The sequence below is a fragment of the Mesocricetus auratus genome, unplaced genomic scaffold (genome assembly GCF_017639785.1).
Source record: "Mesocricetus auratus isolate SY011 unplaced genomic scaffold, BCM_Maur_2.0 Super-Scaffold_100038, whole genome shotgun sequence".
In the NCBI taxonomy this organism is placed as follows: domain Eukaryota; kingdom Metazoa; phylum Chordata; class Mammalia; order Rodentia; family Cricetidae; genus Mesocricetus; species Mesocricetus auratus.
Window position 1 is genome coordinate 11323220 of NW_024429216.1, and position 67372 is coordinate 11390591.

Here is a 67372-nt window from a genome sequence, read left to right on the forward strand (position 1 = left end):
CATGACAGGGGTCAGCAGGTGGCTGGAGCCCCAGGAGGGCTTTGTTTGAGTTTAATGGGAGAAGATAACACCTGTCCAGGCTTCCACTGGAACAGTTTCCTCTTCATCTTTCTGTGCTAAGGTCTGTCTGTTGACCCTTACAGGGAGTCTTCCATGATTTCACCTCCATCTCACTCTAGTCTTGCCGAGTCAGCACTTTCTGGGGCAGGGATGTCTTCCCACTCAGGTGTTCCTCCCCATGAGGTAGCACTCAGGTTGTCTCGGTCATCACTGTACCCGAAACCATGCACACGCATACACACATATACTCATGCATACATACACACACATGGGCTCACACACATATACACTCATGCACACACACATACACTCATGCACACACATATACACACTCATGCACACACACATATATACACTCATACACATATATATACACTCATGCACACACATGTGCTCACACACATATACTCACACATACATACGCTCTCTCACACACACAACATATAAATGCTGCTACGGAATTCATTTACTGACTGGATTAGTGTAAGGGACATTTTATTCTGGGCCAGCCTTTGACTGGGCGATGCTCTCAGATTAGCTGGATGTCTTTCCCTACTGCTCCTGTGTGTGTGTGTGTGTGTGTGTCTATGTGTGTGAGTGTGTGTGTCTGTGTCTCTGTGTGTGTGTGAGTGTGTGTGTCTGTGTGTGTCTGTGTCTCTGTGTGTGTGTGTGTCTGTGTCTCTGTGTGTGTGTGAGTGTGTGTGTCTGTGTGTGTCTGTGTCTGTGTGTGTGTGTGTGTGAGTGTGTGTGTCTGTGTCTGTGAGTGTGTGTCTGTGTCTCTGTGTGTGTGTGTGTGTGAGTGTGATGCAGGGAGGTCTGAGGACAACATGGTGGATTTGTTCAATCCTAACTTTGTGGGTTCTGGGGGTCAGCACACTTAGGCCACCAGGGTTGTACCGCAAGCATCTTTACCTACTGACTCACCCCACAGACCCTCTCAGCTTATCATAATTTAACTACATTTATTTGCCAGACACGCGATGCACACCTTTAATCCCACCATTTGGGAATAAGAGGCGGACTTCTGTGAATTCACGGCTAGCCTGGTGTACGTGGGAAGTTCCAAGTCAGCCAGGACACACAGGGAGACCCTGTCTTGAAAGAGAAAAAAATGAGCCAGGTGTTGGTGGCGCACGCCTTTAATCCCAGCACTCGGGAGGCAGAGGCAGGAGGATCTCTGTGAGTTCGGGGCCGGGCTGGACTACAGAGTGAGTTCCAGGACAGCTTCCAAAACAATACAGAGAAACTCTGTCTCGAAAAAAACCAAAAAAAAAAAAAAAAAAAAAAAAAAAAGAGAGAGAGAAGAAAAAAATGAAAAAAGAGGACGCCTTGTTAAGTCCCCCTTTGTGATGGCCAGTGTCCATCCCTCCTCCCGAGAGACCACCCTGCTGTTGAGACATGGAAAGAAACACAGACTGGTTAAAGTTACAACAAGCTAAGCTGTCCTTCCTTCCTCCCTCCCTCCCTCCGCCGCCTTCTTCTTTTGTTTTTGAGACTGGATTTCACTGTGTATCCTTGGCTGGCCTGGAGCTCACTTTATAGACCAGGCTGATCTTGAACTCAGAGATCTTCTTGCCTCTGCCTGGGATTCATGTCAGGTACCACCATACCTAGCCCTTTTATTTATTTAGTTTGGTTTTCCAAGACAGGGTTTCTCTGTATTGTTTTGGAGGCTGTCCTGAAACTTGCTCTGTAGACCAGGCTGGCCTCGAACTCACAGAGATCCGCCTGCCTCTGCCTCCCGAGTGCTGGGGTTAAAGGCGTGCGCCACCACCGCCCGGCCCAGTTTATTTTTAAATAACGTATTCTAAGTTACGTCAATTATTTATCCATTCATTTCCTGTGTGTGTATGAAAGTGGGACGCACTTATGAATGTGTGAAACCGGGGGCAGCTTTCAGGAGCTGGTTCTCTCCCCCACCAAGGATCTCAGTGAGTTCAAGGCCAGTCTTGTCTACATAGTGAGTTCCACAAGGAGAACCTGCTTCAAAAATGGACAAACATGTCAGGCAGCGGTGACCCATCCCTTTAATCCCAGCACTCAGAAGGTAGAGGCAGGCGGATCTCTGTGAGTTCAAGGCCAGCCTGGTCTACAGAGCGAGTTCCAGGACAGCCAGGGCTACACAGAGAAACCCTGTCTCAGAAAACAACACAATACAGTAGAAAGCAATTAAAGACCCCTGATTTTGACCTCTGTCCTCCACAACACACACACACACACACACACACACACACACACACACACACACACACACACACACAACATACACACACACACACACACACACCCCAAATACATAGACCAGACTCCAGACAGCTCAGTGCATAAGTCTGTATTTCTGGATAATATAAAAGAATAAACTTAAAAAGAAAAACAAAACACCCCGAATGAAACACCAATGGCTTCCCCAAGGCATGGTGACCCATTCTTCCCACCCGGATAAATAAGCGTCTCTGTCCGTCCACTCACCTGCCCGCCCCCATAAGCCCCTCTCTGTAGACATACTCTGGGTATATATTACTCTACTCCACAATAGACGTCTCCCAAAAATAGAACTCAGTCCCGCCGCAGACCTCTGCCCGGGCCCAGACCCGGGGTCAGACGACACGCCACTGGAGTACACTTGTGTCTTTGCCCCCCGTGGTCAGGGCCATGCTGTCATCCCACAAGAAGGCCACATTCGTCACATGGCTGCTGTGTCCACCGTATCTGTGGCTGAGGGCCTGTCAGAAGGGAAGAGGGAGAAAGATAAGGGTCAGACAGGCATGCCACCTGGAAGGCACGGTCATTTCCTTCCGCATAGTCATTACAGTTGTTTTCGTGTGTGCCACAAGTTTGTACTATATACTTTAAGATGTCCTAATGTCCACAATCCCCGTGCTTCCTTTTAATTTTTATCTGTTTTGCATGACAGGGTTTCTCTGTGTAGCCCTGGCTGTCCTGGAACTCGCTCTGTAGACCAGGCTGGCCTCGAACTCACGGAGATCCGCCTGCCTCTGCCTCCCGAGTGCTGGGATTGAGGACAGGCTTCCGCATGCCCAGCGGCCTCATGGGTTGTGTTGGAGCAGGCACATAGCAAGCCACCATTTAATATTTGTACAAAGAAAATACAGAACCTTTAGAGCTACAGATCCATCTCAGAACCCTGACCCTTTGCTGTTAAGACACCCTGCAGGTGCGGGAAACTGAGGTCCTGACAGGAGTTAAGAAAGAACGTGAAGAGATGAGCACTGAAAGAGAGGCTAGGGAGGCCCGGGCTCCATCTGCAGTAACACACAAACTTGGCTTTGATAGCTTTAACTCTAGCTCTGGGGAGATAGACAGAGGCAGGACAGCCGGTGGGGATTCAAGGTCACCCTTGCCTACATAGGGACTCTCAAGCAAGCCTGAGCTCTTTTTTTATTTTTTGGATTTTTTTTGAGACAGGATTTCTCTGTGTAGCTTTATAGACCAGGCTGGCCTCGAACTCACAGAGATCCGCCTGCCTCTGCCTCCCAAGCGATAGGATTGAAGGCGTGCGCCACCAACGCCCAGCTCAAGCCTGAGTTATTTGAGACCCTCTTCCCAAAACAAAGTAGACATCCCCCCCACAAAGGAGTGAACACTGCCTCCAACCCCTCAGGCCCTGGAGGCACTCACTCTGGGCTGACAGCAGGGGTAGCTGAACAGGTGCACTTTGCCAAAGTCATCAGCCAAAGCCAGCAGCTTCCCGTCGTGAGAGCGTGCCACAGCATTGATGTCTGTGCCGTCTGCCCCCTCGGGCCAGATCCCTGTAGACACGACAAGAGAAGATCTGCCTGACTGCTGGGCACCGCGGCACAGGCTGTAAACCCAGCTATTGGAAACAAAAGGAAAAAGGTCAAGATTTCGCTGGATACCTTATGGAAGCGTGTCTCAAAAAGTTAAAAAAAAAAGAAAGCTGGGGGTGTGGCTTAGTGGTAGAGCCCCTGCCTAGAATCCCCCAGTGAGGGACTGGGGTGTGGCTCAGTGGTAGAGCCCCTGCCTAGAATCCCCCAGTGAGGGGCTGAGGTGTGGCTCAGTGGTAGAGCCCCTGCCTAGAATCGCCCAGTGAGGCGCTAGGGTGTGGCTTGACCCTCCAAGTCTCAGCTCAAATGGCTCTCCCTCCGGGAAGTCCCTCACTAACTTCTTCGAAGACCTGGCCCAGGGCTCCATTCCCAGTGCCGTGTAACATGCTCCAGCTAGTCCGGGGCCACACTGTCTCAAGCGAGGCTGGCTTCCTCACTGCGCGGCATGGGGAGCCCTCTGAGCCCGGTGCCCCTGTGCAAGTGGTCTCATTTCATTAAAGCTCTGAGGGACGCGAGTGGCCTTTTCACTCCTCCCACGAGAGAACCACACAGACAGAGAAGGATTGAGTTCCCCCAACCTACAGGCAGCTGCTATCACAAGTTAAGGCTGCTTCTCAGGGCTCCAGTACTCAGCGGGACCTTCCCCACGCCAGAACTTACCGAACACCCCAAACCCCAACACGCAAGTAGCAGTAGCCCACTCCACATTTCTCACGGTCTCCGCACTGGTGATCTGCTTACAGGTGGCGGCGTCCCCTGGGGTACACAATCAGAAGAGGTGTTGAGCGCAGGAGAACTACCATCAGCCAGTATATTCCAGTATATTCCACAGACAATGCAGCGCTGAGGCCCGAGACAGAGGGGCGGAAGCGCCCTGACTTTACTTTTGCCTCTGTGGACCAAGCCGATGGCTGCGTTTTGGACGCTGACGTACCAAAACCTGAGCTGGTACTTCTGCATAAAAACCTGCTGCCTATCGTCAGAGCGGAGGGGAAACAGGGCGGACCAGGAAAGAAATCACAAGCTAGAGATTGCAGCTTTCCAAATGGGATCAGCTCGGACGAGCGCAGGGAACGGGGAGCTGTATGCAAATCACATGCAAAGGAGGCTCTAGAGGACAGAAATCTGGCCAGGGTCGGCGAACTCACAGTACAGAATCTCGTAGTCTCCGGAGTTGGTGACAAAGCAGGTGCTGTCCCGGGCCCAATCCAGGTGGGTGATAAAACTGGAATGGCCCTGCAGGGGACGCAAGGGTCACTTAGAGCAGAGGAGAGCGCCGAGGGTGTGGGTTAAATAGGGTTAGGAGGCAAAATACACAGTGAGAACACACTGGGCTGGGGGAGGATACGAGGGCCTTCTGCGAGTAGGGGCGGGGCCAGACTACTATGGGCGGGGCCAGACCGAGACAAGAAGCGCTCAGCAGACGACGGAAATTGAGGACAGCGGGGCAAAACTCCACACAGGGGGTGGGGTTTGAAAGTGAGGGGCGGGGGCTACACAGAGGTGCTCCTGGGATGGAGGGGTAGGTTTAGAATGCAGGGGCGGGACTACAAATGAGGGCGGGGCTCGGGGGGGAGGGTTGGGGCTACACGAATAAGGGGCGGCTTAGAACACAATAAGGGATGAGGATGGGGCCGGTGGCGAAGCCTTGAGGCAGTCAAGGCAAGAAAGAAAAGAATCAGCTGCGTTCTGAAGCTGTGGCTCCCTTGTGGTGGAAAAATGGTTAATTTTGCACCCCACTGGGCGGGGTGGTGGCGCGGGCTGGGGACCACTGCCCACTCACCGAGCACTTGCCCAGGCGGCTGACCTTGCGGCCACCCTGGTCCACCGTGTACACGTACACCAAGTTGTCGTGGGAGCCCACAGCCAGGTACGCCCCGTCTGGGGAGGGGGAGGGGCTATGAGGAGGCACCCAGACTCCGCCCCCTTCTCGCTCTCCCAGGCTCAGCCCCGCCTCCACAGCCCCAGGCTCCGCCTCCCTCCGGGACCGGCCCCTCCACCCACCATCTGAATCTTGGTCCGGGAGACCCTGGCGCCCCGGGGACCCCAGGCCTACCTGGGGAGAAGCTGACCACGGAAATCTGCTCACTGCCGTCTGTGTGGATAGCCACCAGGTCACGCGTGTCTGTGTCCAGCAGCAGCCACCTTGAGGGAGAAGGCACGATGGGCGGCTGCCGAGGACCAGGCAGGGCGGTGTGCGGGGCCTGAAGGGGAGGTCAGTGCCTCCCAAATGCGGGCCTGGGGGGTGGGGTCAGCTGGGGACGAGCGGAGATGACAGCACCCCCTCCACGTCCCTCTCCTCCCCAAGTTTAGAAGCCCATGGCATTTCAAAGAGGTGGGCAGAGCCTGGGGGGGAGCGCTGACTTCAAGAGGCGGGGCTACAGACGGGGCCCCTAGGATTGAAGAGCAGGGTTAGGAGGCGAGGGACCCTCAGGGCTTTGGGCAATAGCAAAGGGGACTGTCAGCAGTACCTGCCGGTCACTGTGCCCACTGCCAAGACAGAGCCACTGGGGTGGAAGCCAGCAGAACGGGCAGGGTCCTAGGATGAGAAAAAAAGGCGGGGTCTCAAGTCCATCTAGGGACCCCACCCCTGTCTCAGAACCAGCTCCTAACACGGCCCGAGGTGGTCTCTGCTCTCCCATGCCCCCCTGAAACCGCCAGGAGCCATCGAGCCTGCTAACACAGGAGAAACTATCTCCCCTCTACCTACTCTCTTTTTCTCCTTTTGAGACAGGGACTCCCTGTGTAAGCCAGGCTGGCCTTGAACTTGCAGAGATCCACTTGTCTTTGCCTCCCAAATACTGCCCAGCAAGATGCCCTTTTGTTTTGTTTTATTTCCAGAGTTTCTCTGTGCAGCCCTGGCTGTGCTGGAACTCACTCTGTAGCCCAGGCTGGCCTCGAACTTAGAGACCTGCCTGCCTCTGCCTCCTGAGGATTAAAGGCGTGTGCCACCACCGCCCGGCGAGACACCCTTCTTAAAGAGACCATGTGCGGCTCCCGCCTGATGTGCTGAGCACCCGATATAGAAACAGCCCGCATTTCTGCAGATCTCCATGTCTGCGTCCCATCATTACCTCAATGGCCCTGCTCCAGACGGGCTGGTGGGTTTCTGAATCCCACAGGTGCACCAGTTTATCCTGCCCACTGGTCACAAACTGTGCCCGGCTAGGATGCGTGGCCAGGCCCCAGAGCTCTTCCACGTGTCCCTGAGGGAGGGAGAGAAAAGGGATGACGGGAAGGGAGGTGTTTTCCTCATCCGGCCCTGATGCCAGAAAGAAATGTTAGACCAGCTCCCCCGTGGCCCGGAAAGGCCCCTTCTGCACAGGACTGTTCTCCCGTGCTGGGCTAAAGCTGGCTACCCCGGGGCTTGAAGCAAATCCTGTCCCTCCCCCCCAAACCTCTGCTTTCCCTTTTGTAGAATGGAAGGGGGGAGGGGTGGCTCTGAATCTGATCTCAGAGGCCACGCAGGTTCCATCCACCCTGGCTAGACAGACAAACCTCCCAGACGTCAGCCTTACGGACTCGGGAAGAGCCTACTGGACTTCCGTCGTGGGCCACAGACCTGAGACATCTAAGGTCACACGGAGGACCCTCAGCTCTCTTATTGGGGGTGGGAACCAGCCACCTGGTCAGCTGCCCTCACTGGAACACTTGCTTGTACGTGCCTGCGTACGCCGAGTGCAGAAGCCGGAAGTGAGCACTAAGAATCTCTGTCTCTCACTCCCTTCTGTATTTACACTTTATTTACTTTGTGGGTGTCGGCGTGTCGCCAAGGCCGGCATCAAATGACAACTTGATGGAGTTAAGTCTCTCCTCCCGCTGCCGTCTCCAGGAATTGAACCCAGGTCATTGGGCTGGCCTCTGCTCTGTTACTTTTGATACAAAGTCTTTCCCTAAACCTTGACCACACCAACTAGGATAGACAGGAAGCCAGCCCCAAGGGTCAGTCTGTCTCTGCCTCTCTAGTCCTCGGGTTTCAGGGTGCTCCCATGTTTATGCTTTATATGTGGCTCTGGGGGAGTCACCCTCAGGTCCTCATGCTTGTACGGCAAGAACTTCACCAACAAAGCCATCTACCTAGCTATTTGGATTTGAGGGGATTCGTCTTGTTTTTGTTTTTCCAGACAGGGTTTCTCTGTGACTCTGGAGGCTGGCCTCGAACTCACAGAGATCCGCCTGCCTCTGACTCCCGCATGCTGGGATTAAAGGCATGCGCCACCACCGCCCGGCTCCCTATTCAGTTTTGAGACAGGCCTTCCCTTTCTTGTCCAGGCTGGGCTGGAACTCATGGAAACCCTCCTGCCATTGTCTTCTGACTACTGAGATTACAGGTATATGCCACCATGCCCAGCTTGGAGCCTCAGTTTCATACTCTCTAAAATGGGGCCCGTTAGCCCACGCCCCTCAAAGCATCGTTGTGTTCTCTGAGAACACGAATAGAAAGGACTAAACGCAAGCTAGGTAGAGGGACAAACCTGCCTGGCACTCAGGATGTGGAGGGAGGGAGGGAGGGAGGGTCAGGACTTCAAAAATCATCCTCGGGTAGACAGCCGGCTCAGGGCCAGCCTTGGCTACACAAGATCCTGTCTCAAAAGCCAAAAAAAAAAAAAAAAAAAAAAAAAAAGGGACCAAAAGGGCTGGGGGTGTGGCTCAGTGGTTAAAGCACTTGCCTAGCAGGCCTGAGGCCCCGGGTTCTATTCCCAGAGCTTCGCAAAGGAAACAAATGAAAGCAGAAGGCACAAGCTAGCTTACAGAGGTTCCTCAGAAAATAAAAAACACTAGTAATTATTAACCCTGAAAGTGGCGGTGCCCGGTGAATCACATAACTATAGCTACAGGCGATAACTGATACTGTGATTGTGTTCATAGTTGTATTCATGCTACATTAATATATACTACTCACATAACAAATAACTCACACCTGACCAACCAGGAGGCTCCTGGTAGGATTGTGAGTCTGAAGTCAGCCTGAGCTACATAGAACGAGCCGGCTAAAGCCAGGCGGTGTTGGCAGCACGTGCCTTTAATCCCAGCACTCGGGCATCAGAGGCAGGAGGATCACTGTGATTTCAGGGCTAGCCTGGTCTATGGACCAAGTTCTACGACAGTCAGAGCTATATAATGAAGCCCTGTCTTGAACCACCCCCCCCCAAAAAAAAGAAAGATCTTGGCTGAAAAATAACAAACATGTATAAATAAATATTCATAGAGGTTGTTAAGGGCCCTCTCTTGCTTCAGGCAAAGTCCTGCTATTGAAGCCAGATGTAGTCCAGCAGGAGGGACGCCATACATTCAAAGCTATGCTTGCGATAAAGCAGGTACAAGGTCAGCCACAGGTACACAGTGAGACCCTTTCTCAAGAAAACAAAAACCCGTCAATCAATGACCGAAAATTCCTGGGGGTGAAGGGAGGGCTCACTGGTTAAGAATGCTGACTATAGCCAGGCGGTGGTGGCGCACGCCTTTAATCCCAGCACTCGGGAGGCAGAGGCAGGCGGATGTCTGTGAGTTCGAGGCCAGGCTGGACTACCAAGCGAGTTCCAGGACAGCCTCCAAAGCCACAGAGAAACCCTGTCTCGAAAAACCAAAAATAAATAAATAAAAACAAAAAATAAAGAAAGAGGAAAAGGAAGAGGGGAGGAGGGGGAGGGGAGGAGTGGGAGAAGGGAGGAGGAGGGGGAGAGAGAGGAGGCATAAAGTCAGGTCCACCCTGGGAAAGTCTTCTGAGATTCTTGGAGTTGGATCCCTGGCTAGCATAATAATACGACACCGCAAGGACACTTACCAAGCAGATGGGAGGATGCTATCCCCAGCCAGGTCAGCCAGGGACAGTCTCGTTAGGAGCAGGGGTGCTAGGGGCCCACTTTAAAAAGCTCATAACCTTTATGGGGAGCTCCGGGTCAGGGCGTCGTCGGGGATCCGAGGCGAAGCGAGACGACAGAAGGGAAGGGATGTGGGGGAAGGGATGTGGAGTTTCCCGGGCCACGAGAGAGGGACGGAGCAGGGGTATGAAGAGGAAGGAAAAGAAATGGAGACCCACCCGGGGCGATGGTGACAACCGTGGTGGCAGTGAGGATGAGGGAGGCGCCTTCAGGGGTGGGAACAGAACCGGCGAGCTACTCACCTGGACAAGCAGCGAGAAGCCTGTGTGCACCGAGCCGAGCAAGATGGAGTTGCGGGTGGTCCCCACGTACAGCGTGTCTCCCCGGCCCTCCGCTATCGTGCGCACAGGGCCAAAGTCCTCTGGGACCTGAGTGGGTAGACGCGCGTGTAGGTGAGGTGACGTGGGCTGGCACGTGTGGTCCCGGAAAGAGCAGGGTTAGGAACCCTGGTGGGTAGGGGCGTTGCCACGATGCCGTGAAGCCGTCCCCCGACTCCCCCACGTCCTCACCTCCACCTCCTGCACCTTGCTGTAGTCCGAACCCCAGAGGACCACCCGCCGATCGCGGCCCCCTCCAGACACCAGCGTCCCGTCCCGCAGGGCGCAGAGCCCAAACACGCCGCCATCGTGGGCTCCTAGTACTGCCTGGGTGATGCGGTTTCCACCTGTGGGGGGATCGGGCATAGGGGTTGGCATGGGGAGGCCGTTCCATTATTAACCCTGTGAATACCCAAAGCTCTGAGGCCCACAGGGACCCGCTGGCTCACCTTACTCTCTTCCTTTGGGCCCTTCCACCCACTACCCATCCGCCCGCCCACCATCCACGGACTTAGTGCTTTATGGTCTGAGTCATCTGAACTCTCACCCACCCATCCCTTGATTTATCCACAACTTTCCATGGCGTCCTCCACCCTCCTGTGTAATGGTCCAGCCACCTCCTCATTCGCCACACATTAGTTCTCCTGCTGGATTCATCTGCTCATCTGTCTACTCATCCACCCGTCTGTCTACTCATCCACCCGTCTGTCTACCAGTCCATTGGTCTGTCCTCTTACACTGCCTTCTGTCTGTCTGCCTCCCATACATTCATTCTTTTATCTAATGATCCAGCAACCAATCCCTCCTCCCTTCCACCCCCTCCCGTTCATCCATCTACATCTGCCTACCGATCAGTTTACCACCTCACCCACCCACCCATCAATACATTCATCTAGCTGCCCATCCATCTATTGGCTCATCTGTCTGTCCATCCATCCATCCACCCACCCACCCTCCACCCATTCACAAATCTACCCACCTGCTGATCCCTGCTTCCATTCATCCATAAGTCCACCCAGCCTCCTATCCAGCTACTCACACGACACTGGCCACAGCTGAGCCACTTCTCACTTTTACATTTGGGCTTTTGCTGCTAATATGAAACTAGCAGAGGACAAGGCTGTGGGAACCAATAATGACTCTACGGAGTTGGGCACACCTGAGCGGAGCCTTGTCAAGAATTTACCTTAAGGGCTCACTGATTAAGAGCACTTGTAGCTTTTGCAGAGGACTTGGGTTCTGTTCCTAGCACCAACATGGTGACTCACAACCACCCATAACTCCAGTTTCATGGGATCTGGCGCCCTCTTCTGGCCTCGGTGAGCATTGCACACACATGCAGGCACAACACACACATAAAATTAAATAAATATTTTTAGCTTTCTATTTATTTTTTAACTCTCTCTCTCTGTGTGTGTGTGTGTGTGTGTGTGTGTGTGTGTGTGTGTGTGTGTGTGTGTGTGTGTTTGGGTATGTGCACATGAGTGCAGGTGACTGCAGAAGCCAGAAAACTTGGATTCCCCCAGAATAGGAGGTACAGGTGACTGCCAGTCACCTGACATGGTTGCTGGGTATCTAACTTAGGTCCTGTGAAAGAGCAGTAAGGGTGCTCTCTCTCTCTCTCCTCTCCTCTCCTCTCTCCCTCCCTCTCTCCCTCCCTCCCTCTCCCTCTCTTTCTCTCTCCCTCTCCCTCTCTCCCCCCTCGGTTTTCTGAAACAGGGTTTCTCTATGTAACAGCTCTGGCTGTCCTGGAACTCGCTCTGTAGACCAGGCTGGCCTCGAACTCACAGAGATCCGCCTGCCTCTGCCTCCCGAGTGCTGGGATTAAAGGCGTGTGCCACCAACGCCCGGCCTCCAGTGTGTTCTCTTAACCACTGAGCCATCCCTGTAGCCGCCAAACAAATAATTTTAAAAAAGAAGAAAGAAAAGAAGGATTTGCCCTAGAGTGGGGCTGGCATGGTAGTCCCGCAGTTACAGAGCTTGCCATGCAAGTATTATAACCAGAATTCAGATCCCCGGAACCCACATCACTGTCGGAGGACCAAGCCAGATGGAGGGCAAGCTTCCTAGCGGGACTGCCAATGCGCTCTGGGCTTGACTGAGAGGCTGCCTCACCGACAAGGGAGAACGTGACTAAGGACGACTCTCGACCAGGACTCCCAGCCTCCACGCACACTGGCACACACGGACACGCTCGCACACGTAAAATCGTTACAGAGGAGACATGCATCCTACAGTGGCATCCATTCCACACAAGCGGGGTTAGAGAGAGGCAGAGCCGGCAAGGGTGTTTGAAACGACGGAGGTCGGAGGCCACACCAGTGTGCAGACACTGACCTTTGCCCCAGATGTAGATGTTCCCTCCAGAGTCTCCAGTGACCACGTCGCCGCCCTCCAAGAAGGCCACACACAGCACGTACTTTGGTTTCTCGTGTTTCTGCGAGGCAGAGAGAGAGGGGAGAGGTGTCTGGGTGCCAGCAGGGTGGCCTGGTGCAGGTGTCCTGGGCACCCAGGGCTTTGGCATCAGGAGACCCCTGCGGTCTGGGTGGGAGACCCCGCTCCTCCCACCGGAAGTGCTGGCCACCCGGGAGTTCTAATGACCCTGGTCCACGCTGGGGCAAACCTCCCGCCTCTGCTCGCTGTCCCCCAGTCTGTCTGCTTCCTGTCCTCTCCCGGGCCGCCTGTTCCAGGGTCTCCTGCGGCTCTCTCTGTGCCTCATGGACGCCCCCCCTCCGGGCAGAGCGGGGATCCCTCTGCATAGCCTCGCTGCCCTCCCGGGCCCTTTCCCTCTGGTTCTGAGTCGTCCTGTATGCGCATGGCTGGGTGTGTTTGGGAGGCCAGAGGGCAACTGTGTCCCAGGGACTGAACTCCCCGGGCTGTCAGGCTTGGTGGCTAGCACTTTTAAGTGTGGAGCCATTTTGCCCCTGTAACTTTTGTTGTTGTAGTCTTTATTATTTAGAAGTTTGCGGGGGTGGGGGCGGGGGCGGGGGCTTGTGCCTGCGGGAGCCAGGGATGGGTGCTGGATTCCTGGGGGCTGCCTGACAAGGGTGCTGGGGACTTCACTGCCGTCCGCTCCAAGACAGCTTTGCACCCTTAACTACCCAGGGATCATGTCTGGCCCCCTTACCTCGTTTTTGAGACAAGGTCTCTCACGGGGGTTTGCCAGTAGGTTAGGTTGGCAGACAGTCTCTGTCTCCCCAGTGCTGGGATTATAAAAACACACCATCCTACCTGGCTTGTTGTGTGTGTGTGTGTGTGCGCGCGCGTGTGTGTGCGCGTGTGTGCGCTCACATGTGTGGGGAGGTGTGCTGTTGTGGTCATGTGTGTATGTGCTACAGATGCTCACACGTGTGGATATATGTGCTATTGTATTATGTATGTTGCTGTGCTGTGTGAATGTGTCCGCATGCGTGTGTGTGTCCGCATGCGTGTGTGTGTGCGCGTGCGTGTGCATGCATGTGTGTACATGCGGGGTTGATGTCTTCCTTGATTGTTCTATGTTTGTACTGAGGCAGGAGCTCTCACTGAACCTCAGCTGATGGATTCGGCTTCTCTAGCTGGGTAACTTGCCCAGGGGCTTCTCTCTCCCTCCCAAGCACTGCAGGAGGGCCACCATGCTCGCTTGGTCGGGGACTGGAACTCCTGTCCTCATGCCCGGCAAAGACTTTACCTGCTGAGGAGCCATCTCCCCAGCCCACCTCTCCCTGCGGCCTCTCTCTCTCTGTGGCCTCTCTCTCTCTGTAACCTCTCTCTGTGGCCTCTCTTTGTGATCTCTCCCTGCGGCCTCTCTCTCTGTGACCTCTCCCTGCGGCCTCTCTCTCTCTGTGGCCTCTCTCTCTCTCTCTGTGACCTCTCCTCTCTGTGGCCTCTCTCTCCCTGCGGCCTCTTCCTGCGACACTGTCATGTGGACAGCACCCTTCATGGAGCTCCTGTGTTCTCTCAGCCGCTGGACCCTCACACATCAGAGCTCAGCAGGCGTCTCCCTCACAGGGATGAGGAAGCTCCGGCTCGTCAGGCAACAGCTCAGCAGCTCCACAGTGTGGCCCCTGGAGCCCTCAGACTGCCTGCCCCACCGGGTGACCCCGCCTGGCTGACCCTGTGTACATCAGGCCGTGCACAGACCCCGGCTGGCACTCACCTCAGACATCAGGCCATGCACAGACCCCGACACTCACTAACCTCACATCAGGCCATGCACAGACCCCGGGACTCACTCACCTCAGACATCAGGCCATGCACAGACCCCGACACTCACCTCAGACATCAGGCCATGCACAGACCCCGGGACTCACTCACCTCAGACATCAGGCCGTGCACAGACCCCGGGACTCACCTCAGACATCAGGCCGTCCACAGACCCCGGCACTCACTTCAGACATCAGGCCGTGCACAGACCCTGGCACTCACTTACCTCAGACATCAGGCCATGCACAGACCCCGGCTGGCACTCACCTCAAACAGGCCCTGGCGCTTGCTCAGGCCGCCTCCCTCCAGGCTCCAGAAGTAGACGTGCGATTTCCCACAGGTGATCAGCAGGCTGGGATCAGTCGGGTGGAAGGTAGCCACCAGCACGGCCTCGTTGGAACACTTCAAGGTGGGGTCGGGAGAGATTCCGAGTGAGGACCTTAAAGCCACCAGGACTACCATGCCACACCCACCCCATAGGGCTACGCAGCCTGCTTTGGGGATACACTAGCAGGCCCTTTGGGGGTTCTGTGTACTGAGCACTTATAAAACACGGTTTATCCTCACCGTCCTCCGGGAGATGAGGCCCCGTTAGTGCTTCCCGTCACAGATGAGGGCCAGAGGACACCAGCGGTGCCCAGGGCTACACAGATGGACCACAGCAATGTCTGGAACCCGGCTCACAAAAGTCTAACTCTGGGACACCCCCTCTTATCTCCTAACCCTCCCTAAAGAGGGGTCCCTGACCTAGAACCGGGTTTCCTGCTCCCAGCCCAGGCGTGTGACCTGCTCACCGTCCAGCCCTGGCTGTCCCGGACCTCACTACGCAGACCAGGCTTCCAGGCACTCACAGTGATCCTCCTGCCTCCTGACTGCTGGGACTGGAGGTGTGTGCCCCTATCCCTGGCTGTTTCTCTTTTTCTTGGAACAGGGTCTTGTTATGTAGCCCAGACTAGATTCAAACTCCAGATCTCTTTGCTCACTTCCTCCCGTCTTCTGGGATTCAGGGCGTGCCATAGCACACCTAACTCTGTGCTGAGCCCGCCCGGTCCATCCACACCCCAGTCTTTCCCCTCCTACGGGGGAGACGCGCGCATAAAGCGGAAGCCATCTGCACAGTCACCCAAGGCCCCCCGCTTAAGCTGAGCGTGGATGCAGATTCCCAACCACTGGCCCAGCGTGTCGAGCATGTCGCGCGACGGCGCCCCCGGGAAGGGCTGTGAGCCGCAGGGCCGCTCACCTTGGTATCCACCACCTTGGTCTCCTTGGCCCAGTCCCACACGGAGAGCACGTGATCGTTGGATTCGTCCACCGCACAGAGCAGGTGGCCCCCGTTCTGCGGAAGACCGAGAGGGGGGTTAGGATGCATTGTCCCACTTCCTACTCGGGTCCGTTCCCTACGGCTGCCTGTCAAAGACTTTCACAGGCACGACGCACGACCTGACGCAAGCCAGAGTCACCGGGAAGGCCAGTGAGGGACTGTCCCGATCAGGACGGTCGGTCTCCCTGCACATTTGTGGGGGATTACCTGGATTATCCCGACATGGAGAACCGCCCACCGTGGGCAGTGGCATTCCCTAGGCAGGGGAATCTGAACTGCGGAAAAGTGGGGAAAGCTGACTGTGGGGAAAGCTTCAGCTCACGGCTTGGAGTTCCTAGCGCCTTGACTTTCCCTTGTCTTTTAAGTCGCTTTTCCCGGGCTGTTTTATCACAGCACCCAGAAATGAAAGGAAGACAACACTGGTTAAAAAAAATTTTACCCTAACTAAAAAAAAAAATCATTTTTTAGCTGGGCGGTGGTGGTGCAGCACTCAAGGAAGCAGAGACAGACAGATTCCAGCCTGGTCTACAGAGCGAGTTCCAGGACAGCCAGGGCTACACAGAGAAACCCTGTCTCCAAAGACCAAAACAAAAAATAAATCTTTGTGTGTGTGATAATGGGGATAGAAACTATCATATACGAGGCAAGGACACTACAGATGAGCCACGCCTCCAGCCCCTCACTGGGGGATTCTAGACAGGTGCTCTACCACTGAGTCACACCCCAGCCCCTCACTGGGGAATTCTAGGCAGGGCCTCTACCACCGAGCCACACCCCAGCCCCTCACTGGGGGATTCTAGACAGGTGCTCTACCACTGAGTCACACCCCAGCCCCTCACTGGGGAATTCTAGGCAGGGCCTCTACCACCGAGCCACACCCCAGCCCCTCACTGGGGGATTCTAGACAGGTGCTCTACCACTGAGCCACACCCCAGCCCCTCACTGGGGGATTCTAGGCAGGGGCTCTACCATTGAGTCATGCTCCAGCCCCTCCCTGGGGGATTCTAGCCAGGGGCTCTACCCCACTAAGTCATGCTCCCAGTTCCATCCTTGTCTTTGCTTGAGAAAGGACCTCCCTTGATTGCCCAGGATATGAGCCAGCAAGATGGCTCAGTAAGTAAGGGTGTTTGCTGAAACCAGATAATCTGAGTTCAATCCCCAGGACTCGAATGGCAGAAGGAGAGAATTGACTCTCTTGAGTTGTCTTCTGACCGTTATACACATGTTGCTCATGCATGTGCATCAAACACAAAATGAGTAAATGCATTTACTTTTTAAAAAATTAGTTAAACCGAGCCGGGCGTTGGTGGCGCACGCCTTTAATCCCAGCACTCGGGAGGCAGAGGCAGGGGGATCTCTGTGAGTTCGAGACCAGCCTGGTCTACAAGAGCGAGTTCCAGGACAGCCTCCAAAGCCACAGAGAAACCCTGTCTCGAAAAACCAAAAAAAAAAAAAAAAATTAGTTATACCACCTAGGCTGGCCTTGAACGTTTCTTGGCTTCAGCGTCCTCAGTGTCCAGAAAATCTAGTGTACCCTTAAAAGGCTTTACAGTGACCCATCCCTGAGAAACTTCGCAGCCTGTACAGTTGGGGAATTCTTTTATTTCCCCTAATTTCAGTTGATTATTTCACATGTACGGGCGTTTGGCCTGCATGAATGTCGGTACACTACATGTGTGTGCAGTGCCCATAGAAGGTAGAGTAGAACATCGGATGCCCTGGAACTGGAGTTACAGACAGTTGGGTGCTGGGAATCAAACCCGGGTCCTCTGGAAGAGCAGTGAGTGATGCTAACCACTGAGCCATCTCTCCAGCCCCCACACTGGGGAATTCTCGCTGACATCATCCACTCTGCACGGCCATACGGAATGAGGGATGCCGAAACGGGGTCTTTTCTCCAGCTTGCTGGGTAGCCGCCCAGCAAGTGCCTCTGCCTCCGTCTCTTCCTCGTTGTTTTTTTGGTTTTTTTTTTTTTCCCTTCCCTACTTGGTGCTGGGGATGGAATTCAGGGCAGTGTGCAGGCTTGGCAAGTGCCCTGCCACGGGACCACACCCCCATCTCTGGAAAGGCTTTTTACGTACGTGAAACCCAGTCGTTATCAGAGTTGGCCGTCGGGCTGGCTCAGTGGTGCCCGCCGCCTAGCCTGACCAGAGTCCCACCCCTGGGCCGACCCCGTGCCAGGAGGAAAGCGGTGACTCTCAGCCGTTTTCCTTGACCTCCACGGAATGCTGGGGTGCGCGCGCATGTGCCAGCACACTCGTAATAGCTGAGTAAGTGCTCAAAAAGAGGTGATATAAAGTTAACCGGGCGGCGGGGGAGGGCAGGGGCAGGTACTGAGAGCTAAGTGCCATTCATAAAGGTATTGTCAGATCACAACCAGGATCGGTATTCTATGTGCTAGCCTTAAAAATTAATAAAAAACAAAAACAGGGGGATGGAGAGACGCCGCGGAGGTGACTCCCGCTCCAGGGCATCTAGTTCTGTTTCCTGGGTATGGATACAGGTACCCACACATCAGCGATAACACCTAAAAACAAATCCTTGAAGCCAGGTGGTGATGGGGGACGCCTTTAACGTGAGCACGTGGAGGCAGAGGCAGGGAGATCTCGGTGAGTTTGAGGCTAGCCTGGTCTACATAATGAGTTTCAGGACAGCTGGGGCAACAATAGTGAGACCCTGTCTCAGAATAATAATAATAATAATAATAATAATAATAATAATAATAATAATAATAATAAAGAGGGCTAGGTGTTGGTAGCACATGCCTTTAATCTCAGCACTCAGGAGGCAGAGACAGGTGGATCTCTGTGAGTTCCAGGACAGCTAGGGCCATTATACAGAGAAATCCCATATTGAAAAAAAAAGTAATAATAAGGATGATGATAATAGTAAAAAGGAATAAAGTTGGCCTGATGTTTTTTGTTGTGTTTTGAGACAGGGCTTCACTGTGTAGCCTGGCTAGCCTGAACTGGATATACAGACCCTGAACTTACAGCGATCCTTCTGCCTCTGCCTCCTACGAATGCCAGTATTAAAGGCGTGGGCCACTACACCCAACGGAGCTATGCTTTTGAGATAAAGTCTCATATCGCCAAGGCTTCTCCTGCCTTGGTCTCTACACCGTGGGGATCACAGGCATGTACCCCCACACAAGCCGTGTTTCTCCAACTGTTTTTGAGGAGTAGAACTTTTCCTCTCACCCCCCCCAATCCATCGCAGACCAACACTTTCAAATAAAACTATCATTAAAAAATAAATAAACTATCCGCCAAGGGAATGGGGAGGGCAATCGCATCAACGCCTGGTTGCTCCCCCAGTTCCAGGAAGATTATTTTAAGTTCCGTTTTGATGGGGAGTTGGATGGCATGAAGCCCTCAGCGCTTGGGTTGAAACACCTTAAGAGATAAGAAACCTTCCAGAATGCTCAGGCAAAAACAACCCAAGGGGAGCCAAGTGATGGGGAGAGAAGGGCGCGGTGGTCCTGTGCGCCGCAATTCCACATGTGCTGGGCTCTGGGTCACAGGCCTGCGAGGCCTTACGGCCTAGGATTTGGAAGGGTGCATGGCTTCACTGTGACACCTTACAGAGGCCCAGCCCCGCCTGTAGGAAGGAGCTTTTGCAAGGGATCGGCCCAAAGACTTACGGATTTGGAGAAGGCCACGCAGCACACTGCTCTGTCAAACACCCCCAGGCCCAGGACATGTAAGGTGGACAGGGAAACTGAGTCCCAGACACGCACGTGGGGTGGCAGAGGCTGTAGAAAGAAAAAGGGCAGTTACTTTGCGGGGATCCCGGCTTCCGGTCCCGGTCCTCTGTGTGGTCCCCACTCCCCACGGATACCTTGCCTTCCTTTGTGGTGCCCGCCACCTGTCCCGTGGCGATGGTGACCATATCCGGGTGGACAGCCAGACTGCGGGGCGAGGAACAGAGGAAGAGAATTCAGCCGTGGGGAGGGACGGGGACCCTTACGCGCAGCAGGTGAGGGTTAAATGCTCAGCTGCTCCCTCAGTAAACATGAATCGTAAAAATGTTTATTCAAAGACACCAGGCATGGTGGTACAGGTCTTTGATCCCAGCACTGGGGAGGCAAAAGCAGGAGGATCTCTGTGAGTTCAAGGATAGCCTGGTCTACGGAGTAAGTTCCACGACAGCCAGGGTTACACAGAGAAACCCTGCCTGGAGAAAAACACAGAAAAGCCAGGCAGTGGTGGTGCACACCTTTAATTCCAGCACTCGGGAGGCAGAGGCAGGCGGATCTCTGTGAGTTTGAGGCCAGCCTGGTCTACGGAGTGAGTTCCACGACAGTTAGGGCTGTTACATGGAGAAACTCTGTCTCAAAATACCAAAAAATAAAAATAAATAAATAAAAATAAATAAACAATGTCTGAGGAAGCCCAGGCTTTCACCGGCTGCAAGGCTGGGAATGATGTCGAACTTCTGACCTTCCTGGCCTCACCTCCTGACTCCACCCAGCTCAGGCATGTCCTAAAAACACTGGCTATGGAAACTTTATATCCTAACATGGAAATCCCGGAGATCCCAGGTCACTTTCTTCAAAAGAAGCAAAAGCTAGGGACACTGGGTGAGGGCATCACCATAGCGACACTGGTCATTGTCAGATGTAGTGATACAAATCTATAGTCCCAGCACTCAGGAGGCTGAGCAGGAGAGTCATGAGTTCAAGGCCGGCCCGGGCTACATATGAAGTTCCAGGCCAGCCTGGGCTATGTAGAGACCCTGCCATAGTAGGACAAAATAAAAGCTAGGGTGCTTTCTGCTATTCCAGATTTCCTTCCCAGCACCATACAGGGCGGCTCACAGCCTGCTGTGACTACAGATAAACTCTGGAGATATTGCACACAGGTGGTGTACTTACAGGCACACACACACATGTTTAAGAAACAAAAATGATAAGCCGGGCTTGGTGGCGCACGCCTTTAATCCCAGCACTCGGGAGGCAGAGGTAGGTGGATCTCTGTGAGTTCGAGGTCAGCCTGGTCTACAAGAGCGAGTTCCAGGACAGCCTCCAAAACCACAGAGAAACCCTGTCTCAAAAACCAAAAAAAAAAAAAAAAAAAAAAAAAAAAAGAAAGAAAGAAAAGAAGAGAAACAAAAACGATAAATACTATAGGGGCTGGAGAGATGGCTCAGTGGTTAAGAGCACTGGCTGCTCTTCCGGAGGACCCCATGTTCAGTTCCCAGCACCCACGTGGCAGCTCACAACTGTCTGCAACTCCAGTTCCAGGGGATCTGACACCATCACACAGACATGCGTGCAGGCAAAACATCAACGCACAGTTAAAAAAAGATAAACACTGTACATGCTCATTTTGCACTAGTTCCCACCTGGGGTAGCGAGCGCTGTCCCAGTACAGAGGTTTGGCACTGGACCACACTCCACGTCGGCAGTCACGTGTCAAGGGGCCCAGGAGGCAGAGACTGGACCAGTGCCCAAGCCTGGGTCCTCTCACCCCCAAATCCGCCCTGACTCACCATCTGATGTCATCGTTGTGACCCAGGTAGTGCCGCTGTCTCTGTTCTTCCACACTGTACAGCACAGCCACGGAGGCCACAAAGTAGACCACCTCCCCGGTGGGAAGGAGGTAAAGGTTGGCCCGGCAGTCCCGGCCTCGGTAGCCGTAGCTGGAGACGCCCAGGGGTGGGTTAAGGAGCCTGTGCAGTACCTCTTGGCTGAATGGGAGTCATGAGGCCACTGGAATGTTTTCCTGTCTCCACCCTGCCTCTGCAGGCGGTTTGAACCATGCTGTCCCCAAAGTACCGGTTCAGGTTTGTGTGTTTGTGTATGTGCACGTACTCAATATGCACAAAACTTTGGGTGTATACCCCAACTTATTTCACCTTGGTTTTTTTTTTTTCCACCTTCATTTTGACACAGGTGTCTTTTATTGGACCCGGAACACAGATTCAGCCAGACTGGCTGGTCAGCAGGCCCTAGGGAATCTTCCTGTCTCTGCCCTGCCCAGTGCCGGGACTGTAGCCACAGCCTGGCCTATTTTTCTGTGGATGCCGAGGATGGAGCTCCCACACCAAGCACTTTGCTAACAGAGTCATCTCACAGCCCTGTTTGTAAACATTATACTACAATGTAGCCCAGGTTGGCCTTCATCTGGCAGCAATCCTGCTGCCTCAGCCTCCTCAGTGCTGCAATGACAGTCCAAAGTCACCAGTGATCTTGAGTGGAATGTGGATTATTACAATGTAATTAGGATCTCAGGATGAAAGTCACCCTACATGATATGCACAGAGCCTAGACCTAGCGACAAGTGTCTTGTAGAGACAAGAGCTTGGTTGTGAGGTGCACACCTGTACTTCTAAAGCACCTGGAAGGTTGAGGCAAGAGATAAACTTACCTAGAGACAGACTACCGTAAGTGAGAGACTAGGAGGTGTAGCTCAGTGGTAGAGCCCCTGCCTAGAATCCCCCAGTGAGGAGCTGGGGGTGTGGCTCAGTGGTAGAGCCCCTGCCTAGAATCCCCCAGTGAGGAGCTGGGGGTGTGGCTCAGTGGTAGAGCCCCTGCCTAGAATTCCCCAGTGAGGGGCTGGGGGCGTGGCTCAGTGGCTTGTATAGCACTTACCTAGCACATACAATGTCCTGTGTTCTCTCTGTCTCTATGCCTGGGACTTGAAATATATAGAGCCAGTGTCTTTAAAAAAATGCTCTTGCCTGTATACATGTGTTGTGCTTGGATGAGTGTGTGCAGGTATGCATGAGTGTGTGTGACTTGACTTCGTGTACTGAATGTTCCTGTCACTCTCGGCTTTATTCAGGCAGGGTTTCTCACTAGCTAGTCAGCTTGCCCCTGGAATACCGTGTCTGCCTCCTGATCACTTGGCGGGTTACCACCACGCCCGCCCAGCATTTATGGGTGTGCTGAGGATGAAACTCCAGTCTCCATGCTTGCAGGGCAAGCACCTTATCCAACAAGCCATCTAAATGCAGTCCCAAGTCCCGCCCCTTTCCCCATCATCCCACAGTCCTGGGAGCCTACAGTCAGGAAAGTTTTCAGAGGAAACAACCAAGCGAGGGACAGGGAGGTGACTTCGCCACAGTCACAGTCAGCCAGAAGCAGGGTTTAAAGCCCATGGGTCCAGTAAAGCCCTTACGAAAAGTAGTTCCAACCTACAGGGGCCACAGAGCCATTACACCCGTGGCACCCCGAGTCTGGACCGCTTTCCCTGTATTTCTTCTCTGGCTGGTGTTGGATTCTCGGCTCACACGTCTCCGCTGGAGAAACTGTGGTTCCCTGGTGTGATAACCCCACCACTGAAAGCTTCTAATAGAAATATTTTTTGTAGCTGGGTGGTGGCGGCGGCGCACGCCTTTCCTCTCAGCACTGGAGAGGCAGAGGCAGGGAGTAGAGGCCTTGTCTAGTTGCTGAGTTTGAAGCCAGCGTGGTCTAAAGAGCCACTTCTAGGATAGCCAGGGCTACCTGACGCGCCCCACCCCCCAGCTCTCCACCCTGGAGCCGAGCTCTGCGAAGACCAGTCACAGGCAGCCAAGATGGCGGTGGTTCACATCTGATTGATGCCCACGGGAGCCAGGCACGGTGATGACTTTCACCCCGCAACCCCAGCCCTTGGAAGGCGCAGGCAGGGAAAACCAAGTCTCAAGCTCACCGTTGACGAATACGAAGTTCAACAATCTGCCTCAAAATCACGAGCCAAATATTCCCTGAATGAGTAACTCACAGGTCCCCTCTGGACTGGCTACGCCCACCCTCACCTGCACTGACCCCCACTTCCCCTTCCAGCTGTAGCCCCACCCCAGGCCCCTCCCTCCAGAAAGTCCCTCCCTGGGACTTACGCTCCTCCCGGGGGTAGAGAGGGAGCCTGATCAAAGGATACACCCAGTCTAGCCTTAGCCGGCTGGAGGGCAGCTCAGAGCGGGTGTCCAGGCTGTAGGTAGGTGCCAGCTCGTCCGGGATCAGCATGGGCACAGGGCGGCCTCTCAGAAACATCTTCACAGACCCCTCCTCTGTGAAGACACGCTCAGAGGTCAGGCTCCGTATCAGCCCCGAGGCTGTCCCCGTCCCTCTATGATTGTTACCAAGATCGTTATTATTTGAGACAGGGTCTCTACAGCTCAGGCTGGCCTGGAATTCTCTGTGTAGCCCAGGCTGGCATGGAACTCAAGGTGATTCTTCCGCTTCAGACTCCCAAGTGCTGGGATTACAAGTGGGGGCCACCACAGCCAGCTCATGACTTATAGACAGGATCTCTTTGGGTAGCCCAGGTTAGCCTTCCTCCAACTTCCAAAATGCCTTCATCTCCCAAATGCTGGGTTACCGGCTTAGGCCACACGTCCCTCCCTCAGTCCCTTCTTCCCGCCGTTTTCTTCCTCTCTTTCTCGCTCTCTCTTTGTTTTTAAGTGGTAGATAAAAATGAAGCCAGACAGGCAAAGGCCCGGCAGCCTGAACCCCAGGTCTTCTGCAGCCTACATTCGGTGAAACCACGCCCACCCTTCGCACTCACCCATGCTGAAGATAACTTCTTTGGTTTTCCTGGCAGGAAAAGATGCAGGGGGGGGGAAAAACGGGGGAGGGGAGGAAATGTGTGTTTTAGCATGCAGATAAGATAAGAGAGGGAGTCCCCTCACCCCAAGCCCCTGGCTCTGCGGGTCTCCGGCGAATAATCAGGCGAGGCAGGAGCGGAGCGCTACCTCTCTGCAGGCCCTGTGCTTTGCTCGTTAGAGCCTGAAGAGCCTAAGACACAGGCCCAGAGAGGCAGAGATCGCCAAAGGGTCACACGGCACGAAGCAGCAGGCGCGCGATCCTGGAGAGCCGGAGCCACTAGGGACCCTCCCTCCTGGGCAGCAAAACCCTCCCCAGAGCTCCTTCCCTTCCTCCCCCAGCGCCCCAAACTTCAGGAAAGCAAAGAAACGTTCAGAGGCAGGGCCGTGTCTCCACCTTCTCTGCCCCAGGAGACAAGGGACAAGAGGAGGGGGGCTGCGAGAGGGTCTCACCCAGCTCCAAAACTACTCATGGCGGCGGCTGCCGGAGCTTGGGGCAGGGGAGGAGCCGAGACCGGTCCCGCCGCTTCCGGCCCTGGGAGGCGCTGGCGCCACCGCCCCTGCCCCGCCCCACCGCCCCTGCCCCGCCCCTCGCGGCGGACCCCTGCGGGCGCCAGGTGCCCCCGGGTCTCATAGCCCCGTCCACGGATCCCAGGCTCTTTGGATAGGGTGAGGGGTGGATGAGGGCTGGCGACAGAGACTCAGAGAGGCGCGCTTGCCTGAGCTCAGACCTCCCCAGTTCTGAACCTCTTTCCAAAGGTATGAACGAGTTGCCCAACTGATGACAAAACGGTCTCCGCGTTTCAAAATCGGGCATAGAGAAGCCACACTTCCCAGGGTGACTGCGAGGTTGGTAGCGGCTAATGCAGGCGAGTTCCGACCCAGAACGCGTTTGTTGTTATTTCGGGAGACTTGAAGCCTGCTGGGCTTTGACTTGCCACAGCCTGCTACTCCTGACCACGGCTGCCGATGCTTCCTGACACCTTGACTCCTGCCCTAGCCACCTGACCACGCCCACCACTGGTCACACCCACCCCCTCTGCCTAACTTAGTCCCGTGGCTCTATCTCCTTGTCCGTGTCTGTGTCCCTGCCTCTTATCCGGGTCTCAAGTAGCCCAGGCTGGCCTTAAGTTTTGGTAACTAGCTGAGAATGACTCTGAACCCTGATCCTCCGGTCTCCACTCACCAAGTCCTGGGATCGGAGTCATGCAGCTTATTTATTTACTTACTTATTTGTTTGTTTATAAATTTGAGGCAGGGTTTCACTGGAAACCCAGGATGGACTGGGGCGCTCTGTGGTCTGCTCTAGAACTCGGGCAATCCCCTTCTGCTGTAGTTTACAGGCCTAAGCCGAGGCTTCACTCTTAATTAATTAATTACTGATGGCTGTCCCACCTCTTGGATCCCAGTATACACTCTGACTCTATCCAGTTTCACAGGACCCGCTCCCAACAGTCTCCAAGCGGTCTCTGTAAGGTTGGACCACACCCACCTACAGCCCCGCCTAATTTAAGCCACGCCCCCTCACCCCAAGGGCCTTCCGCCCGAGTGGGGTTCCTGAAATGACAGGTCCCCGCCCTTCTATCCCCCACTCTAGGTTCCGATTCCCCCCTGCTAACTGCACGAACACACTCAAATGCCAACCACGCCCCCACCTCCGATTTTTTTACATTCCCTGCAGAAACTCTGACTCCACCCTGGGAATCAAAGGGAACTTTCTTTTATCTTAATAGCCACACCCATGAGCCTGGCGCCTCCCTGGCTTCCTCCGTCGACCCACAGACCATCCAGGTCTTCTTGAGCTCTAGTTCCGTTTCCCAATTCTGGTCGGGCTCCCGGTATTGGCTCCGCCCCTCCGGGCCTTGCCTTTTGACCAGGCTACCCCAGTCCCATCTTGCGAACAGGCTCACCCCGCTCTGGGTTATAGCATCGTGCGCGGTCAGGGTTTAATTCCCCGTGCACTGGCTCTCTTGCCTGTCTGGAGTTGGGGCCCCACCTCTCAAAACTTACCCTTCCTTTTTGGCGCTACAGTTGCTGCTGGAAGACGTGGTGCGGCTACGGGGGTCCTCGCGGCGCACAGAGGCCAGGCGCTCGGGTGACAAGTAGCGGCGACTGCTGCGAGAGAGACCGGAGAGGAATGAGGGCCGGGCCCGCGAGGACGGAGCAGCGTTCTCCAGCGAGGCCTGGGAGGAGGCTTCCCGGGCTTACCTGCGCCCAGAGTTTGCCTCCTTCTTGGGGGAAGACGGGGAGGTGGCGTAGCCGCCCACGCGTCGCGGAGGTCCCGAGCCATTGGGGGGCGTTCTGGTGGGGAGGCCTTTCAGGAGCTGGCACACTGGGGTTAGAGCGTTAGGTGGTGAGCGTGAGGTCGTGCCTACGACCCCCCGCATCACGCCCCTCCGCCCTGACCGAGATACCCGAGGCGGTGGTGCCCAGACGCGGGGGTGCCCGGCCCTTCGGGGTGGCCCTCGCGCGCAGCGCCGCGCCTTGCTCTTCGCACGCCCGCAGGCGCCGCAGCGCGTCCGCCAGCGCCGCCTTTAGGACCGCCAGCTCGTCTTCTTGCAACTGCAGCCGCTGCTCCAGCGCCGACACGCGGTCGTCCACCTCCATGCCGCTGGTGCCGGACAGATTGTCATCTAGAAAACCCGAGGAGATGCGGGCTGCAGGGGACCACCCGGAGGGAGATGGGGGGCCGGGAGGAGCGCACCGAGGACCAGGAGCGTCCGTCCCGTGTTCCGGGGTCCGTCGGGACCAGCCAAAAGCTCCCTGACTTTCCCGCAACCTGGGTTCGATGGGGGTGCTTGGAGATGGGCCCAAGAAGAGGAGAGGGTTCCGGAAAGGAGGAAGGAAACCCCCACCTCCCCTCTCTGCCACAGTGCCCTGGCCATGCGACCTTGGGGGAAGTCCCTTTTATTTTTTTTCATGCAGATTCCACCAGTCCCAGGTCCTCGCTTTGGTTTTGAGACTCTGTGACTAAGATGCTAAACATCTTTAAGTCCTATCAGCGCTTCGAAGATGACATCAACCCAACTCCCCGTGACACAGCGTTCCAGAAGGCGCCCCCGACGTTCTCTGACGAGTGTCAGTATTCTGCCACCGGTACCAACATCCTCTCGCCGTATCATCCAAGACTCTTCAAGCCAAAAGGTCCGGCCGTGATCACCTCTTCCCCTCTCCCCCCTCTCCAACCAGGGAGTTCGGGCCTCCAAGAAGCCGTAAGGACGGAGCTTCTACGACCCCTGGCGGCCGACGTGGGGATTTCAGGGCAGAGATGACCTATATCTCTTTCCAAGCTCGGAGTTTCTGGCCTCTGCCTCCCCCCACCCCATGTTATCTCTGCACCCCTACCCCAGACTTAGCGGCCCTCCTCCTTTTTTAACCCATTGATGCAGTTTAAATGACTCCCTCATCATTTCCCCCCATCCCTCCACGAGGGAGGGGGATTCTAGGTGGTCTTCCTCCGCCTCCCTCCCGGCCCAATCCTACCCAGACTCATTGCTGAGACAACCTAGGAGACCCTGGCTTCCAGCCCGTTCCAAGTAAAGGTGGTAGCAGGAACAGCAGCCGGGCTCGGAGGTCGCACTCCCCATCCCGAGTCCTGAGTCCCCGGGCCAGCCCCGCCCGCTCGTTGGACTGCGCACTGCAGCCCTCCTGTCCCTCCCCCCTCCCTCTCCCTCCGCGGTCCAATCGCTTGCCCTGCCCTGCCAGTCTGTCCCCTGCCCCCATCCACCCAGTGCCTCTCAGGTCCGACGTCTGGACCTGCAGAGGGAAGATGGGAGGGGGACCCTCGAGGTCGACGTGGGAGGCCTGCAGAGACTTGAGACCTAGGCAATCCTTGCAAAGGCCGGGTGGAATAAGAGATTAGGGGTCACACAGCAGGTGAGGGGTGGGGGAGCCACCGAGCGATCTTATGCCGAGCCCCGTTCTGCCTGCCATAAATAGCATTACAGTTGAAAATACACGATCCGCGCTCGCCATATTCCCCACATTATGATAATGAGCTTAAGAAACCCCAAGTAGGGTGAACCATTAAATATGGTAGTTAATGTTCCCACACCCACCCTCCACAGTGATGTCTGCAATGGCCTCTGCCTCTCCACAGACCTAAAGCCCGGAAGGTCCAAGTCACTTGTTCGGGACACAGCTTTTCTTTTTCTTTCAGGGACAGAGAACCCAGACTTGATCCAGCCTCGGGGATCCTGTCAATCTTAAGCTCTAGAACGTGGGGGGGGTGTGAAAGGAACATTCTAGGTCCTTCGTCAACTCTAGGGGTCCCCAGCGAAGGGTGTGTTTCCCAGGGGGTGACCTCCAAACTCCAAGATGAATCTTTCAAAAGCCCCCCTGGCTGACACGGGGGCACACGGACCCTGAATGGCCAGCTTCCAGCTGAGGCCTGGCTTGGTCCGATGAGCCCACCCGGGTGACCCAAGCTCTTGGCCACTGCCCTGGCCCAGAGACCAGCACCCACTTCCCACGTCTCTGGACTCCTGCAGCCCACAGCTCCCCTAACACCAAAGTGGCCCTCCCGGTGGCATCCGCATTGGTCTGGGTAAAAAGGAGGCTCCTTCATGGGTGGGAGGGGCAGGGCTGTCGGGGGGGGGGGATGCAGTGGACGGAAACTCCTCTGATGTTTTCACTGGTCCCATGCCCAGCCCTCAATTCGGCATTTCCCCCTGCTATGCCCAAACACAGAGGAGGGTCCCAGAGGGCTGAGGGGCAGAAAGAGGCTCAGTGGATTCCCCCACCCCAGGCCTACCCTCCTCCCCATCACAGGCACCTTCAAGATCCCCCCCCTTCCCTCTGTCTAGCCACCCTCGGAACAGTTGTATGTGGGGGTGGGGGGGACAGGATGCTGGCTTTGGGAACGGAGGACCTTGTTCTGGGGTCAGGATCCTGTTGATAGGGAGAAAGGGGGGATCCCCCCGCCGGGGAGGAGATAAGGACTTGGAAGAAAGGGGTTGGGGAAGCAGGAGGTAGGTCCAAGCCTGGGCGGGGCCGAGGTCTGGGCTGAGAAGGGGGCTCTCACCGTTGCAGTATTGCAGGAGCGAGGACGTGTCGTAGAGGCCGCAGAAGGCCGGGCCGCGCTCCGCCATTGCCCCGCCACAGCCACCGCCGGCCCCCGCAGCCCCAGCTCGGGCCCGGTCCCCCCCCCAGGCCCTGCCTCCCGTTGCCATAGCAACGCCCTTGGTTCCAGCATCCCCAGCTCGGCCCACCCAGCATCAGGCGGCCGGCACTGAGCCTGGCCCTGGGGTCATCCCCTAGGATGCCCAGAAAGGGGGTCGAGAGACTGCTCCGTCAGTCTCCCCCAACAGTCTCCAGGTCAGGATTGGCTGCGTCCGGGTCCCCCTAGGTACTGTCTGCTCCCTCCCACAACCGGAATGTATTCTCTTTACACCCCCCTCGTCTCCCGTGAGTAACCAATGGGAGCCTGTCGCGCAGGCTCCTCCGCCAATAACAATGCAGACGGGTTTGAAGGGGCAGGGTCTCTCCCGCTTTTCATCCCCAAGCGTCGCCCCCAGCTCTGGAAGCAGGATGAGGTAAAAGGAGACACTCCTCCGTCCCTGAAAGCCTCCCTTAGATTTTTTTATCTGATTTCCCATAAGTCCCCTCGCACGACCAGAGCCTGACGCTAAAACCCCAAACATGCTAGATTATCCTATAACCTGCGCCTGCATCCTAGCCCCATCCCTTGTTTATTAGGTCTAGACCCGCCCCCAGGGCTATTAGCTCCACCCCCAAATGTAGAAGCAGCTGAAGTTCTAGTCCCGCCCCTAGAGCAATTAGCCACACCCCCTGAGCATCGAGCATCCGAAACCAGAAACTTCGACCAGACACTCGGGTAGGGTTAGCACCGCCCCCTTAGCGCCCAACCCTCAAATCGATTGGCCCCGCCCTAACCTTCCCCTCCGCTTCGCCCGGGAGGCCATTAGCTCCGCCCCTGCAGTCCCAGTCCGTATTTTGACAGAGACCCAGTTGTGAAGCCGGGGACCAGCTGGCGGTGTCAGTCAGAGCGGGCTCGGAAACTGGGGAGCTGGGCGAGGAGGAGGGGGTACAAAATCCTGACAATAGATTTAAAGAAGACGGGCCCGCCCTGTCCAAGTCGTGACCCAGACCGCGGGACTCATTTTGCTTTGTTTTTTTGTTTGTTTGTTTGGTTTTTTGGTTTTTACGAGACAGGGTTTCTCTGTATTGTTTCAGAGGCTATCGGTCCTCATTTTGCTTTGTTTTGTTGTTTTGTATTTTTGAACAGGGACAGACTTCCCTCGCTATGTAGGTAGCCCAGGCTTGCCTCCCCTCCAGCCCTCCGAGTGTTGCGATTAGAGGCAAAACCCTCCCCATAATGCCCGGCTTTTGTTGCTTTTTTGAGTCAAGGTCTCAGGTAGGCCAGTTTTTGTTTTTTTTTTAAGATTTTATTTATTTATTACATATACACCAGATTGAATTGTAGATGGTTGTGAGCCACCATGTGGTTGCTGGGAATTGAACTCAGGACCTCTGGAAGAGCAGTCAGTGCTCTTAACCTCTGAGCCACCTCTCCAGCCCCCGGTAGGCCAGTTTTGAACTCTTGATCTTTATTCTCCTGTCTGCACTTCCCAAATTCTGGGGTAATAGGCCTGTGCAGTCACTTCTGGCTTTTTTTTTTTAACATGGGGTGGGGGAGTCTCAGCCGGGCGGTTGTGACGCACGCCTTTAATCCCAGAACTCGGAAGGGAGAGGCAGGAGGATCTCTGTGAGTTCGAGTCCAGCCCGGTCTACAAAGCGAGTTCCAGGACAGCTAAGATTGTTACACAGAGAAAACCTGCCTTGAAGAAAACAAAAGGAGATCTCACTATATAACCTTGGCTGTCCTGGAAGTTGACATATTGTCCTTACTAGCCTCCAACTGAAGAGACCCACATGCCTTTGCCTGGTTCGTGCAGGAATTAAAGGCATAGGCCACCACACCTGGCCCTCTGGCTATATATACATATATGTATGTGTGTGTGTATGTATACATGTATATGTATATATGTATATATATTTTTTTGTTTTGTTTTTCGAGACAGGGTTTCTCTGTGGCTTTGGAGGCTGTCCTGGAACTCACTTTGTAGACCAGGCTGGCCTCGAACTCACAGAGATCCGCCTGCCTCTGCCTCCCGAGTGCTGGGATTAAAGGCGTGCGCCACCAACGCCCGGCTGTATATATATTATTTTTTTTCTTCTTTTTTTTTCTTTTTCTTTTTTTTTCGAGACAGGGTTTCTCTGTGGCTTTGGAGGCTGTCCTGGAACTCGCTTGGTAGTCCAGGCTGGCCTCGAACTCACAGAGATCCGCCTGCCTCTGCCTCCCGAGTGCTGGGATTAAAGGCGTGCGCCACCAACGCCCGGCTGTATATATATTTTTTGAGACAGAATTTCTCTGTGTCCCAGTCTAGTATAGAACTCACTAAATAGCCCAGCTGTCTGAAATTCGAGACAATCCTCTTGCCTCAACCCTCCACATCCTGGGATTACAGGAAAACACTATTAGACTCACTTCCAGTCTGTTTCTGTTTCCAAACAGGTTCTCATGTACCTGAGACTGGTCTTGAACTCATTAACATAGCTGAAAAGATGGCCTGTAAGCCGGGCGATGGTGGAGCACCCCTTTATTCCCAGTACTCGGGAGGCAGAGACAGGAGGATCTCCATGAGTTCAAGGCCAGCCTGGTCTACAGAGAGAGTTCCAAGGCAGCCAGGGCTACACAGAGAAACCCTGTCTCAAAAACACCAAACAAGGGAACCTCTAATGAGCCTCTGATATTCATGCCTCCAGCCTTCCCACAAGACACAACTTCCAGACAATATTTTTGTTCTTGACCTCTGCATTTATGGTGTGCACGCACTCATGTGTGTGCTTACATACAAGCACATGAGTTATTCACATGCTGTGGATGTTGGAGGGGAAATTGTGGGAGTCAGATAGTTTCTTCCACCTCGTGGGCTCTGGGGACCAAACTCAGGCCAGGTCCTCAAGCTTGGCAGCAAGGTCCTTTAGTCGAGGGGTCCAGACATCTGGAGAAGTGCAGCTAGGAGCAGATTTACCTCTGGGCACACAGGAAGCGTTGGGAACCAGATTTGCTCATATTTGGATACTGCGTCTACCACATTCTGATCGTATAGCCCAAGCCTCTGTGTCTGCATCCAGAAGGTGAGATTCATAGTCATGACAACCTCCTTCCCTCCTTCAACATGCTTCCTGAGTGGTGGGTATGATGACACACACCTGTGACCCCAGCACTCTGGAGGAGGGTCACAAGTTCAGGACATGTCTTGGCTACATAAAGAGATTGCCTCTAAAAACCAAGGGCTGGAGGCCCACACAGCAGCAGCCTAGAATCCCCCAGTGAGGGGCTGGGGGCGTGGCTCAGTGGTAGAGTCCCTGCCTTGCCTAGCATGTTTGATGCCCTGGGTTTGATTCCCAGAACACACACACACACACACACACACACACACACACACACACTATCCTGAGTACTTTAAACCAAGATCCCATCCCTAGGTTTTGGAGTCTCCACAGTGATCAAGTTCAGAGTTGGCCGCTGTGGGATGTTGAGTTGCCTGGAGGTTGTAAGCTACCACGCAAAGTAAATAAGGCGAGCACGTGCAGTTCCTACATGTCAAACACTCCTCGATCGTAATCGTCCCTGTTCTACACATGAAGAAGCAGGCACAGAGCTGTAAGACCATTTCCAGTCCTGGTAAGCGCTAGGAAGATAACAAGGAGAGAACATGAGGCTCGCAGAGTCTGTGGGACCAACAACATTCTCTCTTAGAGTGGTAAGACACCCAAATGACGAGAAGGAGGTTATTTATTTATTTTGGTTTTTCGAGACAGGGTTTCTCTGTATTGTTTTGGAGTCTGTCCTAGAACTTGCTCTGTAGACTAGGATGGCCTCGAACTCACCGAGATCCGCCTGCCTCTGCCTCCCGAGTGCTGGGATTAAAGGCGTGCGCCACCAACGCCCGGCGAAAAGGAGGTTTTTATGCTCAGGGCTGAATGATTTCTGGTGGAAGGAAGGGTCCTGTTGAGGTAGATTTTAAATTTGCTTTAGTCTTGGAAGAAAGACAAAGATAACAAGGGGCTGCAGAAATGATGCAGAGGTTAAGAGCATTGGCTGCTCTTCCAAAGGTCCTGAGTTCAATTCCCAGCAACCACATGAAACCAAGCTGTCACTCACAATCATCCATAATGAGATCTGGAGCCCTCTCCTGGCATGGAGGGATACATGCAGGCAGAACACAGTATACATAATAAATAAATCTTTAAAAAAAAAAAAAAAAGCTCTTGTTCTTCTAGAGGACCTGAGTGTGACTCTCAGCATCCAGGCAGCTGCCTCAGAACCTCCTGTCAACCCCAGGTCCATAAGGATCCCACACCTTTGGACTTTAGGGTTGCATGTTCTTAATTAGGAATAATAAGTCGGGCAAGATGGCACATGGCCTTTAATCCTAGCACTAGGGAGGCAGAGGCAGGTGGATCTCTGTGAGTTCGAGGCCAGCTTGGTCTACAGAGCAAGTTGCAGGACAGCCAGGACTACACAGGGAAACCCAGTCGTGAAAAGCATAAATAAATGTAATAAAAACTTTTAAAACAGTAACAACAATGGAGTGCCGGGCGGTGGTGGCGCACGCCTTTAATCCCAGCACTCGGGAGGCAGAGGCAGGCAGATCTCTGAGAGTTTGAGACCAGCCTGGACTACAAGAGCTAGTTCCAGGACAGCCTCCAAAGCCACAGAGAAACCTTGTCTAGAAAAACAAAACCGGGGGCTGGAGAGATGGCTCAGAGGTTAAGAGCACTGACTGCTCTTCCAGAGGTCTGGAGTTCAATTCCCAGCCACCACATGGTGGCTCACAACCATTTACAATTCAATCTGGTGTATATGTAATAAATAAATAAATCTTTTTTAAAAAAAGAAAAACAAAACCAAACAAACGGAAAAAACCACAATGGAGTAAGACGGACTGTACTGTGTTAAGGATATGGCCCTGTTGGAAGGGTGCCCCAGGGCGCTGCGGGAGCCCAAGGTTTCCAATCCTGGGCTCCATGTTGTTGAGCCTGGGAGCAAATCCGGGTATAGAGGATGGAGTCGGGCACAGAACTGAGTCTAGCGAGTCATGGCAGAGAGAAGGAGATGGCATACAAAGGTGCCACTGTTCTGGAACAGCTCCTAGCCCCAGAGCAGGAACCAGACTCAAAAGGGTCCAGTGAGCCGTGAGCCATGATGTGACTTTGACTTTTTAGGGCAAATGCCTGTGTTGGGCGCCCCTTTTCCCAGAAGAGAAGAGCAGTTTGGATGGGCGTTCGGGTGCCGAGCGTTCCGTGTGCTGGCTCTGGGTACAGCTAATGGAGTTTGTTCTCTTCCGAGTGCTTTCACGGGGGAGTTGTCGAGCATCCTGAAGTCAGGCTTGGAAGGGGTCGCTGCGATGGAGGAGTGCGGGGATGGGGTAGATAGATTTTTTTTTAATTCCTCCTCCAGGTGAGCATGCTCTTTCCCACAGTCTGGAAATTACATTTTCAGGGTTACACCCTCAGCCTTTGCTGGGACCGTCCACCCTCGACCACCGCCACTAGGGGGCAGGAGGGGATAGCTGGACTCGGCCACTGGGGCGCGGCGAAGGGAAGTTTGCTGGGGGATTTGGGGGTGAAGGGAGGCTGGCACTCTCGGCAAGAGCCCCTCCTCTCTGCCCGCCACCCTGCCCTCTAGAGCCCCCGCCCCACCCAGCGCGACATATGTCAACACAGCCCGGCGGCTGCTTCTGGCCTGAACAATATTTGCCTTGGGGAATCTGGGTCGGTTGCTATGGATACCGGTACCCCCCAGGACCGGAAGAGGCTAAGGGGAGCTGACTGCATCTGCCTCATCTCCCTGGGATTTTGTCTTTGGCGTAGTTGACACAGTCCTGCCATTCTGGACTCTGCCCCTCCCTGACTTCCCTCTCAGGTACCCTAATTCAGCCCCGTCGTCCTTCACTCTCTGAGTTTCTGTCTTGCCTGGTCCCCATCTCCCTGGGTTTCCTGTCTCTGGTGTCTGCCTCTTTGAGACTCACCCGACCTCGGCTTTTTTCTTGAGACTGGATCTCACGTAGGCCAAACTGTCTTTGAACTCCGCGTGGGGCCAAAGATGACCTTGAGCTTCTGGTCTCCACCCTCCCGCCCCCTTTCCTGTGGTGTTGGGATTATAGGCTTTACCACAGCTGGGTTATGTGGTGGTGGGACTCGAACCCAGGGCTTCACCCGTGCTAGCCAAGCACTCTGTTCCCTGAGCCACATCCCAAGGCTTTCAATACTCTCTGTGTTTGTCTCTTCAGGTCTCTTCCATCGCACTTCCGTTTTTTCCTGGCGGTGGATTCCCTCCTCCACGGCTAAGTGTGCAGGCTAGCTCCCCCTTCTTTGACTCCCAAGGTCTGTCCCTCCGTCTTTGTGAGTCTGTTTCTCTGACTCTGACTCCCTGGCGTCTCCTGTCTTTGAGGCTCTGCCTCTTTAGCCCCTCAAGTGAGTCTGGCCGTGTTTCCCTGAGAGTCTCCATTGTCCTCCCTGTTCTCCGCCCTTTGAGCCTCATGGCTCTGCAGTCTTGAATCTCAGGGCCATCTCCCCCTCCCATTCTGGGCCTCAGGCCCCATGGGGCGCCTCCTCTCCCCATATCTCTCTGCCTCATTTCCCCTGCACCATCTGCCGGCACCCCAGGCTCCTGCTTGATCCCCTCCAGCTCTGCTTGGCTGGGCAGCCCCGTGGGGGGCAAACACAGGCTTTCCAGTTTCCCCTACTGTCACTTCCAGAGTTGGGACACTGTCTGGCCGCGTCTCTGAACCGGAGGGGCGAGAGACAAGAAGAGCCAGGAAAGCCAGGACCAGGGACAATGGAAGGAAACAGACAAGGCATCCAGAGACAAGACAGGAAAGGAAGGAGAGACCCACAGGAGTTAGAAGACAAGATTACGTCTGGGCCGGAGCTCAGCAGTACAGAAGCGTGCCTAGCTTGTGTGGGACCCTGGGCCTCCATTCCCAGGATGCAAAATTAAAGCAGATTTTAAAACAGACAAATGAGCTGTTGTAACTAATGCCTGTAATCTCAGTACCAGGAGAGGGGGCTGAGGATTGAGGTGATTTCTGAGGTCAGTTTGGGCTATAAGTGTGTGTGTGGGGGGGTAGGTAAGAGTTATAGCTTAACTGGAGAGTCCTTGCTTAGAGTCCCTCAATGAGGGCCTTAGGGGTGTGACTCAGTGGTAGAGCCCCTGCCTAGAATCCCCCAGTTAGGGGCCAGGGGTGTGGCTCAGTGGTAGACACTGCCTAGAATCCCCCAGTGAGGGGCCAGGGGTGTGGCTAAGGGGTAGAGCCCCTGACTAGAATCCCCCAGTGAGGGGCTGGGGTGTGGCTCAGTGGTAGAGCCCCTGCCTAGAATCCCCCAGTGAGGGGCTGGGGTGTGGCTCAGTGGTAGAGCCCCGGCCTAGAATCCCCCAGTTAGGGGCCAGGGGTGTGGCTCAGTGGTAGACACTGCCTAGAATTCCCCAGTGAGGGGCCAGGGGTGTGGCTAAGGGGTAGAGCCCCTGCCTAGAATCCCCCAGTGAGGGGCTGGGGTGTGGCTCAGTGGTAGAGCCCCTGCCTAGAATCCCCCAGTGAGGGGCTGGGGGCGTGGCTCAGTGATAGAGGCCCTGCCTAGAATCCCCCAGTGAGGGGCTGGGGTGTGGCTCAATGGTAGAGCCCCTGCCTAGAATTCCCCAGTGAGGGGCTGGGGTATGGCTCAATGGTAGAGCCCCTGCCTAGAATCCCCCAGTGAGGGGCTGGGGGCGTGGCTCAGTGATAGAGGCCCTGCCTAGAATCCCCCAGTGAGGGGCTGGGGTATGGCTCAATGGTAGAGCCCCTGCCTAGAATCCCCCAGTGAGGGGCTGGGGGTGTGGTTCACTGTTAGAGTGCTTGTCTGGCATGTACAAGGACAATAACAACAACAATAATAGTAATAAGTACAATAAGAAGACAAGCAAAAAGAGACTGCCTCCAAACAAGAGGACAGCTGATAGGAAAGACCTGAGAAGTTGAATGAGAGAAAAGGAAGAGAAGGAAGAGAAATGCCCAAATTATGGAAGAAAGACAGAGAAACTGAATGTGGGGTCAAGGAAAATGAGAGAGGAGAGATCTGGCAGTTTTGTTTGTTTGGTCCTTTTGACAGGCTCTCCCCATGTAGCCCTGGCTGACCTGACACTTGCTGTGCAGACGGGGCTGGCCTTGAACTCACAGGGCCCTGCCAGCTTCTGGGATGGATGCTGTGCCGTGTCCCAGTAGACGGGACGGATTTGGAGGAGAGGGAGAGAAGGGAGAGGGAGAGGGAGAACCCACAGAGAGGAGAGAGGCTGGCGGCTGGGAGAGACAGGCTATATTTAGAGACCGGAAGAGCCAAGCTCACTGGAGAAGCAGCCGGAGCGCACTCAGGACTGAATCTCCCCGGGTGGGTGGAGGGTGGGCTGCCACATTGTGCAGCCCGGGAGCCGCTGGGTAGCCCAGGATGCTCCAGGATGCTTCTCCAATGCCTGTCCTCAGAGACTGCTGGGGACCCCAGGCAGGGGACAGGGCTGGGCAGAGGACAGGGCTCATCAAGGACCTAGACAGATGTCCCTTCCTCTCCCTTTCTGTCCCCCGTGTTTACCTAGAGTGGACCGTGAGGATGGACTCCTCTCTGTCTTCAGGAATATCTTTGGAATTTTAACATACATCTGCTTATTCACCCGTGTGGCTGTGTACGAGTGGAGGTCAAAGGACAGCCTTTGGGAGCTGGCTTGTCCTCTCCTACCCTGTGAGTCCCAGAGATTGAATTCAGGTCACCCATCAGCTTTGGTAGCGAGCAAACTTACCAACTGAGCCAGCTTGCAGATATTAACTATATGCAGCGAGTCTCATTGAGTCATTGAGACATGCGCGTGCGCGCGCGCGCACACACACACGCACGCACGCGCGCGCACACGCACACACACGCGCGCACACGCGCGCGCACACACGCGCACGCGCACAGTGTTCTGATTGTACTCACCCTGTCTCCTGCCTGACCTCTCTCCTGTTTCCTTCTCCTCCCCCCTCTTCTTTTTTTTTTTTTTTTTTTTTGGTTTTTACGAGACAGGGTTTCTCTGTATTGTTTTGGAGGCTGTCGGTCCAGCCCGGCCTCGAACTCACAAAGATCCGCCTGCCTCTGCCTCCCGAGTGCTGGGATTAAAGGCGTGCGCCACCACCCCCCGACCCCCCTCTTCTTACCTGTGGTTGTGGGTGCCTTTGTTTGTGTGACTCAGTGAGCCTCCTTAGTGTGGCTCCCAGGGTCATGGGGAAGGGGTGATTGACAGGAGCCTGGGCGCCTCATTATAGATTCTCAAGGAGGGGGTGGACCCTCTGGACCCCGCCCCCTCAGGGCCGTCTTCCATCAAGGCTCGCCCTCTCTCATCTCTCTCTTCCTCCCTTCCCCCTTCTCCTCTTCTTCCTCCCCTCCCTCCCCTCCCCCTCCCCTTCTCTCTCTGAAATAGCGTCTCACTACTGTGGAGTCCAGGCTGGACTCAAACTCAGGATCTTTCTGGCTCAGCCTGCCCCAGTGTTGGGATGACAGGCCAGCTGCGTTCCGGGTTCTTCTCTCTCTCCATCCTCCATCTCTCCTCCTCCTGCTTCTTTTTTCTGGAGGGGGCGTTCAAGACAGGGTTCCTCTGTGTAGCCCTGGCTGTTCTGGAACTCACTCCGTAGACCAGGCTGGCCTCGAACTCACAGAGGTCCTCCTGCCTCTGCCTCCCGAGTGCTGGGATCAAAGGCGTGCGCCGCCACCGCCCGGCCCCTCCCCCTTCTTATCTTTCTGGGTCTCTGCTTCTTTTCCTGGCCCCCTCAGGACTCAGTCCCGTCCCTTCCTCCCTCTGCAGCCCAGTGACCTCCACGCCTGCACGAAGCCCAGCAGCTCTCGCAGCCCAGCTGGCCACGAGGTGCTCTTGAGTCTCAGACCCCGTTTCAGGGACAGATGCTTTCCCAGGACCCACAGGGCGCCAGGAATGTGGAGCACAGAGCACGGAGGCCCCCAGGGGCCAGGCGGTAAGGACCCCCACCCCCCATGCTCTCTGCTCCCTGCTTCTGATGTGGACCTCAGGCCACTCCCTGCCCTTCCTGGGGCCTCTGGGCCTCAGCTTGTCCTCTGCAAAATGGGCAGGCCTGCCTCTGCCCCACTTATCACACACATCCCAGGGGAGCGCGAGAGCAGCCCCAACTGGTGGTGTGTATTGAGGGGGGTGTAGACACTGAGTTCTCGTACTGGGTCCCAAGTCTCCCCATGCCACGTCCCTCGGACGGATGTTTCCCACATCTAGGGTGAAGGGAGATCCCGGAAGCAGAGACTGTAAAAACATGGGTGATATATGGGTTCCTGTAACCACAGCACCACTTCAACACTGCGTGTTGGGCTGGAGAGACGGCTCAGTGAGTAAGAGCTCTGGCTGTTCTTCCAGAGGACCTGGGTTCAATGCTCAGCACCCACATGGCAGCTCACAACTTTAGCTACAGTTCCAGGGGATTCGATACCTTCACACCAATGCCCATAAAATAAAATTAAATAGATTATTTTTAAAACGACTGTATGAGCCGGACGTTGGTGGTGCACGCCTTTAATCCCAGCACTCGGGAGGCAGAGGCAGGTGGATCTCTGTGAGTTCGAGACCAGCCTGATCTACAAAGAGAGTTCCAGGACAGCCTCCAAAACAATACAGAGAAACCCTGTCTCGAAAAAACAAAAACAAACAAACAAAAAACAAAACAGCGACAAAAAAGAAACAACAAAGAGAGAAGATAGGGCTGGAGAGCCCTGGCTGCTGTTCTGGAGGACCCAAGAGGACCAGCGTTCAGCACCCATAGGAAGGCTTAGAACCATCTGTAACTTCAGTTCCAGCACCAGTGCCCTCTTCTGGCCTCTTTGGGTACTGCATGAATGCGGTACACATGCATCCGTGCCAGCAAAACACACATGAAATTAAAACAAAGCAAAACAAGTTAAGGATTGGGGCGATGGATGGCGCAGTATGTAAAATGCTTGCTGTGCAAGATTAGGAACCCGAGCCGGGCGTTGGTGGTGCACACCTTTAATCCCAGCACTCAGGAGGCAGAGGCAGGCGGATCTCTGTGAGTTCGAGGCCAGCCTGGTCTACAGAGTGAGTTCCAGGACAGCCTCCAAAACAATACAGAGAAACCCTGTCTCGAAAAAAAAAAAAAAAAAAGATTAGGAACCCGAGTTTCATTCTCAGCAGCAAGTAAAGCTGGGCAGTGCGTGTGTGCAATCCCAGAGCTGGAGAGGCAGAGGCAGGTAGATCTCTGTGAGTTCAAGGCCAGCCTAGTCTACAGAGTGAGCCAGGGCTAGGCGAGAAATCTTGCCTCGAAAAACCAAAACGAAGTAGACAGCACCCAAGAGGACACCAGAGGCTGTCCTGTGGCCCTCACCCTCACACGCATGAGCTCGTACACACAGATACGTACACCGAAGAATGACCAAGGTCAGGGTATTAGGACTATCGGATGCCAGGTAGTGTTAGCCTGCATAGGAAGTGTCCACAGGCCTGGGCACACAGCCAGCGGCGTGTGCCTGTGGGGGATTGCGAACCTGTGGGTGAAAGACTTACAGAGCTGTAAATGACCCTGCCACTCACAGAGTCACACTCTGGGCGTCTCTGCCCTTGTCCTGCTCGCTCTGCCGTTTGGGCTCCTGGGCGAGGCTGCGTGTAAGTGGCCGGATGGGATAGTAGTGTGTTCTGTGCGGCTGGGGCGTGGGGTGGGGGAGGGCCGGACCGTAACTGTGCGGCTGCTCCTACGTGACACGGAGCGACTGACTGTGATAAACGTGCCTCCTCCCCGGTTCCCACTCTTCGCCAGGGCTCGCCCCTCCTGTTCTCTCTTCCACGCTGGCCCCGCCCCTCCAGCACCCCAGGCTGCCAGCGCCTGTCACCTCTTCCAGAGCTCAGACGGGCGGGCGAGCCTGGGCAGCTGTGGCTGGAGAACAGACTGGGAGATTGGGAGCTGGGACTGGGCTCAGGTAAGGGGTCCCCATCAACCCCTGCACTGGACTATCTCTCTCTCTCTCTCTCTCTCTCTCTCTCTCTCTCTCTCTCTCTCTCTCTCTCTCTCTCTCTCTCTCTCTCTCTCTCTCTCTGCCTTTCTGCCCGGTCTTTCCCTCCAAGGCTCCAGAGGGGCTTGATTTCTGCTGTCTCCCGTTCTCTGTCTCTCCCTGCTCACTTCCTTTGGTCTCCGAGCCCACATTTTTGTCTCTGCCCTTTGGTCTCTGTGATCTCTTACTGCGTCTGTCTCATTGTCCCTGAGTCTTTGTGTTTTCATCCTCTGTCTCCGACGCTGCCGCCCCCCCCCCCATCCGGGTCTGAGATTCCCTCTTGAAACCCTGCTTTCCGTCGAGGTTGGAAGGATTTTGGGAGTTATTTAGCATGCTAAAGTCAGACACCCAGGCTCTGATTTCCCAGTGTTTGGATGCTGGGGGAACGCTCTCTCTCTGACTCTGGGCTTTATGTATCCGAAGCCAGGAAAGTTTTAGAAGGTGGGTTCCTATCTCATTTAAAAACATTTTGGGTTGGGAGAATGGGAACTCAAGTGGTCGTTTCAAGTTCCCTTCTAGACTTGACTGACAGTTTCTGTACACACACACACACACACACACACACACACACACACACACACACACACACACCAGAAGGTCCCAGGTTCCCGAGTCTCGCAGGTCTAGCCTCTGGTGACACAGACGCTTCTGCCCGTCACAGCTCTGGGGCAACAGGTCCCTCAGCAAACACCCCTCCCTTCCACCTCGGCTGCCTCAGCAACACTTAGGAGGGCCTGGGAATCGCTTAGCTGATCCCGGCTCCACTTAACCTCTGGAGGCCGCGCCTCGTGCGGCCCCACCCCAAACCCTCACGTGCGGAAATGGGGGTGGGCTCAGACTCTGTGCATCTGGCAGGTGAGCACTGACTGAGGCTGGTGTTGATTCTGCCCCGGGACCCTCCAACCCAGCTGCCCCCGGGTGGCCCGGCTCCATCACCCCTCAAGGATGCCCCTGCGGCCTCGGCTTCTGCTCCTGTGTCTGTGGGGGCTGCTGCTCCAGCAGGCGGAGGTGAGGATCTAGAGACACCCGCGGTCTGGGGGGGGGGGTTAAACCTTCCCCTACCTCAAAGAGAGTTCTGAGGCTGCAGTCTGGTGGTTTCTACTGACACCTTCCCCCGACAAGTCCTCCTGGTGGGGCCCAGCCTCCGCCCTCCTCTGGGGCTCCGAAGAGTTTGTCATCTCTCATCTATGAGATCCCTTGCGGTTTTCTAGGCCCCCCAATTCCATCTAAAAGATTTCTGAGCCACCCGTGAGTCCTGTGTAAAACGGACAACCCCTCTACATCTCTAACACGGGTGCTTCTGGCCCTTCCCAAGCGAGCTTGCTGCCTGGGAGGGGATTGCTCCGGGGCGAGCTTGCTGCCAGGGAGGGGATGTCCCGGGGCGAGGTTGCTGCCTGGGAGCTGATTGTCCCGGGGCGAGCTTGCTGCCAGGGAGGGGATTGTCCCGGGGCGAGGTTGCTGCCTGGGAGCTGATTGTCCCGGGGCGAGCTTGCTGCCAGGGAGGGGATTGCCCCGGGGGCGAGCTTGCTGCCAGGGAGGGGATTGTCCCGGGGGCGAGCTTGCTGCCAGGGAGGGGATTGTCCCGGGGGCGAGCTCGCTGCCAGGGAGGGGATTGTCCCGGGGCGGGGTCCTCTCTTCCCTTTCTCTCAGACAGACTCAGAGGGGCAGACGACGGGGGAGCTGTACCAGCGTTGGGAGCGCTATGCCCGGGAGTGCGAGGAGACCCTGACGGCTGCAGATCCTCCCTCAGGTGTCCCTAGAGGGCTGGGCGAGCAGGAGGGAGGGGCTGCGAGACAGAGGGGGCGGTTTCCGAGGACGTTTGGGCTGGGGTTTGGCTCGGGCAGGCGTTTGGGACTCACTCTGGCTGGATTCAGTTGAATAGAAGAATCCTAGTCCCAGTGCTCGGCAGGTAGAGGCAGGCGGATCTTTGGGAGTTCGAGGCCAGCCGAGTCTACCGGGCGAGTTCCAGGGCGGGGAGGTGGGATGGGCCGTGGGCGGAGCCTGCACCACAAAGGGCGGGGTTTGGGTGGAGTTTGATAATTAAGCTCGTAGTTGAGCATACTGATGCAGGACTGGGCTTTATTTGATGGGAGGAGCCTGCGGTAACTGGTGGGGTGGATGGGCTTGAGGTCTGGTAAGAGGAGTTTGTGGCCTCTAAGGGGATAGCATCCTGTAGGTGTGGAAGAAAGGAAACCTGGGACCGCCCCTCCCTCCAGCCTCTGGCTCTGCTGCCCTCTCCCCCAGGCATGGTCTGTAACGGGTCCTTTGATATGTACGTCTGCTGGGACTACACGGCCGCCAACACCACTGCCCAGGCGTCCTGCCCCTGGTATCTGCCCTGGTACCGCCACGGTGAGGCGCTTCCCGAACCCCTCATCCCGGACTCCACATTTGGGCAACTCGCCCTCCTGCTCCTGTCTGCCAAGCCTGCCCGTCAAGCCTGGTGTTTCCTAATGTCTGTGCCCCTGGGCTCTGTCACGCAATTCTTAATTGATTGTGTGGCTGTGCGGATGCGCGTCCTAGGAAATGCGACGATAAGAAATCAATTTACAAGCCGGGCGGTGGTGGCACACGCCTTTAATCCCAGCACTCGGGAGGCAGAGGCAGGCGGATCTCTGTAAGTTCGAGGCTGGGCTGGACCGACAGCCTCCAAAACAATACAGAGAAACCCTGTCTCATAAAAATCAAAAAAAAAAAAAAAAAGAAATCAATTTACAGTAATCCTTTCACCTTGTGGGTCGCAGGAGCTACCAACTCCTCCAGGGACCAGGCTGGCCTGGAGCTCATGGCAATCCTCCTGCCTCAGCCTCCCAGTTGTCAAGATTACGGTGGTGAAGCACTACGCACCTCTCTCTCTGACCCCCCCTTATGCTCCCCTAGTGGCTGCAGGCTACGTTTTCCGCCAGTGTGGCAGTGACGGCCAGTGGGGGCCCTGGAGAGATCACACTCAGTGTGAGAATCCAGAGAAGAACGGGGCCTTTCAGGTGAGAAGAGGTGCTAAGGTGTCCAGGGAGAGTGGCGAGGTCACCTCACCTCAGGAGCTGCTCAAGTGACACGGGGCTCCGTCACCGTAGCGTGTTGGCCTTTCTCTGTTAGCTTGAGTTTTTCCGTGGGGAGGTCAAGAGGAGGCAACCCCCATTAACGTCAGACATCGTTCTTTGTTTGTTTATTTTCAAGACAGGGTTTCTCTGTAGCTTTGGAGGCTGTCCTGGAACTCGCTCTGTAGACCAGGCTGGCCTCGAACTCACAGAGATCCTTCTGCCTCTGCCTCCCGAGTGGTGGGATTAAAGGTGTGCCCAACCAATGCCCTGCTGTCAGACATCTTTTTTTTTAAAGTCCTTGTGTATGTGTGTGTGTGTGAGAGAGAGAGAGAAAGAGAGAAAGTGTGTGTGTGTGTATGTGAGCATGTGTGAATGTCCATGCACATATGTGCACCATAGTATGTGGAGTTGCAAGGACACCTTTGTGTATTTGGTTTTTTAATATTTATTTTTATTTTATGTTTTGCCTGCACATATATCTGTGTGAGAATGCCATAAATGCTGGAACTGGAGTTACAGACAGTTGTGAGCTGCCACGTGGGTGCTGGGAATTGAACCCAGGTCCTCTGGAAGAGCAGCCAGTGCTCTTAACCACTGAGCCATCTCTCCAGCCCCGTGTACTTTCCACCTTTCTGGGGATTCCAGGGATTGAACTCAGGTCACCAGGTTTGTGCGGCAAGGGCCTTTACCTGCTGAGCCATTTTCCCATCGTGTGTGTCTGTGTGTGTGTGTGTATGTGTGTGTGTGTGCTCGTGTGCTTGCGCAAGTGCATGCATGGTGATTTTGAGACAGGATCTCATTGTGTAGTTCTGACTGTCCTGGAACTCACTCTGTAGACCAGGCTGGCCTCAAACTCACAGAGATCCGCCTGCCTCTGCCTCCCGAGTGCTTGGATTAAAGCCACCATGTCCGGCTTTGCCATTGTTTTAAAAAAAAAGTCATTTTATTGCTTTTAATTATGAGTGTGTAATCCCAGCACTCAGGCAGGTAAATGGATCTGCAAGCTGGAAACCAGCATGGTCTATATGGTGAGCAACAGGTCAACCAAGGCTGGTGGATCTCTGTGAGTTCAAGACCGGCCTGGTCTACAAGAGCTAGTTCCAGGACAGCCTCCAAAGCCACAGAGAAAAAAAAAGTGTGTGTGTGAGTGTGTGTGTGCATACACACCTGCTCGTGTGTGTGTGTGTGTGTGTGTGTGTGTGTGTGTGTTAATGTGCACATCCAGCCTTGGAAGTGAAGGATGGAGTCAACCCCACTTAAAGAAGTGAAAACAGTTCTTCAAGGAGAAAATCAGGGTGCTTCAGTCTTGGAGAGCAGAACGAAGGGGCACTTTCCCCAGAGGAGAAATGGCTGTGGGGGGAGGGAGAAGGCGCACTGGGCAGCCCTGCCTCCTACTCGGGATCAGCTGGAAGAGTTCAATCTTCTCATGCCTTCTCCATCCGCACCAGGACCAAAGGCTGATCCTGGAGCGCCTGCAGGTTGTGTATACCGTGGGCTACTCCCTGTCCCTGGGCACTCTGCTGCTAGCCCTGCTCATCCTAAGTTTGTTCAGGTGTGACCCCGCCCCCCCAGCCCCGCGTGATGGGGTGGAGACACGGGCCTCAGTTTACTTACGTGCTGAGTTGGGAGATGGGGTGGTTCTGGGGGAAGGGCCGGAGGAGGGTGGTTGGAGGGACTCTGAGGACAGCTCTCCAGGGACTCCCAGCCCTTTTGTCTCTCAAATCCCCCAGGCGGCTGCACTGCACTCGAAATTACATCCACATGAACGTGTTCTTGTCTTTCATGCTTCGGGCGGTGGCCATCCTCACCCGGGACCGGCTGCTGCCTACCCTGGGTCCCTACCCTGGGGACCGGACCCTTACCCTGCGGAACCAGGTACTCCATCTCCTTCTTCCTAGTGGGACCAAGACGTTCCCCATCTGCGTCCACACCTTTCCTCACCACTATACACTGAGGGCACGGGAGCAGGATGAGACGAAGAAACTGATGGGGGGGTTTGGAAGGTACCAGTTCAGTCCTGGATACGGGGAATTGAGACACGCAGGGGAGTGACCAGAGGTGTAAAAATGGGACTGCGGAGCCGGGTGTTAGTGGCGCACGCCTTTAATCCCAGCACTCGGGAGGCAGAGGCAGGCGGATCTCTGTGAGTTCGAGGCCAGCCTGGTCTACAGAGTGAGCTCCAGGACAGACTCCAAAGCCACAGAGAAACCCTGTCTCGAAAATAAAATGGGACTGCAGTAATTGTTGGGGGAGGTGTGAGGGTCTAGCGGTAGAGCCCGGTCCAGTACGGGGAAAATGAAAGAAAGATTAAGAACCACCGGGGAAGGGGGGGTGGGGACATGGCTCAGCGGTTAAGAACACTGACTGGTCTTCCGGAGGTCCTGAGTTCAATTCCCGGCAACCACATGGTGGCTCCCAACCACCTTGAATGAGATCTGCTGGCAATAAATAAATAAAATATTAAAAAAAGAACCACCCAGGACCAGAGAAGATGGTTCAGTGGTTATGAGCACCGACCAGTCTTGCAGAGGACCCTGGTGTGAGCTCACAACCATCTGTAGCTCCAGTTCGAGGGCATCCGATGCTCTCTCCCGACCAGCATGCCACACAAGGCACCTCTCTCTGCACACTGAACATCAACAGGAAGGACATCTAGATGGCTTGATGCTAACACGCCCGAGGACTTGAGTTCAAACCCCCAGAACCCACACGGTGGACAAAGAGAACCAACTCCCAAAAGGTCTCTGGTCACATAGCTTGGCATTTAGTTTGGGGGAGGGGTTGAGACAGGGTCTCTCTGTGTAACCCTAGCCATCCTGGAACTCACTCTGTAGACCAGGCTGGCCTCTGCCTCCCCAGTGCTGGGATTAAAGGCCTATGCCACCACTACTGGGCAACATTTAAAGTTTTTATTTTATGTGTGTGGGAGAGTTTGCCTACATATATGCGTTATGCATGTAGGTGCACCACATGCATGTCTGGTGCCCCCAGAGGCCAGAAAAGCATGAGGATCTGGAGTTACAGAGAGTTGTGAGCATGACAGATCTGGAGTTACAGAGAGTTGTGAGCATGACAGATCTGGAGTTACAGAGAGTTGTGAGCTACACTGTGGGTGCTCAGGATCCAACCTGGGTCCTCTGGAAGAGCAGCCAGTGCTCTTTTTTTTTTTTTTTTTTGGTTTCTCTGCATTGTTTTGGAGGCTGTCCTGGAACTCACTCTGTAGACCAGGCTGGCGTCAAACTCACAGAGATCCACCTGCCTCTGCCTCCCAAGTGCTGGGATTAAAGGCTCTCGTCACCAACGCCCAGCATGAGTTCAGTTCTTACGAGCTATTGTGACAAAGGCTACTTATTGGGATTCTAAGGGTAGTCCACTGTGGTGACAAAACAGAAAATGCCATTTGTTAAGGGTATCAGTGTGGGAAAGTGCCTAAGGGTGAGGTAAACTGTCCGCCGGGGACCCAGAGTAAAACATTTTGGTTGTGAGCCTCGCCTTTAACGGCTGAGCCGTCTCTCCAGCCGGAGTAAAACATTTGAAAGCAAGAAGGAGGTGGAGATGAGCCCTGCCTGGTCAGGAAGTCCTGGAGTCCCCGTTATGTGGGAATCTAAGCAGAATGGGCATTTTAAGGTCCGGTTGGGCTACAGAGCAAGTTCAAGGACAACCTGGACAATTTAGTGAGAGCCTGACTCTGACTCAGAGAGAAGAGAAATGGAGTGTGACTCAGTGGTAGAGCCCCTGACTGTAATCCCTCAGTGAGGGGCTGGGGGCATGACTCGGTGGCGTAGCATCTGCTTAACAAGCAGGAATCCCTAGGTTCAAGTACTATGACCACATACACAAAGCAATACACACAAATTATAAAATAGACAAGGCTGCTGGGGGAAAGGCTTGCCAATTCCTCCCTGCCTTGACTTCCCTTGTCTGATGGCTCCCTAGGCCCTAGCCGCCTGCCGCACGGCCCAGATCGTGACCCAGTACTGCGTGGGTGCCAACTACACTTGGCTGCTGGTAGAGGGTGTATACCTGCACCATCTGCTGGTGATCGTGGGAGGCTCGGAAAAGGGCCACTTCCGCTGCTACCTGCTTCTTGGCTGGGGTGAGCTCTGACTCCGTGCCCTCCAGCCCTCTGCCCAGCCCGGTGCGTCTGGCTCCCCCAGTGCCCCACCGACCCGATCCGTGTTGCCTCCCCTCCCACCCCCCCTCGCTGAGGAATGCCGCGGGTCTTGGGCCTGGAAGGGGCTCGCGTGCGCGCTGACAGCTGCGGCGGGGTGGGGGGCGGGGATCGGGGTCTGCACAGGGGCCCCCGCGCTTTTCGTCATTCCTTGGGTGATCGTCAGGTACCTGCTGGAGAACACGCAGTGAGTTGCAGGGGCTGGGGGCTGGGCCCGGGTTGTGGGCGGAGCTACGTGGGATCTGGGCGGGGAAGGGTGGAAACGTGACCCTGCAGAGAATGTGGGCGGGGTCTAAAGGCGCTAGGCGCTGGGGAAGTAGGAGGTCTTGGAGAGCAGGGTGGGTGGGTCTTAAAGGAATTCGGCGGGCCTTAAAGCGGGTGGACCTGACGAGGGACCCTGCCTGACTGGGTGTGGCAGGGGGTGGGGGGAATCGCGAGTCTCAGTTCTATCCTGCCTCCTCCAGGTGCTGGGAGCGCAACGAGGTCAAAGCCATTTGGTGGATCATTCGCACCCCCATCCTAATAACCATCTTGGTAGGGCCAGCCTCGCCTCCTCCAGGCTGTGCTCAGGGATTTCCCATTCTGGGGAAGTGGAGTGCCAGCCTCCTGTCCCACCCCAGAACCGAACAGCTTCTGGCTCAGTCTCTCTCTCCTCACAGATCAATTTCTTCATCTTCATCCGCATCCTTGGCATCCTTGTGTCAAAACTCAGGACGCGGCAGATGCGCTGCCCGGACTACCGACTGCGGTGAGGGCCGTAGCGGGGGGCAGATGGGGCCGGGCTCAGGGGTTAGGGACGTGGAGACCGCCAACGCCCTGTTTTCCCAGGCTGGCTCGTTCCACGCTGACGCTGGTGCCCCTGCTGGGTGTCCACGAGGTGGTGTTTGCCCCCGTGACGGAGGAACAGGCTGAAGGCACCCTGCGCTTCGCCAAACTGGCCTTCGAAATCTTCCTAAGTTCCTTCCAGGTGCTCAGACGGGGAGCACGGGTTCCACCCTCCCGCCTTGGGCCTTTATTTCCAGTAGGGCACAGTGCCCGAGCAGCCACGGACTGGAGTAGTGAACGCACCCTTGGGATTTCATTCATTCAAACTCGCACGCATGCGTTCATCATGCGTGCGGAGGGGAGAAAAGACATACATAATCAGGGTTGTCCGGGGACCGGTTGGAGCGGGCAGTGGGGATGGTGGTGGAGGTCCCCGACACTGTCTTCGGGTGAGGAACAAAGGACTGTGGGGCGGACTGAGCTGGGGCAGAGTTAGTGTCTGGCACTGGCCAACTTCGGGGCTTCCTTCACCTTTGCGGGAGGCTAGAGAGAGACGAGCCTCAAGGGCAGAATTTAAGGAAGTAGGTCGTTCCAAAACGGAAGGCCAACGCTGATACTACCCTACCCTGACGGACCCCACTGAGCCCCAGCCTTCCCTCGCTAAGATGGGCACAGTACCAGTCTCCCTTGGAAGTACGTGCATCCATTAAGGAAAGCAAAAGCAGATGGAGCTCTCAAGCACCGAGCTACAGCCAGGAGCCACATGGTTGGCTCGCCATGCTGTGGGAGACTCAAGGAGAAACACCCTATGTAAATAGCCAGTCACACGTCTGGGGCAATGATCCAGAATGAGGATCCCTGAGGCCAGAGGCTAGCTGCCGTGATGGAGGGCGCTGAGGTGAGCTTGCCTGTGGCTGCAGAACTACAGGCAAGAGCTGAAAAATAAGAGAGCCAAGTCCCCTTTTTTCCCCATCCTGGAAGAGGAGGTATGTGATTTTAATTAGATTTTGATAGGATTGTAGAAAATCATAAAGAATATCTTTTTTTAGATTTATTTATTTATTATGTAAACAGTGTTCTGTCTGCATGCATGCCTGCAGGCCAGAAGAGGGCGCCAGATCTCATTACAGATGGTTGTGAGCCACCATGTGGTTGCTGGGAATTGAACTCAGGCCCCCTGGAAGAGCAGTCAGTGCTCCTAACCTCTGAGCTATCTCTCCAGCCCCCCAAAATATCTTTTTTATTTGTTTTTGTGTGTTTGTTTGTTTTTCGAGACAGGGTTTTTCTGTGTAGCCTTGGCTGTCCTGGAACTCACTCTGTAGACCAGGCTGGCCTCAAATTTAGAGATCTTCCTGGCTCTCCTTCCTGAGTGCTGGGATTAAAGGCGTGCAACAACACCGACCAGAATAAGGAATATCTCTTTTTAAGGATTTTTAAATTTATTCATGTATTTTATGTATGAGTGCTCTATTTACATGCCTGCAGGCCAGAAGAGGGCATCATATCTCATTACAGATGGTTGTGAGCCACCATGTGGGTGCTGGGAACTGAACTCAGGACCTCTGGAAGAACAGCCAGTGCTCTGAACCTCTGAGCCATCTCTCCAGGCCCCCGTAAGGAATACCTTAATAGCCCATGTTCATTGTTGACTTGAAAGTTAATCAACTGAAGCCAGGTATGGGGACTCAAACCTGTCATCTGTCTCCAGCAGCCAGGTATGGGGACTCAAGCCTGTCATCTGTCTCCAGCTGGCTAAGCATGTGTTCCATTCCTGGGCAAACCTCAAGCCCCAAAATTAATTAAAATCCTCCTGTTTTATTATTTTTCATGTGTTGGAGTGTTAACGACACACGTGTCTGTGTACACATGCATGCAGTGCCCGCAGAGGTCACAAGAGGATGGCTGGGTCGTTTTAGATGGTTGTGGGCCATCCTGTAGGCACTGGGAAAGTGACCCTAGATACTCTGGAAGAGCAGCAAGCACTCTTAATGGCCGAGCGATCTCTACAGCCCTAATTAATGAATTGACTAATATATAGTGCTGTGTAGACCAGGGTGTCCTCAAACTCACAGAGATCTATCTGTCTGGCTCTGCCTCTCGGTGCTGGAACTAAAGGCATGTGCCACCACACCCGGCTAAGCACTATATCTTGCTATCCTGGAACTCAGTCTGTAGACCAGGCTGGCCTCAAACTCACAGAGACCTGCCTGCTTTGGCCTCCCAAGTACTGGGATTAAAGACGTGAGCCACCACCGCCCGGCTCTGCACTACGTCCTTTTAACACACACATACCTCAGTTCTTCCAAGCGTCACCTTCATTTTTCATGACGAAGAAACCGAGGCACACGGCGGTTAAGCAGCCTGTTCCAAATGTGGAAAGCAGGACTTTCTGCCAGGCCCTGTTCTCAGCCCCTGGGCGGGGCACTACAGGGAGCTGGGAGCCAGTGTGCAGGTGCCCTCAGTACCTAGGAGCAGGGGGGCAACAGCCTGGGAACGAAGCAGTACACAGCAGCGATCTGATCTCTCCTCTTCCGGCAGGGATTTCTGGTGAGCGTGCTCTACTGCTTCATCAACAAAGAGGTAGGAGAGGCCGGCCTGCTCGCGCCCCCTGGTGGCCATGCCGGGAACGGCGCCGCCCTGAGCGCCCCACGTTGCAGGTGCAGTCGGAGATCCGCCGGAGCTGGCGCCACCGCGTCCTGCATCTCAGCCTCCGGGATGAGCGTCCCTGTCCGCACGCGGAGCTCGGCCCCCAGGCCCTGCCCTCGCGTTCTGCACCCCGGGAGGTCCCCATCACCGGCAGCACCTTGCCCTCGGGGCCGCTGCACGGGCCTGGAGAGGAGGTCTTGGAAAGTTACTGCTAGGTAACGGGACTCCTGTGTCTGTACAGTTAACACGTATTGAATGCCTACTGTGTAGGGAGGCCACTTGTGAGGATGTGACGCTTCTAATCCATGTTTGAAAGAGGCGGAGCCAACTTGAAGAGCTGGAGGACGAGGTTCCAGGCGAATGGAATACCACGTGAGGATGCCCTGCGAACGGGAAAGATGGAGAAGGGCCTCCGAGCCTCGCCTGGGGACAGCAGGGGCCTGCAGATGGAGAGATGGGCAGGGTGTGGAAACTGGGCTTCCAGCCCAGGTGCACTGAAAATTTCTTCTCATTTTGTGTACGACTGTTCTGCCCGCATGGACGTATGTGCGCCTCGTGCCCGAAGGAAGGCCTTCCCTATGCCTGAAGGGCAGAAGATCCCCTGGGGCTGGAACTCCGTGTCTGCAGCCCGGAGTGCAGCAGAGGTGTCTGTGTCCTCCTGCTCCACAAGGACGGATTATGAGGGGGCAGGTTGTGAACGGGAAGCCCGGTGTGAGGAATGCAGGCGGCTGGACCAGGAGGGAGACCACAGAGCGGTGATGGATTTGCTGAGGGATGCCGGGAGAGGGATCAAAGGAGACTGCTGTGACAAACACGGAGATCAGAGGGCTCTTGGTTTGGGGTGGGAGTGCACCGAACGAAGTTAGGCTGTGGGAGCAGGGTACTGAGGGTTAAATAAGAGCAGGCTTCTGCCGAACCCTGCTGAATCCAGGCAGCCAGCCGCACTGCTGGCAGTTAGGACACACCCTTCCACCCCCCAGAGAGGGCTGGGAGAAGTTCGGGGATGCAGTCTCATTGTGGCTGGTCCACCTGCACACGCACGAACCTCCTCAGCTGGTAGGGGGTGCTGGACTTTCCCCAGAGAGCCCTGCCCCGGAGCCGACACTGCACTCCGCACCTCGGGCTTTGGCTTCCGGTGCAGCTGGAGGCCCTGGTAAATCAAGCCTGAGGATCAGTAGCTTCTTTATGGGGTGGGAGACGCAGCTGGAAAGGGAGGTGACTAGGGAGAGTGTGATGAGTAGGGGTCAGCTGAAGCCACAAGGAAGCATGAACATCACACTGCCACTGTGCCCTAAGGGGATCTTGATTGGAAACTATTTAAGACACACACACACACACACACACACGTTAACGTTGTGTGTATGAGCCTGCTGCCCCTCTAGAAAGGTCACACCGAAAGTGTAAAGCTGGGACACCTATGATCAGTCTGGGCACTTGGTGGCGCGCGCGGGGGGGTGACGTTGAGTTGAAGGTCATCTTGACAGAAAGCAAGTTGAATATTTAAACTTTGTGACACCTTATCTCAAATAAACAGTAAAAGTAGCAGGAGTCAGCTTAGTACATTTCTGAGCTGGGCTGCTGTCCCTGCATTCCCAACTGGTCCCTCTTCTGGGACCCGTATGTTCAGGTGCCCAGGGTTCCATGTAATCACTGCCACACTGCTTAACCCACATCTGGCCGGTGCAGTCCCCGAGGACCTCCACTTTGGCTTTCATCCCTGGAAGGGGCTATTCAAAAGCAACTGAAGGCAGCAGCAGGACTGTCGCACGTTCAAAGTCAGCCTTGCTTACTAAGTTTCAGGACAGTCGAGGCTAAGGTGAGATCATATCTTTCCCCCCAAAATAATCTGGTCAGAAAGCAGTGATGTATATACCTGTAATCCCACCATCTAGGAGCTGAGGCAGGAGCGTTGCGGCAATCTGAGACCAGCCTAGGCTATCCAACAAGACCCAGGGGAGATGGCTCAGGGGCAAAGTGCTGGCTATCCAAGTCCGAGAACTATAGCACTGACTCCTGGCACCTATCTATGTGGAGAGTGACTGAGGAAGCTTCCTATGTGAGTCCGGGCCTCCATACAGGCAGATGTGTGTGCATGTGTCCACACACATGTGAACAGGCCTACATTCCACACATCTGCCTGGGCATCCATATAAATGTGTGTGCATGTGTCCACACACATGTGAACAGGCCCACATTCCACACATCTGCCTGGGCCTCCATATAAATGTGTGTGCATGTGTCCACACACATGTGAACAGGCCCACATTCCACACATCTGCCTGGGCATCCATATAAATGTGTGTGCATGTGTCCACACACATGTGAACATGCATATATACATGCACACACACACACTCCCACATGCAATTAAACAACAAAGCTAGATAAAAGCACCATTTGGGAAGCCAGATGGCCAGGACTGCAGCCTTTGCTGTCTGACAGGCAGGTAAACAGTGTCCATGTCTGCATAGCTGTGCTCAGGGTGACAGGACTGGAGCCTGATCCAGCCCTGCTCCCGGGTGTAAGAACTAGGCTTTAGGGCAGCTGTGTAGACTGAGATTGCCCACCAGCTTGGCTCCATGGCTTAAATTTTCTTACAGTCTGCTTTTTTGAGACAAGGTCTCTCAGTGTAGTCCTGTATAACACAAACACACAGGTGTAAAGCCCCAGCAGCTACACCCAGCTCCCTCTGCGGCTCCCTGGGTCACCACAGAGCGGCTGGCTGTCTTCCTCCCTGGCACTGTCGCCCATGTCCCCCATGAGGAGGAGGAGGCGGCAGGCACTGGCGGGAGACACCACAGAAAGCCCAGCTGAGACACTGGGTACCTCTTGAGGGTCGGGATGCTCCAATCGCAGGTTCTCAGTGCTCCTGGGGCAGAGCTCTCCCCTCACTGGCCCTGCTTCCCCTCAGCCCTGGAGACAGCCTTGAGGAGCATGGGAGAGCAGGAGCCCAGGCTAGCTCCTTTCTGAATCACTTCCAACACAGCCTTTTCTTTTTGAGATGGCCTCACTATGCCTGGCTCATCTGGAATCCACCATGTAGAGCTACGCTGGTCTTGAACTTGTAGCAATCCTCCTGCCTCAGCCTCTCAAGCTGAGGGGATCACAGGCATGCACCACTATGCCTGCCTTCATTTTAATTATTCATTAGGCTGTTTTTGTTGTGTCTTTTCTTTTGAAGACAGGGTCTGACTGAGTAGCCTTGGTTGTCTTGGCACTCACTATGTAGACCAAGCTGGCTTTGAACTTGCCTCCCTCAAGTGCCAGGAATTAAAAGCATGTGCCACTATGACAGGCCATAAAATCTTTGTTTTGTTTGTACAGGGTTTCTCTGTGTAGCTCCTGGTGTTCTGGAACTCATTTTGTAGACCAGGCTGGCCTTGAACCTACAGAGCTCTGCCTGCCTCTGCCTCCCAAGTGCTAAGGTTAAAAGTACGTGCCACCACCCCTGGAATAAAGACCTACTTTTAATCTATGTGCATTTGTGTACAGGTGCCCAAGGAAACCAAAGAGGATGCTGGGTCCCCCAGCACTAGAGCTTTAGGTGGTTGCCAGATGTGGGTACCGGGACCTAAACTCTCCTGATGCAGCCTCATTATTCTGTAGTCGGGTGTCTGAATCCCACCTGTAGTCCTGGTGACACAGGCCTGATATCCTAGCTGCTTGGAAGACTAAGGCAGGAGGATTGCAGATTCGAGGCCAGCCTGGGGGAATGTCCTGAGAAGGTCCCTGTCTCAAAACAAAAAGTAAAAGGAAGATGGCTCGGTGGGTAAGAGCACTTGCTGTGTAAGAATGAGGACCTGAGTTCAAATCTGCAGCACACCCCCATAGCATGGGGCGGAGCCAGCATGCTGGAGTTTGCTGTGTGCCAGCATAATTCTGCTCAGAGAGAGGCTCAGTTTACAGGAATTGAGGGCCCTGCCAGAGGCCACCTAATGTCCTCGTGTACATACACGAATGATTGGAGGGCTCAGGATACAGCTCATGCCGGAGAGCCCGCTAAGCACGAGACCCTAGATCAGTCCCCAGTACCTCAAAAGAACGACAGAGATGGCTTCAGAGTTCACTCAGGGACCACACACCTTTACTGACCAAGCACCACAGGCCTTCTCTGCCGCAGGCTACCCAGTTCTGCACAGGGCTCACAAGGTAATAACTAGCTGTGGCTGTCACAGATCAAGAGCACTGGCTGCTCCTGTAGAGGACCCAGGTTCGGTTCCCAGCACCCAGGGGCTGCTCACTACCACCTGTAACTCTACTTCCAGGGGATCCAACTCTCCTTTTCTGGCCCTGAGGGCACCAGGCTTTTTTTTTTTTTCCGAGACAGGGTTTCTCTGTGGTTTTGGAGGCTGTCCTGGAACTCACAGAGATCCGCCTGCCTCTGCCTCCCGAGTGCTGGGTTTACAGGCGTGCGCCACCACCGCCCCGCATCTATCTAGTGTTTGGAATTACCTGGAGGGGGGCGGGGATAAAGATACAGAACAGAATCATGGGTAGGACAGAGGGCCCTGTGAACAGTCAGGGACAAGGCAGGGTTCCCCCACTATCCTCTTACAATAAATAGGCCATCTTTCCCCACCTGTATATCCCCCCAAATTGCCAGAGGATCCCCTGCCCACAATATGTGGAAGATAAATTAAGGTCGTTTCTGTCTAAGCTGTCCCCTACATAGATGGAGCAGAGCAGGGCCTCATCTGCTCACAGGTCCTATCCTAGTGCTTAGCTCCGGACAACCTGACTCTCTCTCCCTCCCAGAGTCCACCCTGTTCACAAAACCCAAGACAACTGGAAACAAACAACAAAAAACACAGGGTTTTATTTCCATCCCGTTGGGCAGGATTGGGCGGGACTCGACAGGGGGGGGGAGCAGCCTCTCGAGGAGGGAAGAGCCCACTCCTCTACTTGCCGGCGATGAGCGGGTTCCGTAGCACCACGATGACGGAGTCCCCACGCAGGAACATCTTGGAAATGTAGCGGTCCTTGTTGACAGGCTTGGACTTCTTCTTGCCCTTGCCGCTCTTGGGGACCTCGGTCCACATCTCCTTCACGTTCTCCAGCACCATGTTGCAATGCCTGGTGGGGCAGAGGGCGGGAAAAGGCATTCTGAGTGCCCACCGCCCTGTTGCCCGGCTCTGGGTGATCCCTGCAGCAGCAGGCAGGGAGAAAGCTTCGTGCTCCTCCGGGACGGGGACGGGCAGGCTGCCAGTGCCATCTCAGCCCAGCCCTTTTGTTTTTGTTGTTGTTGTTTTGTTTTTCGAGACAGGGTTTCTCTGTGGCTTTGGAGGCTGTCCTGGAACTCGCTCTGTAGACCAGGCTGGTCGAACTCACAGAGATCCGCCTGCCTCTGCCTCCCGAGTGCTGGGATTAAAGGCGTGCACCACCAACGCCCAGCTTCCTTTTTGGTTTTTTGAAACAGCGTTTCTTTGTAGCTTTGGAGCCTGCCCTGGAACTACTCTGTAGACCAGCCTGGCTCAAAGAGATCCGCCTGCCTCTGCCTCCCGAGTGCTGGGATTCAAGTTGTGCACCACCCCCTGACCAGACTCAGCATTTCTGAAGCAGGGCCCTGGCAGAGTAATGGCAACCCAAATGGCTTCACTTCTGCCATCAAATCTAAGTACTTAGGGAAGCAGCCCAAGAGACCCCTGCTCCCTCCACACCCAGAGGTGCTGGGGATACGCAGGGCTCCTAACACGTACACTCCAGTGTCCTCATGCCAGGTGGCAGTGTCTACACTTGGATCAGTTCATTCAGAAATGCTTGCTTGGGGACAGTGAATGTGAACAAGTACAATGACAGACACGGATGACTGCATCATAAGGCAGCTACCTTCTATGCTAGCTATAACGATGGACCAGGCCTGACGCTGTATTCCACACCTGTAATTCTAGCATGTGGGATAGACATGTTTCAGCTGGGCATTTAGAATAGACACATAAGAAAGACATGTTTCAGCCGGGCGTTGGTGGCGCACGTCTTTAATCCCAGCACTTGAGAGGCAGAGGCAGGCGGATCTCTGAGTTCGAGGCTAGCCTGGTCTACAGAGTGAGTTCCAGGACACCCAGGGCTACACAGAGAAACCCTGTTCTCAGATAACAACAACAAAAAAGCACTTTCTGATTTACTTCTCAAGGCTGGCCTCTAACTCATGGTGATGCTTCTGAGAGGGGAGATTAAAGGTGGCTGTCACCATGTGCAATTATCACTATGCTTCTGGTGTAGCCTTTCCTTGAGGCCCGAGACCCAGCCCTCGCCAAGGCAGCGCTCACCTGTCGAAGGCCTTCACCCGGCCCAGGAGCTTCTTGTTGTTGCGACAGTTAATGAGCACTTGCGTGTTGTTCTTGACTGACTGCGTGAGCACCGACAGGGGACCTGTGTTGAATTCCTCCTCTTCCCGCTTCTGCAGCTCTTCTGGGGTCATCTCACTCTTGGGTTTATTGAGGAGACTCCTGGATAGAGAGAGGAACCATGGGCGAGATGGGTGAGCTTGGAAGTGTGGGTAATCAAAGCCACTGTCCAGTGTCTCCCCGACCCGGTCCCCAAAATACCCTCCCTGGCTCAGTCTTTTCTAGAGGTGGGAGAGACATTTTCTGGTTTACGAGACAGGGTTTCTCTGTATTGTTTTGGAGGCTGTCCTGGAACTCACTCTGTAGACCAGGCTGGCCTCGAACTCAGAGATCCGCCTGCCTCTGCCTCCCGAGTGCTGGGATTAAAGGCGTGTGCCACTAACGCCCGGCGGGAGAGACTTTCTAGTTAGCCTCTGCAGCGGGTCTAACCACCAAGCCTCTTCCGCCCACCACAGTCCCCGTATCTTCACTGATGGCGGCTCTATTCAAGGGTTCTCTAAGCTAAAACTGATTCCTGTTTTGGAGACAGCATCTCATATAGCCCAGGTTAGCCTTGAACTTGCTAAACAGCTAAGGATGACCCTCAACATTCAATTCTCCTGACTCCACCTTCCAAGTTGTGGGATCACAGGAGTTCAGCATCAAAGCCTGGCACTCGACTCTTCTCTCGAGTCTTAGAGCAAATCCACCCTCACATCTCATCATCTGCCTCTAATATATCCAGAACCTGGCTGTTTCTATCCGCGGTCGAAGCTTCCACCACCCCTCTCTGGTGCCCGCCACCCGCACAACAATGTCTTACTGTGTAACCCTGGCTGGCCTGGGGCTCAGACTGTGCACCTCTGCCTCCAGACCGCTGGGATCACAGGCTCGGTGCCACTACACCCAGGAGGCCATGTCCTCTGTCTACTGAGCTGCAACCCCAGCCCGCGGCGTGAGCTTTCCGTTCTTTTGTGGTAGCTGCTCAATTTCCCCGCTCACACGCTTCATCATCTAACACACTGTATACATCCGTTCATTCCTCTGGTCTCCCTACCCCATCCCTTTTACAAGCCCCAGTGAGAAGATTGTCCCCTCGGTGGCAAGGGCCTTTTTTTTTTTTGTTTTTCGAGACAGGGTTTCTCTGTGGCTTTGGAGCCTGTCCTGGAACTAGCTCTTGTAGACCAGGCTGGCCTCGAACTCACAGAGATCCGCCTGCCTCTCTGCCTCCCGAGTGCTGGGATTAAAGGCGTGCGCCTCCAACGCCCGGCCGGGCCTTTTTTTTAAAAATTCACTGTGTGTCTAACTTACAGCCAGTCTACGTAATATCTGCTCAACGAGTAAACACACCACATCACCCCGGTAGTGTGCTACCCTGACAGTGTCGAATTAGGTCGAAAAGGCACCTGTCTGTCCTCGTAATTATCCTGGTTAAGTCCGTCATCATCATTTTTGTTTTTTTTTTTTCGAGAGCCTTTCACTGCTTCTAACAGACCTCCCTTGCCCGCCAAGATCTTTACCCATAAGACCACTGCCATTTAAAATTACTGTTACTTCGGGAAACGGCCTCCCTGTATGAAGCCCAAGGCTGGGCGCGAACTCGCGACCCTCCTGCCTCTCTCGGCCTCTCGGCTTGTGCCACCAGAGCCAGCTTCCCTCTTACAGGTCACTCTGACAAGGCTCAGCACCTAGGCAGAGTCCCGCGCCCGTTAGGAAATAAAAGCTGCCCGGCTCCGGAACTCGCGACGCGTCCAAGGCCCCAGGCCGGTCCCCAGGAGGAAAAGACGCGACTGTGGCTCGGGGAACCCTGCCCCCAGCTACGAGCACCCCGCTCCCACAGCCGACCGGCCCAACCGTCCCCGCCAAGCCCGGCCCGGCCTCACATGGTGGAGGTTTCGATCGCAGAGCACTCCCGCCTGCACCGCGTTGCTGCAGCCTCCGGCGTAGGGCGAGCGGAAGGCGGGACTTCCGCCTCCTTCGCGGCACTTCCGCCGGCGCCCGCCCGCGCAACCCGCCCCGGCGGCGGGGTGGGCGTGTCGTGTTGCCATAGCGACCCAGCGGCCGCGCTCGGCCACAGAAAATGCCGGGAAGGGAGGATTCGAGGTCAGTGAGGATCACAAATAGGGGCGGGGAGGGGGTCTCTGCTGACGACAGTAAAATGGGGGGCCTGGCTCGAATTAATCCCCCGTCTAGGTGGAAGGAGCGGAACGCAGCCCCGATTCCAAACACGCGCCTACAATTTCCCCTGGGGGCGTGGCCTCGGGCGAGCCAATCGACTCCTTGCTTCAGGGGCTTGGGTGCCGCCCGTTTTTCCTTGAGTGACAGCTCCTTGATGGGTTTCTTGAGCGACGTATGAGGCGCCGTGGCCCCCGCCCATTTCCCCCCCCCCCGGCGGAAGCCGTTGTTTCGCACAGTCAGACGCAGCCCATTGGCTGTTCCGCTTCCGTGGGGGCGGGCCCTAAGGCTTTCGCGCTGCCTCTTGGCTCGTTCCGTGTAGAGGAGAGCCAATCGCAGTCGTCCGAGGGTGGGGCGGGGCGACGATGCAGGCACTCTCCTTCCTCATTGGCTGTTGTCATCCATAAGGGGCGGGGCTTGGCCTAAAGTCGACCCAGAGTCCGGAGATGGGTTTCAGGGCCAGGCTGCCATGAGTCCCGGGGGCCGCGGGCGGCCCCGGCAGCGGCTCGGCGATCGGGGCTTCATGCAGCCCCCCTCGCTCTCCAAGCGCCGCCTGCTGCCGCGCGTGCAGCTCCTGCCCCTGCTGCTGTTGGCGCTGGCCCTGGCCTTGGCTGTCTTCATCGTCTGGAACAGCTGGCACCCGGGGGTTCAGGAGCCGTCGCGGAGCCGGGATCTGCGGGTGAGGCCTGGCTGGGGCCCCGGTACCGTCCTTCCTCTGTTTCCTTTCGTGTAGACTCTCAGATTTACGTGGCTGTGTCGCGTGGCCCTTGCCCCGGGTGACTTCTCTTTCTCCGTCTTTTAAAGCGCACGCCCCTTCCCAAGCAGGCTTGTTTTTGAACCAGCCCGTTCTGAAGAGGAGGGGTCAGCCTAGCAACCCTGGTAGATCTGAGTTCTACGCCCCAGGCCATCTGTGTAGAAGATTCTCGTCAGGACTGTAGTAGGATGGACCAGATTTGCTTTGAAGACTTTCTCCCAGTCTAGGATATATGGATGTTTCCTCCCAAGTCTTTGATGCGTCACCAAGAAGAGTCAGGGTTCCTAGGGGGCAACGGCGCCCAGGACGGGGTGGGAATGGGGTTGCCTTCATTTTTCTTTTCCCCACCTCGTTTCCCAACCAAGGCCCCGCTGACTGGAAGCCTTCAGGAAGCCAAGCTTCGAAGGGTGGTAGGGCTGCTGGATCCGCAGCGTCTCTGGGGGACTTTCCTGCGTCCCCTGCTGATTGTGCGGCCCCCGGGTAGTCCTGGCAATCTCCAAGTGAGAAAGGTAAAGGGTCTTATTTCCAGTCCCCAAACTCCTTTTCCCAGCCTGTCAGGAAATGGGACTCAGGCATCTAAGATCCCGGAACAGTCAGAGGCAGCAGACTGGGGCTCTGATGGGGGCGGGGGGGGAGAGGAGGGGGGGTGTGCGAACCAGACTCTAGATTCTCACAGTGATGCACAAATCCCAAACTATACAGCACCTATCAAAAGCTTACTTTATATTAGGGACAGCAATGTATTGTCTGGTGAGGTCGGAACCAACGTAATCCCCGCTGTACAGATGGGGAAATTGAAGGCCAGGGGAGTTACTACATTTTGTTCAGACCCCACAGTTAGCTGTAGATAGAATCCAAGAAGGTTGGCTTCATTAATGGGTGGTGTAGCATTCCTTTGTTGCCATTTAGATGCTGTATTTAGAATCTACCTTAGTTGGGACCTCTCTGGGACTCCGTTTCCCCACCTGCAGAATGGGGACATTCACTGACATTGGTGACTTTATAGGGATCCTAGCACAGGCTTGGCACACAGTGAGAGCTTTTTAAGAGGAAGTCATAGCATGTCTCAACAGGCCAGCGCTTGCTTAGAAATCACCAGTGTGAGGTTGGGGGTGTGGCCCAATGGTAGGGCACTGGTCTAGCATCCACCGGTGTGGGACGGTGTCTCTGTAAGCAGCATGCGGGAAATCCTGAGTCAGTCCTCAGCACCATGGAGAGAGACAGACAGACCCAGGGAGAGGGTGGAAGGTCACCTTAGATGTGATTTTGGAGGAGTCAACATGAGGGGACAGAGAGGAGAGAGAGCATTATCCATAGCTGGGTGTGGTGGTGGCCTTGGTCTAAAAATCCTTTCAGAAAGCAGAAGCATGATCTGGGGTTCTAGGCCAGCCTCAGCTATGCAGCAAGTTGGAGGCTAGCCTGAACTACATAGTAAGCCGCAAGTTTTATTGCTATCTAGAGGTGTGGTAGCTGGGTGCTGGTGGCCTTTAATCCCAGCACTCAGGAGGCAGAGGCAGGCGGATCTCTGTGAGTTCCAGGACAGGCTCCAAAGCTACACAGAGAAACCCTGTCTCAGATATAAAAAACAAAACAAAAACAAAAAGAGGTGCTGTTATCCCACGTCTGGCACACAGTTGTTCCTCAGTAGAAACATACGTCAAGGGAACAACCTCATCCCAAGTGGGGCTTTCTAATCACCCAGACTGCTCTGCGAGGCTCCGGTCACAAGACCCTTCTCCCCACCTCCTCCCCAGTCCCTGTCCACCCTCCTACCTCTCTCTTGCCACTAGTTCCTGGAGACCACGCTGCGGTCCCTGTCAGCAGGCTGGCACGTGGAACTGGACCCTTTCACAGCCTCAACACCCCTGGGGCCGTTGGACTTCGGGAATGTGGTGGCCACGCTTGACCCAGCAGCTGCCCGTCACCTCACCCTGGCCTGCCATTACGACTCTAAGTTCTTCCCTCCTGGGTCGGCCCCCTTCGTGGGGGCCACGGACTCGGCGGTGCCCTGCGCCCTGCTCCTGGAGCTGGCCCAGGCCTTTGATGTGATGCTGAGCCGTGCCAAGCAGCAGGTGAGGGAGCGTGGGGAGGGCCGCCTGTCCTCCTGTCATCCTTTTCTTTTTCCAGACGGGGTTTCACTCCAATGTAGCCCAGGCTAGCCTCGAACGCAGCCATTCTTTGGCATCACCCTTCCAAGCAGTGGGAATGCCCCGCTGTCACCCGTTTTCTCAGCCTCCACTGTCATTTTCCTTTTCCAACGTTCGCTCTATGCACTGAAACACAGGACTTTTCTCTCCCCAGCCAGGTCTCATAGAGGCCACACTGGCGTCAAACTCAAGAATGACCTTGAATTTCCGACCCTCTTGCTCCCCCCCCGAGTGCTGGCGTTACAGTCATACATACGCGCATGTCTCAGTTGGGGTTTCTATTCCTGTGAAGAGACACCATGGCCATGACAACTCTTTTGGGGGGCAGGGGGCCTGAGACAGGGTTTCTCCGTGGCCGGGATTAAAGGCGTGCGCCAGCACCCGCCAGCACCGCCCAGCCATGGCCACTCTTTCTTATAAAGAAAGACATTTAATTGAGGTGGTTTGTAGCTTCAGAGGTTTAGTCCATCTTATCGTCATGGTGGCGTGTGGGTAGACGGGTGCTGGAATAGGAGCTGAGATCTGCGTCCTGATCAGCAGGCAACAGGAAGTGAACTGTGTGCCACACCGAGGGCAGCTTGAACACAGACCTTCATTGTGCAGCTATCCCCTTTTGGGTGGGTCTGTCTGTCGCTCTGTCTGTCTGTCTGTCTTGGCCAACTGGGCTTAAGTAATAACAAGAGCTGACTCATTCAGTTCTTACAACCTGGATTCAAATGTGATCCTGTGAATGGACCTATTAACCCCATCCATAGATGAAGAGATTGAGCCAACCCTGGTGGCACCGGCCTGTAATCCCAGCTCCTCCAGACTTGGAGGCCTGGGGAGTGGAAGTTCAAGGCCCGCCAGGGCTACAGAGTGAGCTCAAGGGTAGCCTGGGCGACTTGACGGAAACCCTGTCCCCAAAAAAGTAGTGAGAGGGCCGGGGGTGTGGCTCAGGGGTACAGTGCATGCCTAGCAAATGGGCATCCCTAGAGCCACTCCCTAGCACTGCAAAAAATAAAAATGGGCATTTTGGGGACACACCTGTCACCCCAGGGAGGGCACCATGATGGAAGTTCCAGGCCAGCTTGGGCTCCACGAAACAAGGTTACCATGTCTGACGACCACCGAAAGCATGGATCCGAACCCTTCTGGCTCAACCATGACTTGTTGTCACACTGCAGGAAGGAGGCCACTGGGTCTGTCCCATCCCAGCTGTGCAAACAGGCAGGGCATGTGGGTGGGTGGATGCCAAGGGTTGGTACTGACCTGGCTGCTTGTTCCCACAGGCGGTGCCGGTGACTCTGCAGCTGCTCTTCTTGGATGGGGAGGAGGCGCTGGCGGCGTGGGGACCAAAGGACTCCCTTTATGGCTCCCAGCACTTAGCTCAGATCATGGAGTCTATACCACACAGCCCTGGCCCCACTAGGATCCAGGCTATTGTAAGATCCGTTCCTCTGGGCTCTGGAGCAGGGGGCCGGGAGGGGTCAGGGTACGGTCAGTAGCATAGGACAGACAAACAGACTCCAGCCCTGGACTCCTCCCCCAGGAGCTCTTTGTCCTTCTTGACCTTCTGGGAGCGCCCAGTCCCATCTTCTTCAGTCACTTCCCCCGCACAGCCCGCTGGTTCCAACGACTAAGGAGCATCGGTAAGGAGGGTCGGCCAGGCCAAGGGTAGGACTATCAGCTGACCTCTGGGAACTCATCCTGCCCTCGCCTCCTATCCCTGGGCCCGAAACCAGGGAGAAACAAACGGTTCCTATGAGTGGAGTGTAGCGACTTTGACAGCAGAACTCTTGTGTGAGACTGGCCTGTTTCAAACCACGCTTCATCTCTCTAACCCTCTGTTTCTTTTTATTTTGTTTTTGTGGGGTTTTTTTAAAGACAGGGCTTCTTTCTCTGTGTAGCCCTGGCTGTCCTGGAACTCGCTCTGTAGACCAGGCTGGCCTTGAACTCAAGAGATCCGCCTGCCTCTGCCTCCCGAGCGCTGGGATGGAAGGTGAGCCTCTATTTCTTATGTAAAATAAGCGTGGTGGTAATGCTCACAGGGGCGTAGTTGTCATCATGGTGGTGCATGCCTGAAATCTCAACACTCAGGAAGCTGAGAAAACGAGACTGTAAGTTCAGAGCGATCCTGGGCTACATAGCAAATCCCATGCTAGAATAAGCTGCCTGGTGGTGTTCACCTGTATCCCAGCACTGGGAAGGCAGAGGCAAGAGGATTGTGAATCCTAGGCAAGTCTGGGCTACGAAGCAAGATTTTATCTCAAAATAAGTAACAGCCTATAGAGGTGGTGCATGCCTGTCATTTCATATTTGGGAGGTAGTTGTAGGTCAGGAGGATCAAGGGTCATCTTCAGCCACACAGTTTGAGGCTAGCCCGCAGGTACATGAGAGCCTGTCTCTAAAAATGTCAAAATAAATAAATAAAGTAAGAACCCAGGGGTCAGTGACATAGCTTAGTGGGTAAAGGTGCTGGCCTCAAAGCCTGGCAGCCAGAATTCATTCCCAGAACCCGTGTAAAAGTGGAGGGAGAAGGTGGCCTTTAATCCCAGCACTCGGGAGGCAGAGGCAGGCGGATCTCTGTGGGTTCAAGGCCAGCCTGGTCTACAAAGTGAGTTCCAGGACAGGCTCCAAAGCCACGGAGAAACCCTGTCGTGAAAAATCAACACCTCCCTCCAAAAAAAAAAAAAAAAAAAAAAGGGAGAAAACTTACTCCAGGCCTCCGCATGCACACCACCCCCAGTCACACACAAATAATAGAGACATCTCCCTCCTCGACAGAGGGTTAAATGAGACTAGGAATAGGAAACTTGCCATAAAAAGAACCATGTTGCTGGAAAGATGACCCACCAATTAACAGCACTGGCAGCCTTCCAGGGGACCTGGGTTGAGTCCCAGCACCCACATGGCAGGTCCCAACTGTAACTCCAGTCCTAGGGGATCGGACGCCCCCTGTGGCCTCCACAGGCACTGCATGTGCTTGGTGCATACATATACATGGTTTTGGGGTGTAACGCTGGCTGCTGACTGATCCCGCTTTCCAACCTCTCTAGAGAAGCGCCTTCACCGTCTGAACCTACTGCAGTCTCACCCGCAGGAAGTGATGTACTTCCAACCGGGGGAGCCCCCTGGCCCCGTGGAAGACGATCACATCCCCTTCCTCCGCAGAGGTACTTGCTGGGACCGAGGGGACAAGGGAGCCTTCTACCCCGGGGCTAGGGGCTGCTGGCGAGGGCTCAGCCTTGATTTCTTCATCTATAAAATGGGGAGAATGGAGGGCATCGGATGTTTGATCTGAGCTGAGCGCAGTGCACAGCAAGCCTCTTGCACGCCAGGCAAGCACTATTCCATTTCTTCACCGAGTCCTTCAGGGAGGGCAAGGAACGGGGTGTTGCTCTCAGGGGCCCCAGTCCACCTGTCTCTGTGGCTGCACAGGGAAACATTCGCAGAGCAGGATTCCAGGGAATACAAGAGTTTTGAAAAAGAGCACAGGTTCGCTGGTCTGTGGTGGTGCACGCCCTTAATCCCAGCACTCGGGAGGCAGAGGCAGGTGGATGTCTGTGAGTTTGAGCCCAGCCTGGTGAAAGAAAAAAGGGCTGGAGAGATGGCTCAGCAGCTAAGAGCACTGGCTGCTCTTCCAGAGGACCCGGGTTCAAATCCCAGCACCCATGTCTGTAACTGCTGTGTAGGGGTTCCAACACTCTCATACAGACATATATGCAAGCAAATCACCAATGTACATAAAATACAAATAAACAATTAAAGCCACAACAACAAAAAAACAACCAAACAAAAAAAGAAAGACAGAATCTCACTGTGTAGCTGTTACTGTCCTGAGACTCACTCCGTAGACCAAGCTGGCCTCAAATTCAGATCCACCTGCCTCTGCCTCCCAAGCGCTGGGATTAAAGGCGAGCGCTGCTCGGCTCTTAAACAACATGTACCCTCTCACGTTTGACATCACTCTTCCGGGCTTGGGGAATGTAGCTCAGGGGTAGAGTGCTTGCTTAGCACGCCCGGGGTTGTGGGTTAAGAGGTTATAAAGGACTAGCCAGAGCTGAGGTGGGTTCTCTGTAGCAGCTGAGGGTTGCAGCTGGCCGCCGAATCTCCCGTCTGCTGCAGGGGTCCAGGTTCTCCACCTCATTGCCAC

The 67372-nt window shown here is 54.9% G+C and overlaps 4 protein-coding genes and 1 long non-coding RNA gene across 25 annotated transcripts in view; 3 read left to right on the forward strand and 2 right to left on the reverse strand.

Annotated features, from left to right (window-relative positions):
* Positions 1-2377: 2377 nt before the first annotated feature.
* Eml2 (EMAP like 2) lies at positions 2378-29607 on the reverse strand. 7 transcript variants are annotated; one of them, XM_013125455.3, is made up of 22 exons: positions 29124-29483; positions 26515-26733; positions 26309-26432; positions 26111-26215; positions 24064-24092; positions 23437-23566; positions 21065-21214; positions 19412-19481; positions 19215-19325; positions 15491-15586; positions 14518-14652; positions 12403-12502; positions 10258-10412; positions 9991-10116; positions 6941-7072; positions 6338-6405; positions 5923-6011; positions 5650-5747; positions 5015-5102; positions 4527-4622; positions 3700-3895; positions 2378-2783 (listed from the first exon to the last, which is right to left on the reverse strand). In XM_013125455.3, the coding sequence occupies exons 1-22, from the start codon at positions 29269-29271 to the stop codon at positions 2744-2746; spliced, it is 2505 nt and encodes an 834-aa protein (XP_012980909.1). In that variant the 5' UTR covers positions 29272-29483; the 3' UTR covers positions 2378-2743. The 7 variants fall into 7 exon arrangements, 5 of the variants coding, with proteins under 5 accessions (XP_012980909.1, XP_005086358.2, XP_040590293.1 ...); XM_005086301.4 differs by having other exon boundaries at positions 3700-3830; positions 29124-29476; XM_040734359.1 differs by having other exon boundaries at positions 3700-3830; positions 26111-26212; positions 29124-29475.
* On the forward strand, positions 26728-36147 carry LOC121135497. 2 transcript variants are annotated; one of them, XR_005872601.1, is made up of 5 exons: positions 26728-27178; positions 27290-28646; positions 34821-35057; positions 35425-35518; positions 35893-36147. It is a non-coding gene; the product is annotated as an uncharacterized LOC121135497 (long non-coding RNA). The 2 variants fall into 2 exon arrangements; XR_005872600.1 differs by having other exon boundaries at positions 26728-28646.
* Positions 36148-40970: 4823 nt separating this feature from the next.
* Gipr (gastric inhibitory polypeptide receptor) lies at positions 40971-53380 on the forward strand. Of its 14 annotated transcripts, none has more exons than XM_040734507.1 (14): positions 40971-41143; positions 42071-42223; positions 42866-42965; positions 43460-43567; positions 44096-44199; positions 45705-45808; positions 45987-46131; positions 48193-48352; positions 48554-48614; positions 48892-48961; positions 49087-49175; positions 49256-49394; positions 51731-51772; positions 51850-52296. In XM_040734507.1, the coding sequence occupies exons 2-14, from the start codon at positions 42161-42163 to the stop codon at positions 52051-52053; spliced, it is 1389 nt and encodes a 462-aa protein (XP_040590441.1). In that variant the 5' UTR covers positions 40971-41143; positions 42071-42160; the 3' UTR covers positions 52054-52296. The 14 variants fall into 14 exon arrangements, with proteins under 14 accessions (XP_040590441.1, XP_040590438.1, XP_040590440.1 ...); XM_040734502.1 differs by having other exon boundaries at positions 40976-41143; positions 51731-52053; positions 52155-53380; XM_040734504.1 differs by having other exon boundaries at positions 45705-46131; positions 48892-49175; positions 51850-52053; positions 52155-52292.
* A 3255-nt stretch (positions 53381-56635) lies between these two features.
* Snrpd2 (small nuclear ribonucleoprotein D2 polypeptide) lies at positions 56636-60151 on the reverse strand. Its single transcript, XM_005086297.4, has 3 exons — positions 60045-60151; positions 58105-58284; positions 56636-56911 (listed from the first exon to the last, which is right to left on the reverse strand). Coding segments are annotated over exons 1-3 (357 nt in total). The 5' UTR covers positions 60047-60151; the 3' UTR covers positions 56636-56736.
* Positions 60152-60753: 602 nt separating this feature from the next.
* Positions 60754-67372, forward strand: part of Qpctl (glutaminyl-peptide cyclotransferase like) — a 7673-nt gene continuing 1054 nt past the window's right edge. The window contains exons 1-7 of the mRNA XM_005086298.4: positions 60754-61015; positions 61456-61599; positions 62881-63162; positions 64509-64661; positions 64769-64868; positions 66276-66392; positions 67345-67372. The exon at positions 67345-67372 is cut by the window's right edge and continues 1054 nt beyond it. Of these exons, the coding sequence (XP_005086355.1) occupies positions 60806-61015; positions 61456-61599; positions 62881-63162; positions 64509-64661; positions 64769-64868; positions 66276-66392; positions 67345-67372 (1034 nt within the window). The 5' untranslated portion in view covers positions 60754-60805. The remainder of the gene's footprint in view (positions 61016-61455; positions 61600-62880; positions 63163-64508; positions 64662-64768; positions 64869-66275; positions 66393-67344) is intronic.

What these genes read in the sequence shown, in the direction of transcription:
- Gipr (XM_040734497.1), top strand. Translation starts at nt 42,161, where the DNA reads ATGCCCCTGCGGCCTCGGCTTCTGCTCCTGTGTCTGTGGGGGCTGCTG. An exon ending in TGCTGCTCCAGCAGGCGGAG is followed by an intron (nt 42,224 to 42,865) that starts GTGAGGATCTAG and finishes CCTTTCTCTCAG; the next exon opens with ACAGACTCAGAGGGGCAGAC. An exon ending in TCTTGGAAAGTTACTGCTAG is followed by an intron (nt 52,054 to 52,154) that starts GTAACGGGACTC and finishes CATGTTTGAAAG; the next exon opens with AGGCGGAGCCAACTTGAAGA.
- Snrpd2 (XM_005086297.4), bottom strand. An exon ending in CGGGTGAAGGCCTTCGACAG is followed by an intron (nt 56,912 to 58,104) that starts GTGAGCGCTGCC and finishes CTGCCCCACCAG; the next exon opens with GCATTGCAACATGGTGCTGG.
- Eml2 (XM_005086301.4), bottom strand. Translation starts at nt 29,271, where the DNA reads ATGGCAACGGGAGGCAGGGCCTGGGGGGGGGACCGGGCCCGAGCTGGG. An exon ending in AGAAGTTATCTTCAGCATGG is followed by an intron (nt 23,567 to 24,063) that starts GTGAGTGCGAAG and finishes GTGTCTTCACAG; the next exon opens with AGGAGGGGTCTGTGAAGATG. An exon ending in ACCCCTGCTGTCAGCCCAGA is followed by an intron (nt 2,784 to 3,699) that starts GTGAGTGCCTCC and finishes CCCTTCTGACAG; the next exon opens with GCCCTCAGCCACAGATACGG.